The sequence below is a fragment of the Bos taurus genome, chromosome 5 (assembly GCF_002263795.3).
Source record: "Bos taurus isolate L1 Dominette 01449 registration number 42190680 breed Hereford chromosome 5, ARS-UCD2.0, whole genome shotgun sequence".
In the NCBI taxonomy this organism is placed as follows: domain Eukaryota; kingdom Metazoa; phylum Chordata; class Mammalia; order Artiodactyla; family Bovidae; genus Bos; species Bos taurus.
In genome coordinates, this window is record NC_037332.1 from 32,632,897 (window position 1) to 32,694,345 (window position 61,449).

The 61,449-nt window shown below is 42.0% G+C and overlaps 2 long non-coding RNA genes across 3 annotated transcripts; one reads left to right on the forward strand and one right to left on the reverse strand.

The window, feature by feature from the left end:
• Positions 1–201: 201 nt before the first annotated feature.
• LOC132345270 (uncharacterized) lies at positions 202–14,478 on the reverse strand. 2 transcript variants are annotated; one of them, XR_009494496.1, is made up of 3 exons: positions 14,393–14,478; positions 12,394–12,509; positions 202–1,794 (listed from the first exon to the last, which is right to left on the reverse strand). It is a non-coding gene; the product is annotated as an uncharacterized lncRNA (long non-coding RNA). The 2 variants fall into 2 exon arrangements; XR_009494497.1 differs by lacking the exon at positions 202–1,794 and adding an exon at positions 2,865–3,738.
• Positions 14,479–14,670: 192 nt separating this feature from the next.
• LOC112446682 (uncharacterized) lies at positions 14,671–42,253 on the forward strand. The gene is made up of 2 exons (XR_003034721.1): positions 14,671–15,697; positions 42,145–42,253. It is a non-coding gene; the product is annotated as an uncharacterized lncRNA (long non-coding RNA).
• The last annotated feature ends 19,196 nt before the right edge of the window (positions 42,254–61,449 follow it).

A 61,449-nucleotide genomic window follows, 5' to 3' on the forward strand; every position in this document is an offset into this window, starting at 1 on the left:
GAATGCAGTAATGATAGGGACTTCACTGAGTAAACTTTTACATCACAAACCTTTGAGCGTGGGCTCGGTGGGAACTAGAAAGTATCCGTACCAGTGGGGTATAAACATGCAATGTGTTTTCAAGAGATGGTTTGCATAGCACATTACTTGTCTCACAACAGGAAGTTAATATTTGTCAAATAAGTGAATGAATGAATTCAGACACTCTAGAACTGAGCTGAAGAATCCAGATGAAGAGCCTTTTAAGTTTGGCTCAAAGCATTTGTTGAACATTAAAGACCTTTTTATCATCAATGGGGATTATTTCAATTCCCTTTTATAGAATTGTGTTTAAAAATCTACCTGCAAACATTTTTTGAATACTTAACGAGTGTGGAAAGGGAATAGGAATTTTGTCTCATGTGGAACTCTCTTATTGGTCCTAACAGTTCAAACAGGCTTAGTGATAATATTAGGCTCCCGTTTGTATGCACTCTGTTGTGTGCTGTGTACTGTACCAGAGCTTTGCATATATCATCTCAATCCGAAAAGCGTGCCCAGAGAGATAGGCTGTCCTGTGAAGCTGGGAGTCCAGCAGAAGTTAGAGTGACTTAGACACTCATGCTCTTCCTTCTACGCTGCAGTCACAGCTGAACAATCTTCATGATAACACAAAAGCAGGGCCAGGGAGGGGACAGGCTGGCAGGTGGATTTCTTTGGTATTACTGTCACCCACTGGATGTTCAGAAAATAGCATGTATGTGGCAGAAAGCATTCGGATGGAATCAAAATGAAAGTTTATTTTTTATTGAGGTAACTTTGGTTTATATGTAACATTATATGTTTCATGTGTATAACATTTTATTTCTACTTCTAGATAGACTATAGCATGTGCTCACCACCAAAAGCTTAGTTTCCATCTGGCACCATTCAGTTGACCCCCTTTACCTGTTTTCACACACCACAGTGTCGTATACTGACCACATCGGAAAGCCTGCCTTCTTACACCAAGCAGAGTCCCCTTTTCCAGTTTCATAAAATCGGTAGGGTGTGTGGGAAGGTATCCTTCTTTCAATACTTTAGTGCATGGGACCTGTATCTAAAATAAATATCAGACTGGACTTTGAAGAGGAAGAGATGTCATGAAAACGCAGTCAGAAAGAAGTGTACAGAAATGTGTCTTTGCTTGGGACGGGGTTGGGGGTGGTGCATGTTCCTATGTGTGTTTATACTCACGTGTGATTGGTGGGAAATGGCTGTGTCTGTATGTGATACTCAAGTCTGCTTTAAGTCGCAGCATACAGGGATATGTTTATCTTTTTTTTTTCCTGCCTCCCTGTTTCCATCACCAATAAATCCTTTTGGTATTTACAGAGTCCATTAAAGTAATAAGATGTAGTGATTTTGCTGTTTAGTCTCACTGGGATCCTTGAATATATATGTTCTGTAACATCAGAGCAAAAACTGTAATAATGATGAATTCAAGGCAGATCCTGAATTACAGTAAAGGAGTACATTTGCAGTGGCAAAAGGCCAAACTGAGACCACAAGTTGTCATCATTTTGTGGTCGTTGGTCTTATACCCCAAAGATTGTATCATGTTTCATCTTTACTCTTTGAACTAAGCCTGTGAGTGCTAAACATCCTGGAATTCTTTGTGATTAGTTACTGCTCGTGGGGCCGGTGGTAGTTTATTAGGATGGCAGGAAAACCAAAGGAAAGTACTCAGATCCATTTATTAGCCAGCAATAAATAGAGACCACTGATGTGCCAATCTGTTTCTCCAGCTACTGGTCTGATTTTAGTGCCAGGAACCTACAATTCAAGACCAAATACTGTTATCTAGAGAGTCTGGCAGGAGTGGAAGCTCTGCTTAGTTATAAACTTGATCATGTCCTTGGCTCTGGCCCCTGTATTGGTGACAGAGGGCCCCTTTCTGGTTACATCTACCCACTGGCTCCCTGTAATGCCTGGATAGTCTATTCTAGACCTCTTGGAGACAGTTTTACTTGGCCCAGGCATGATAATAATTTGAATTTGAGCTAATTGGTCCATTAGCAGGGATAATTTTATGTGATAAAACCCATGACATCCTCATGCCTTGGAGAAGAGGATTCTGAAAAAAATCCAAAGGCAGGCCTTGGGAGACCAAAGCCAATGTGGAATTTAGTCATCTGGAAGTGAAAAAGGTGATCTAACTGGAGAAATGGAGAAGAGGAAGGTAAGGAGCCTGCCACCTCCCACAGGCTCAGAGCTTTGTCTGAGTGGGGCCTGGAGAAGCTGAGGTCCCGGGATCACAACTTGACAAGAGTATCCATGGGTCTCCAGGGTGAGCAGTCTCCTGAGGTGGTTCAGTGTGAGGCACTCCTGACATAGCTCTGGTTATTGTTACCTCAGTAACAGCTAGGCTGAGGTTAGTGGAGAGTGAGGATGCTATAAGGTAGTATCTGCTTTTAGCCCTTTTGCAGATCAAACAGCAGGGCCATATGAAGGCCCCCAAGATGCAGAATCCAGAGAGGGTACCACGCTCAAATTGACTTAGGTATTATCATCAGGGATCCAGCTCTAGGGGGTCATTCATGATACTGGAAGGCAGAGTTTAACGAAATGTTGCCACACTTGAGGATGCCATCGGGGCATTGGGACAGAAAAGGGAACAGGTATCCCTGCGTGTGAAGTCCACTGCTTCTTTGCACGGGGGCCCTTCTTCACTACCAGCTGCCTGAGTCAGGTGAAACAGATTTGTAAACCCCACAGTTTGTGAGCAAACCTCATAGTCTCTGCAGAGGTTCACAGTTTTCTGTGAAGACGGGCTTCCCATTTAAAGGCTCAGCACCTCAGCTGGCAGCCTCTGCACTTGCACATGTATCATTCCTACTTTCTGGACTTCCCCAAAGGAGTGGGTAAGCACTTACATCTGCTTGGCCAAAACCCCAGTTGTGTTTCCCAGAAAAATGGGAGAATCTTGCCGAAGGGAAGAGAAAATCCAGGAAACACACAATGCAGGAATGCTTGCGTGTCCCCAGATTTTGGCTTTCTTTTTACTTTGGTTTTGTCTGTTACACTGGGTACCTGGGATTGGACTTTGCGCTTTGACTCACCCTATCACTTTTCTCATCCAAGGAAGCCTGATTTGGGTAATCAGAGTCCATCAGTCAAAATGTGGATGTATAGTGTCTGGAAAAAACTCCAGCCTATAGTGTGAAATGCTATAGTCAGGTTGCACTGCAAGTTTGCCATCTCATTTTTCATTACATTTAATCTGCCATTGCCTCTGACAGAGAAAAGAAGAACAAAGTTTTCTCTTAACTGACCACATGACAACAGTGACCACTGAAGAATTTTGAATCGAGGACATTTTTGAAAAGAAAATCATATAAGGGAATGAGGCTCCTTAGATGAATTTGGAAGGCAGTTTTAACAGGTCACCTTAACTAGCTGTAAACCACCTGAATTCACACTTAAGATTTTCATTATTATAGGGATCAATATTGGTTTTAATTATCCTTAACATTTGTTACAAGGAAAGCAAAGAGTCTCATTTTCATGTATAGTTGCTTCCCATAGATCTGCTTTTTACTCCGAGCTGTATTCATTTTTTCAAGGGCTGCCTTATTAGCTTTGATCCAGGAGATGGCAGTGTGCTTTTCGTTTTGGGACTTGGATGTGACCTCTTACACCTTCTCCTGTTAGTTGGTATGTGTGATAGGGTGGTGCATTGTGAAGTTCCTGATGTAATATGTTCATTGATCCACCATACTGAAACATTAATAAAAAAATCTGAATTATAGAAACTGGGTTATATTATAAATTCATAAAACTAATCTACTTATTTTTATTAATCAAATAGTGAACACTTAGTACTGTACTGGATGTTCTATGGGTAAATAGAAATGTTAAAAGCCATTATTGCTTTAAAAAGCTTAAAACCTAGATATGGACCCACAAAGCTAGTAAAGATGAAACTGAAGACAGTTATATGTTAAATTAATTAGGAGTTAAAATAGATTACTGTGGTCAGCGAGAGGACTTCTCAGAGGGAGGTGGTAGTTAAAAGGATGAGTAGGAACTTTTGGATAAAGAGGATGGATTAAGTACCATAATTTTTCCCTCTCTCTTCAGATCCTACTAAAATGATAGTATAGGATTACAAATAGGTAAATCAGAACAGCAAAAAAAAAAAAAAAAAGGCAACATTAGGAAATAAGATATCAACAAATTTTTTAAAGATGAAGATGGAGAGAATTATAAAAAGGATTTCCATGAAGGAGCATGGAATAAGGTCTTTATCAAGTTAAAGAAAGTGCATTTTATTTCTATTTTTCTGTTTTGTTTTTTAATCAAGAATAATTAAATTTTTCAAGTACATTTTTTTGGGGCACTATTGATAAGATCATGTGATTTTTTTTTCTATTAATCTTTTAATATGGTGGATCATATTGGTTGACTTTCAAATGCTAAACTAGCCTTCCATCCCTGGGATAAATCCCACTGGATCATAGTATAGAATTCTCTTTATATAATGCTGAATTCTATTCACTAATATTTTGTTAAGAATTTTTTTTACGTCTATATTCATGAGGAATATTGACCTGTGGTTTCCTTTTCTCCCTCTCTCCTTTCTTTCCTTCCTTCCTTTTCTTTCTGTCGTTCTTTTTCATTCTCCATCTTTGGTTTTATACCAGGGTAATACTAACTTCAGAAAATGAATTGGAAAATGTTCTTTCTTCTTCTATTTTCTGGAAGAGATTGTATACAAGTGGTACTAATTCTTCTTCAAATTTTGGATCAAATTCTCCAGTAAAACAGTCTAGGCCTGGAGATATATTTTTGGGGAATTTAAATTTTCTTAGTATTATAGAGCTATTCAAGTGATCTATTTAATATTGAGTGATGTACTTAGTGATGATAATACTGAGTGATGATAATTAGTGTTTTTTGAGGTATTGATCAGTTTCTAAGTTGTCAAATTTGTGTGTATAGAGTTGTTTGTAGTATTCTTTTATTATCCTTATTATTTTAAATGTGTTGAGGCTTGTTTTATGACCCAGAAAATGGTAAGTGATTTGTGAGAACTTGAGAAAAAACTATGGATTCTGCTGTTGTTGGGTGGTGGTGGACTTTATAAATGTCAGTCTGTTGTTTGATGGCATTGAGTGTTTCTATGTTTTTGCTGCTTTTTTGCCTAGATGTTTTCTCAATTTTTGAGAGGGATGTTGAAGTCTCTAACTATAATTGTGGATGTGTGAATTTCTCATTTGAGTTATATCAGCTTTTGCTTCATATACTTTGTAGCTCTGCTGTTGGTATGTATACGTTTAGGACTGGTATGTCTTCTTGGTGGATTGATCCCTTTGTCGTTATGTAATGTCCCTTCTTGTTTCTAGTAATTTTCTTTGTGCTGAGATTTACTTTGCTTGATAATAATATAGCCACTCCTACATTTCTTTGATTCATGTTTGTATGATATGTATTTTTTCACCTTTTTACTTTCAACCTTCTTATATCATTATACTTGAAGTGAGTTTCTTGTAGACAGCATATAGCTAGGTCATGGTTTATAATCCAACCTGCTAACCTCTGTTTTTAATGTGTATATGTAGGCCATTTCTATTTAATGTAATTATCAATATGTTAGGATGTAAATCTAGCATTTTATTGTATTTTGTTTGTTTTCTTTTTGTTCTATTGTTTTTCATTTCTTTTTTCCCCTCACCTTCCTGTGTGCTTCTGGAATATATTTTAAAATTCTATTTTATCTTTTAAAAATATATCTTTAAATATAGCTTTTTATTGGTTGCTCTAAGTATTATATTATATGTACACCTAACTTATTGCAGTCTCCTGGTGTTGTCATTTTACCAGTTCAAGTGAGGTATAGAAAACTTAGTTCTCTTTTTGTCCCTATATCTTTCCCAATTCCTATTTCCTCTACATATAGTATTTCCTCTGTATACGTTGTCCTCAGACAATGTTATAAATTCTGCTTCAACCTTCAAACATTATTTAGAAAACTCAAGTGGAGGAAAGCCTGTTATATTTACTTCAGTTCAGTTTAGTTGCTCAGTCGTGTCCGACCCTTTGCAATCCATGAATCGCAGCACGCCAGGCCTCCCTGTCCATCCCCAACACCTGGAGTTCACTCAGACTCATGTCCATCGAGTCAGTGACACCATCCAGCCGTCTCATCCTCTGTCATCCCCTTCTCCTCCTGCCCCCAGTCCCTCCCAGCATCAGAGTCTTTTCCAATGAGTCAACTCCCTAATATTCCAAGATTCTTCCTTGTATTGTTTTCTTTATGTTTAGAGAAAATTTCTTGAGCTATTCTTTTTGTGTAGGTTCCCTGGTGAGACTTTAGCTTTCCTTCATCTCAGAAACTTTAGATATCTATGTCATGGATGAAGAATGTTTTAACTGGATACTTGATTCTTAGTTGATAGTTCTTTTCTTTTGTCACTGAAAAATGTAACGCCACTTCCTCTAGCCTCCATAATTTATGATAAGAAATCTGCTGTCGTCATTGTTTTCCTGTACGTGAGATGTCATTTTTTCCTGGCTGTTTTTAAGAGTCTCTGTTTTTCAGTTTTCGGAAGTTTAATGATGATGTGTCTTGGTATGGATTTCTTCAGGTTTACACTGTTTGGACTTTATTCTTAAACCTGTAGGTCTTTTTCTCCTGGAAAGTTTAGGAAGTTTTTATCCGTGATTTCTCTTGAGTACATTTTCAGCCCTGCCATTTTCGTACTTGCCTTGTGAGACTCAAAGTACATAAATGTTAGACATTAAAAAAAAAAAATCCTACAGAACTTTGATACTATTTTTTGTCTCTCTTTTCTGTTTTTCAAGTTGGGTAATTTCTAATGTTCTGTCTTTCATTTCACTCTTTTTGTCGTTAAGCACATCCACTGAGATTTTTATATCAGTTATTGTATTTTTCAGCTCCAAAATTTCCATTTGGTTTTTCTTTGTATCTTTTTTTTTTTTTTAATAATTTTATTTTTAAACTTTACATAATTGTATTAGTTTTGCCAAATATCAAAATGAATCCGCCACAGGTATACATGTGTTCCCCATCCTGAACCCTCCTCCCTCCTCCCTCCCCATATCATCCCTCTGGGTCGTCCCAGTGCACTAGCCCCAAGCATCCAGTATCGTGCATCGAACCTGGACTGGCAACTTGTTTCTTACATGATATTTTACATGTTTCAATGTCATTCTCCCAAATCTTCCCACCCTCTCCCTCTCCCACAGAGTCCATAAGACTGTTCTATACATCAGTGTCTCTTTTGCTGTCTCGTATACAGGGTTGTTGTTACCATCTTTCTAAATTCCATATATATGGGTTAGTATACTGTATTGGTGTTTTTCCTTCTGGCTTACTTCACTCTGTATAATAGGCTCCAGTTTCATCCACCTCATTAGAACTGATTCAAATGTATTCTTTTTAATGGCTGAGTGATACTCCATTGTGTATATGTACCACAGCTTTCTTATCCATTCATCTGCTGATGGACATCTAGGTTGCTTCCATGTCCTGGCTATTATAAACAGTGCTGCAATGAACATTGGGGTACACGTGTCTCTTTCCCTTCTGGTTTCCTCAGTGTGTATGCCCAGCAGTGGGATTGCTGGATCATAAGGCAGTTCTATTTCCAGTTTTTTAAGGAATCTCCACACTGTTCTCCATAGTGGCTGTACCAGTTTGCATTCCCACCAACAGTGTAAGAGGGTTCCCTTTTCTCCACACCCTCTCCAGCATTTATTATTTGTAGACTTTTGGATCGCAGCCATTCTGACTGGTGTGAAATGGTATCTCATAGTGGTTTTGATTTGCATTTCTCTGATAATGAGTGATGTTGAGCATCTTTTCATGTGTTTGTTAGCCATCTGTATATCTTCTTTGGAGAAATGTCTATTTAGTTCCTTGGCCCATTTTTTGATTGGGTCATTTATTTTTCTGGAATTGAGCTGTAGGAGTTGCTTGTATATTTTTGAGATTAGTTGTTTGTCAGTTGCTTCATTTGCTATTATTTTCTCCCATTCTGAAGGCTGTCTTTTCACCTTGCTAATAGTTTCCTTTGATGTGCAGAAGCTTTTAAGGTTAATTAGGTCCCATTTGTTTATTTTTGCTTTTATTTCCAGTATTCTGGGAGGTGGGTCATAGAGGATCCTGCTGTGATGTATGTCAGAGAGTGTTTTGCCTATGTTCTCCTCTAGGAGCTTTATAGTTTCTGGTCTTACGTTTAGATCTTTAATCCATTTTGAGTTTATTTTTGTGTATGGTGTTAGAAAGTGTTCTAGTTTCATTCTTTTACAAGTGGTTGACCAGATTTCCCAGCACCACTTGTTAAAGAGATTGTCTTTAATCCATTGTATATTCTTGCCTCCTTTGTCAAAGATAAGGTGTCCATATGTGCGTGGATTTATCTCTGGGCTTTCTATTTTGTTCCATTGATCTATATTTCTGTCTTTGTGCCAGTACCATACTGTCTTGATAATTGTGTCTTTGTAGTAGAGCCTGAAGTCAGGTAGGTTGATTCCTCCAGTTCCATTCTTCTTTCTTAAGATTGCTTTGGCTATTCGAGGTTTTTTGTGTTTCCATACAAATTGTGAAATTATTTGTTCTAGCTCTGTGAAGAATACTGTTGGTAGCTTGATAGGGATTGCATTGAATCTATAAATTGCTTTGGGTAGTATACTCATTTTCACTATATTGATTCTTCCAATCCATGAACATGGTAAATTTCTCCATCTATTAGTGTCCTCTTTGATTTCTTTCACCAGTGTTTTATAGTTTTCTATATATAGGTCTTTAGTTTCTTTAGGTAGATATATTCCCAAGTATTTTATTCTTTCTGTTGCAATGGTGAATGGAATTGTTTCCTTAATTTCTCTTTCTGTTTTCTCATTATTAGTGTATAGGAATGCAAGGGATTTCTGTGTGTTGATTTTATATCCTGCAACTTTACTATAGTCATTGATTATTTATAGTAATTTTCTGGTGGAGTCTTTAGGGTTTTCTATGTAGAGGATCATGTCATCTGCAAATAGTGAGAGTTTTACTTCTTCTTTTCCAATTTGGATTCCTTTTATTTCTTTTTCTGCTCTGATTGCTGTGGCCAAAACTTCCAAAACTATGTTGAATGGTAATGGTGAAAGTGGGCACCCTTGTCTTGTTCCTGACTTTAGAGGAAATGCTTTCAATTTTTCACCATTGAGGATAATGTTTGCTGTGGGTTTGTCATATATAGCTTTTATTATGTTGAGGTATGTTCCTTCTATTCCTGCTTTCTGGAGAGTTTTTTATCATAAATGGATGTTGAATTTTGTCAAAGGCTTTCTCTGCATCTATTGAGATAATCATATGGTTTTTATTTTTCAATTTGTTAATGTGGTGTATTAAAGGATATTCTCTAGACAGGGAACACTAAAGGATATTCTCTAGACAGGAAACACAAAAACGGTGTATAAATTCGAACCCAAAACAATAAAGTAAATGGCAACGGGATCATACTTATCAGTAATTACCTTAAACGTAAATGGGTTGAATGCCCCAACCAAAAGACAAAGACTGGCTGAATGGATACAAAAACAAGACCCCTACATATGTTGTCTACAAGAGACCCACCTCAAAACAGGGGACACATACAGACTGAAAGTGAAGGGCTGGAAAAAGATTTTCCATGCAAATAGGGACCAAAAGAAAGCAGGAGTAAGCAATACTCATATCAGATAAAATAGACTTTAAAACAAAGGCTGTGAAAAGAGACAAAGAAGGTCACTACATAATGATCAAAGGATCAATCCCAGAAGAAGATATAACAATTATAAATATATATGCACCCAACACGGGAGCACCGCAGTATGTAAGACAAATGCTAACAAGTATGAAAGGAGACATTAACAATAACACAATAATAGTGGGAGACTTTAATACCCCACTCACACCTATGGATAGATCAACTAAACAGAAAATTAACAAGGAAACACAAACTTTAAACGATACAATAGACCAGTTAGACCTAATTGATATCTATAGGACATTTCATCCCAAAACAATGAATTTCACCTTTTTCTCAAGTGCACATGGAACCTTCTCCAGGATAGATCACATCCTGGGCCATAAAGCTAGCCTTGGTAAATTCAAAAAAATAGAAATCATTCCAAGCATCTTTTCTGACCACAATGCAGTAAGATTAGATCTCAATTACAGGAGAGAAACTATTAAAAATTCCAACATATGGAGGCTGAACAACACGCTGCTGAATAACCAACAAATCACAGAAGAAATCAAAAAAGAAATCAAAATTTGCATAGAAACAAATGAAAATGAAAACACAACAACCCAAAACCTGTGGGACACGGTAAAAGCAGTCCTAAGGGGAAAGTTCATAGCAATACAGGCACACCTCAAGAAACAAAAAAGTCAAGTAAATAACCTAACTCTACACCTAAAGCAACTAGAAAAGGAAGAAATGAAGAACCCCAGGGTTAGTAGAAGGAAAGAAATCTTAAAAATTAGAGCAGAAATAAATGCAAAAGAAACAAAAGAGACCATAGCAAAAATCAACAAAACCAAAAGCTGGTTCTTTGAAAGGATAAATAAAATTGACAAACCATTAGCCAGACTCATCAAGAAACAAAGGGAGAAAAATCAAATCAATAAAATTAGAAATGAAAATGGAGAGATCACAGCAGACAACACAGAAATACAAAGGATCATAAGAGACTACTATCAACAATTATATGCCAATAAAATGGACAACGTGGAAGAAATGGACAAATTCTTAGAAAAGTACAACTTTCCAAAACTCGACCAGGAAGAAATAGAAAATCTTAACAGACCCATCACAAGCATGGAAATTGAAACTGTAATCAAAAATCTTCCAGCAAACAAAAGCCCGGGTCCAGACGGCTTCACAGCTGAATTCTACCAAAAATTTAGAGAAGAGCTAACACCTATCCTGCTCAAACTCTTCCAAAAAATTGCAGAGGAAGGTAAACTTCCAAACTCATTCTATGAGGCCACCATCACCCTAATACCAAAACCTGACAAAGATCCCACAAAAAAAGAAAACTACAGGCCAATATCACTGATGAACATAGATGCAAAAATCCTTAACAAAATTCTAGCAATCAGAATCCAACAACACATTAAAAAGATCATACACCATGACCAAGTGGGCTTTATCCCAGGGATGCAAGGATTCTTCAATATCCGCAAATCTTTGTATCTTTTATTTCCTATTTTTATTTGTTTGAAGTATATTTGTAGCTGCTTTAAAATCTTTGTCAGGTCATATTAATAATATCTCTGTCATTTTGGGTTTAGCATCTTTTTTTTTTCATTCAATTTGAGTGCTTCCATTTTTTTTGTATAATGAATTATTTTATTGAAACCTGGATATTTTCATGTGAAGTATGAGATTCTAGACCTTATTTAATCCTTATTTTAAAAACGGATTTAATCTGACACTTCTCTGGCAGTGGGAGTGGGTTGGGGTGGGGGTGGGGGAGTGGGGAGGGACATCACTACCCGGCTGCTGTCAGATGGAGGTAGAAATCTATGCTCTCCACTCAGTCTCCTAAGTGGTGGGGTGAGGGTGAGGGTTTCTCCTTACTGATGGGTGGAGATGACAGTGTTGTCTCCCCTTATGGTCTCCACTGACACTGTGGTGAGGGCAGAATTTTTATTGCTGAGTGTTGATGAAAGTTCTCATTTTCCATCAGGCCTCCTCCTCCTCCTCTGACACCATCCTAGTGGGGAGGGGGATGGCTACTTCTTATCATTAGGTAAATGTAGATTTCTGTTTGTTCCATGGGATCTCTATTAATACCATGAGGGTTGGGGTGTTTGTTACTGGCCAGTGGGGTTTTTTAAATTCCTGGCTTCTTCCTTGGACTTTTTTTATGCCAGCTCCTTGGGTATTGGAGCTAGCTCCTCATGAGAGCCTTAAGAGGGTGGGAGCCTAGACTTCCTACTTGGGTTTTGCTGGTGTGGACAAGAGTGGAGCCACAAATTTTTCTGCAGTGTTTGCCTGGAATAGAACAGTTATTATCTAAAAGTTTCTGTCTTGCTTGGATGTTCCTTTCCTAGTCATTTGGTTAGAGAGAGCAGACTTTTGGGGGGATTTTTTTCAGTCTGTGACCCCTGTATTGCTATCCTCAAGGCCAGGGGTATTCACCACTGTGTTTCTTTGGGTCCTAAAGTCCCAAGTTGATTTGCCTTCTCTCTACTTTTTAGAGTCTTCTTATGTGTTTGGTTTATAAGTAATGCCCACAATTTTTAATTGTACTTCACAGGAGGACTAGGGGAAAGTACATTTATTGCTAATTGTTTTAAAACATTTTCTGCATTTTCAAACTTAACCTCAGAAGCAAGTCAAAATCTCCACATCAGACTTGGTTCCTTACCTTCCCTAATTTTCCTCAGTCATCCTCAGCTGTACCTCTGAAACAGATTCAAATCCTTTCCTCTCCATCTTCACTTCCATCAGCCAAGGTCAAGCCAGCATCTCTTTCCTAGACTACTACAGTCAGGAGCAAGCATTTGTTAGAGTGAACTTTTCAAAACATCAGTCACTGCACATCACTACTCTGATTAAAGAAATGATACAAATGACCTTACTTACAAAACAGAAAGAGATGCATAGACTTAGAAAAGAAGTTATGGTTGCCGGAGGGGGACGGGACAGTTAGGGAGTTTGGGATGGTCATATACACACTGCTATATTCAGAATGGATGACCAACAAGGACCTATTGTATAGCACGTGAAACTCTACTCAATGTTATGTGCCGGCCTGGATGGGAAGGGGGTTTGCGGGGAGAATGGACATGTGTGTATGTATGGCTGAGTCCTTTCACCTGAAATAACCACATCATTAATCATCTAAACCCCAACACAAAATAAAAAGTTTAAAATTTGAAAAAAAGAAACTCTAAAACGTTTTTCATTGCACTTTGGCTAAAATATGAATTCCTTTTCCTAGTCTGTTAAGTCCTCAAATAATCTACCCTGTACCTGTCTCTCCAGCCTCACTCCTCAACCTCATGCCTCTGCTCCTCTCGTAGGGGAAATTCTCTCATCATGCTCAGCTTGTTTTCCTCCTTCTGTACTTCTATCTCATGTCTGTTTCAGGGTATGAACTTGCCATTGGAGAGCCCAGAGTGCTCATATTCCAGTTTGGTTTTTTTTTTGTCATGTGGATTCCAGCTTAAACATCACCTCCTCTAAGAAGCCTTTTCCACCACCTCCCTTGTCCAAGTCACTTTCTGTATTAACACTCTGTTTAATTTTCTTCAAAGTGTTTTATCACTGGTATTTTCTAGTATATTTATTTTTGTACTGGTCATCAGCTGTCTTCTCCTTCGGAGATATAAACTCCATGAGATCAGGGTCATTGCTTCTTGTGTTTACTGAGATTCACTGGGGACACATTATCTAAATAATTTTTATTGAATGGATGAATTTGGTCAACTCCTAGTGAGCTAATTATGTACAAGGGTTTGTGTTTGGTGTAAGAATATTTCATGTCAGACATATCACTGAATCTGAATACTGACATTTTGCTATAGACATCTTTGTCATTTCCTATAAAGGAGGAAATGGAACCTTGAGGAGATCTAGTCCTTCCCCAAAGTTAATGAATTTGATTCCACCAAAGTTTACTGAGGGCACATTTACATACCAGGCACAGTGCCTGATACCAGGAATACAAACATGAATAAGGCAGGGCTCTTGCCATCTAATTGCTCACAGCCTGGTGTGGAGACAGAGCACAAACCACTAACTCTACTACAGCATGATGTGCGAATAAACTGGGGCAAGCCTTATGCCAAAGGTAGGAACAAAACATTAGGAGATAAAGAATTGTGTGACTAATTTTGCTGGATGGTTGGATGAAGGTTTTTTTTTTTAAAAGCTTTACAGAGTAGATGGCATTTGAGTAAGGCCTGCAAAGATGAATAGGCTTTTGCCAGGTGCAGAAAGAGTGATAAGAGCTTTCCAGAGAGAGAGAAGAGGAGATGTGAAGGGAGAGGGACTTGAAAGAGGGCACATCCTGGCTGGTTAGCTGTGTGAGAGCAGGCTAGACTTTCACAGCACTTACGAAAGTCGACTGACATGCACCCAGCCGCAGAAGTGCACGAACAGACTTTCATTTTTTTTCTCAGTTAATACATTTTTGATCTGTCTCCAAGAGTCAGTAAAGTTTGCTTTGTCTAAAATTTGACTTCCAAAGATTTATGAGGTTTTCCTCCATCAGCCCCTTCTGTTTGATGAGCTATCGCAGCACCATGAAGAAGAGGGCATGGGGAGGGGGCATGGTAAACTCACAAACTACAGCCCTGGTTAGCTTGTCCTGCAGGCTTGGTATAGGGTGATGTGCTACAGTTAGGAGAAGGCTCTCTTACCTTCTGCAATATGATCACATAGCCTGAAACCTCTGACCTAGAAATTCTTTGCTTTGGATTCAGATTTGCTGGCTGGAACACAGATATCCCTGGGAAAAGAAACACGTAAGATTGTTATTGGGGACTTCCCTGGTGGTCCAGTGGCTAAGACTCTGCACTAGGGGGGCTAGGTTTGGTCCCTGGTCAGGGAACTGGATCCCACATGCCCCGCAACTAAAGATCAAAGGTCCTGAGTGCTGCAACCAAGACCCAGTGCAGCCAAACTAAATATTAAAAAAAGTTTAAAAAAATTTACTGGATATTAGCATCTTCATGAGAATGAACTTGTGAGCATCTTCCATCTGGGCTAGCCAGTGTCCTTAGGGAGCCAAGGGGATGGGTGTTTGGTTTTAGGGAAAGGTTTAGTACTGAATATGTGCCAGATACAGAGCTAGGGGTTCTGGACCTTTTTGCATTTTAATTTTTTTCAACACTGTTCTCTTAATGTTAGACTGGCCCACTGGGGCACACAGAGGTTAGGTACTTGCCTGAGGTCTCTCTGTTAGTGATAGTAAGGCTGGAGTTCGAAACCAGTGCTGCTTCTACAGCTACACTGCCTTTCCACACAACATGACATCACAAAGGGGTGGGGTGGTGGTGAGAAAGGTAGGAAAAAATGACAAAGATGTAGAGTGTGGACGTCAAAGTTCACTTAGGTCACAGTCACACTTTGGGTTGACCCTGAGAAGAGTACTGCCTGTCTTGGTCAGGCTTTGACCGTATTTTGTGTGATCCATCCAAAGCACTTGGAAGACTAGAAGCATTGTCTGGATAGGCTGATAAAATTCTCAGCAAAGTAAGAATGTGCCAGATGACTGTTTCAAGTGGCTCGCATGCTTGCTTCCCACTGTGAATCTGTGCCTTGGAGATAATCAGAAAACCTTTTTCATCAGATGGCATATCACAGATGAGAAAAGCAGTGTGAAGGAAGCGAGTCAGGCAAACAGTCAGGTGTGGACTGGCTGAAGCCCACGGTCCCCATCATTGGGAAGGCTGATGCCACGCTTTGCCAACTTCCCTTCCTGCACATACTTGGGGATCCTGGAAGCAGCAAGCATGGCTCTGCAGAATCGGCCACCCAGAAATGAGACCTGCCCTCCACAGGCAAGTGGCATCCTCTCATATGTTCCATGCTTTTTATCCTCCGGAGATCGAAGAGGATCGGGGATGTAGCTGACAAAGGAAGCTGTTGTGCTGGCTGTGGATAGGGGCATCGCACACACACCCCAGCAATGACACACCCATCTCCTACTCCTTGTACTACAGGTGCGCAACAAAATGCAAAAGACCTTTGATTTGTGGTTCTCCCTTCTGCTGTGTTTCTGGGATTTCCAGCCATGGGCAGGCAGCGGGGGTGGGAGGAAGGACACTGCACTGCATCCTGGGTGGATACAGGATCCACCATCTTATACCTCCTTCCTCAGAGCCCGAGGGTGGGTATTATTTTCTCCTTCAGTGACTGTTACGTGTACCTTGAACACATCACTAAGCGCTGTAGAACCAGTGGTAAAGGAGAAGTTGGCTCTTTATTACACTGGCAATAACACCTCACTTCCCACATCAGGTGTAGTCTCCTTGTTCATGTCACTTTAGCCACACGAGCCTCCTTTCTGTTGTTTGAACATACCTTAAGCCTTTGCCTGGTGCTGTCTTCACCCCTCATCTTGCAGGTCTCAGCCCAAATGTTAGCTCTTCAGAGAGGTCTTCCCCACTGAGACTGAAGTTACTTTCTCCTTCCTGGCCACACACCTGCTTTAGTCAATCTGTAGCCAGCATATAGGGCTTCCTCAGTGGCTTGAGGTAAATAATCTGCCTGTAATGCAGGAGATACAGGAGCCAGGGGTTCAATCTATGGGTTGGGAAGGTCCCCTGGAGGGGAAATGGCAACCCACTCTAGTATTCTTGCAGAGAAATCCATAGGGTCACAAAGAGTCAGACATGACTCAGCACAACTAGCATATTCACTTTGTTTATTGCAATCTTAGCTTTTATCACTTTTCAGTTTATCTTTCCCATTTGTTAGTTATTTGTTTCTTGTCTATTTTCTAACCTCTTGAATGTTAGCTTCTTGCAAATGGGACTTCGCCAGTTTTACTCCCAGCACGTAACTTAGAATACTCTGTGGTAGTTGTTCAATAAATATTTGTGAATGAATGAGTGAATGACGTGGTCGCCGCCTTCATGCTTACAGTCTGGAGAGGTGAGATAGCATCAGAACTTAGGCTTAAGAGTCAGGCAGGAGTTTGAATCCCAGCTCTGGCACTAATGACCTAAAGTCTCAGAACTTTAGGTTTTTTCGACTTTAAAAGGGAGATAATGTTAGCCCTTACTTTGTGGAGTTGAAGTGAGGATTAAATGAGATAATTCCTCGAAAGTGCTTGGCATTGGGTTTGCAACAAAGTGATAATGTTGTGTTCTCTTGTTGCTGTTGTTCAGTTGCTAAGTCGTGTCTGACTCTTTGTGACTCTGTGGACTGCAGCACAATAGGCTTCCCTGGCCTTCACCATCTTCTGGAATTCGCTCAAACTCATGTCCATTGATTTGGTGATGCTATCCAACCATCTCATTCTCTGTTGCCCTCTTCTCCTCCTGCCCTCAGTCTTTCTCAGTATCAGCATTTTTTCCAATGAGTTGGCTTTTCACCTCAGGTGGCCAATCAGGTTCTATTATTACAGGGAACAAATCTATAAATGTAAAGAATGCAATACAATTAATAAGTGAGATGAAAGAGGAGGTAGAAGGCAGGCTGCCTCATGACATCTAAGGTGAGACCTGTTCAGACAGATATCATTGATGAGCCTCGTCCATCTAGTTATGCCCATGACTGAAATCAACAAACCACTCTGAGGGAGAGACCTCAGAGACGAGGGTCCTCGTTGGCATCACAGTACCAGACGGATCATACCCGAGCTCCCGTCCACTTAGCTACAGCCCAAGAGTCAGGCTCTTCATTACAGTGAGGCAGCAGCCCCAAAGCAGTGAGTGCACTTTGGCTAGGAATGTGCTGAATGACTTTAATAATGTGATGTTGTTGGGATCACTTTCTCTCATTTGGAGTCTGGGTCACATACTGGAGGAAGCATACTAACACTTTATCTGCTGTCAGTTCAGATTTCATGCTTCCTTCTGCACTCTATCTAAATTAAATCTCACTCCACTGGGGAGCCCTCTGGCTTTTTTGCTCCTATTTTTGGAACAGTAGTGGAGACTTGGATCTCCCGCCTCCAGCTCCTGCTGCGGCCTGGACTTCCCCAGGCTCTGCCTGCTCTGCGTGCTCAGCCAGACCACAGTGGCTCTGAGAGTTTGTTTTTCTTTTTCCGCCACCAAGAAATTGTTCAGTGAGTGCCACCAGCGGTGTCTCAAAGTTAAGCCTTCATCCACCAGCAGTTCTAGGACCTCCCCCCAGCCAGGCTATGAAGCCAGGGATGCAAGGACAGCATTTTGCCTTTCGTGCTTGTCTGGATCTTTTTTAGATGGGTAAATAAACTCCCACAAAGAATGACAAGAAACAGCAGGCTAGAGATCTGCAGGGGCAGTAATGGATATGGAAGTTTGGATTAATATGCTGGATTGAAAATATTGCCAAAGGTCAGCTATGGACAGTCGTGGACCCTGTTGCTATTTTCAGTAACACGTGGGTAGAGCTGGGGTGGAGATAGGGGTAACTGATGGTGCTTTATGACTGACTATTGTTGTTGTTGTTCAGTTGCTAAGTCATGTCCGACTCTTTGTGTCCCCATGGATTGTAGCACTCCAGTCTCCTCTGTCCTCCACTATTTCCTGGAGTTTGCTTAAATTCATGTCCACTGAGTCAGTGATGTCATCCAACCATCTCATCCTCTGTTGCCCCCTTCTCCTCCCACCTTCAATCTTTCCCAGCCTCAGGGTCTTTTCCAATGAGTCAGTTCTTCACATCAGGTGGCCAAGTGTTGGAGCTTCAGCATCAGTCCTTCCAATGAATATTCAGGGTTGATTTCCTTTAGGATCAACTGGTTTGATCTCCTTACTGTCCAAGGGATTCTTAAGAGTCTTCTCTAACACCATAGTTCAAAAGCATCAATCCTTTGGCACTCGGCTTTCTTTATAGTCCAGCTCTCACATCCATACATGACTACTGGACCTTTGTTGGCAAAGTGAAAATTCTGCTGTTTAATATGCTGTCTAGGTTTTTCATAGCTTTCCTTCCAAGGAGCAAGCATCTTTTAATTTCATGGCTGCAGTCACTGTCCACAGTGATTTTGCAGCCCAAGAAAAGAAAATCTGTCACAGCTTCCATGTTTTCTCCTTCTATTTGCCATGAAGTGATGCCACAATCTTAGTTTTTTGAATGTTGAGTTTCAAGCCAGCTTTTGCAGTGTCCAACTTACACCCTCATCAAGAGGCTCTGACTATAGTTACTAGCTACTAGAAACTGTCAGTGTGTTTTACAATTTCTAGGTTCATTGGGTTGCCAACATTGTACCTCTAGTTTGACTTTTCTTTTTGTAGTTGCCTACCATAGCATTTTCCACCCTAATCTAATTTATTCTAGTGTCCTTGGTGGCAGGAACAGGTTTTTTTTCCCCAATAGATCCTCACACCAAGAACAGTGCCTGGAGATTTTGGGTTTCCATAAATGTTTGCTGAATGAATGAATGAATGAATGTGCTGCTGCTGCTGCGTCGCTTCAGTCATGTCCGACTCTGTGCGACTCCATAGACAGGCAGCCCACCAGGCTTCCCATCCCTGGGATTCTCCAGGCAAGAACACTGGAGTGGGTTGCCATTTCCTTCTCCAATGCATGAAAGTGAAAAGTGAAAGTGAAGTCGCTCAGTCGTGTCTGACTCTGTGCGACCCCATAGACTGCAGCGCACCAGGCAAAAGTACTGGAGTCGGGTGCCATTGCCTTCTCCGGAATGAATGAATAGGCAAGCTATTAGTAGTTAACCCAGGACCTGATAAAGATCTGTTTTTCTCGTCTGGATCATTGTGGTAACCCACTTCCACAATGGCCCCCAGTTGAATTTTCTTTTTGCTGAAGAACATCCTCTAGTAGTTTATACAGAGACAGAGAGTGGGTGGTAAAAACAAAAAGCAAAAAATGATTAGTTTTTGTATATTTAAAATCTGTTTATTTTGCCCTTATCTTTAATGATCATTTAGCAGAGTTCAGTCGGTAGAGCATGGGACTCTTAATTCCAGGGTTGTGGGTTCGAGCCCCATGTTGGGTGGTTGCTCTTCCGTGTTTACAGGCTTCCCTCGTAGCTCGGTCAGTAAAGATTCTGCCTGCAGTTCAGGAGACCTGGGTTTGATCCCTGGGTCGGGAAGATCCCTTGGAGAAGGAAATGGCAACCCACTCCAGTACACTTGCCTGGAAAATTCTAGGAAGAGAGGAGCCTGGTGGGCTGCAGTCCATGGGGTCACAAAGAGTTGGGTACGACTGAGTGACTAACACTTCACTTCACTTCATAGTTTTTATTACATTTTCTTTTAGTACTTTGGAGATACTACTCTATTGTCTTCTAGCTTCCATTGTTGCTGCTGAAAAGATTGAGCATGGATTATATTCTGGAGACAAAGGGGAGCCTTTAGAGGGATTTGAGTTCAGAAGTAATCTGATGAATCTGCCTTTAGGAAATTGGTCTGGCTGCAGTGTATAAGATGATTATATTAATTCTAGTTGCAGAGTTGTAGACTGCAGTGTATTGAATGAAAAATCATGTCATATAAACATTTTATTACAAAACCATAACTTTTACATTATGTTGTGATAGAAGAATATTTTAAGATAACAACAAAATGTTTCCCCTCCTGAATTTCCTTCTGTCTTTTTTTTTCATTTAAACAATTAGTTGGTCCTGTGCTTCTTGCACAAGGATGAGAATGCGATAGAGATATACAAGTGTGGAATCTTCTTGACTTGTGTTTTCTAAAGTCTAAACTCCAAGGAACAGGGAAGTGATTCTGAAGAACAGATGAAAGTTCCTGGTCAGACACTGAAGGGAGGTGTGATTTCTCAAAGATTAGAAAAAGTAAATTTCTGCCTTGTCCCCAGGGTGGGCAGAGAGGGTGAGAGGTGGTGAAAGCATAGAGAAGCTGCACCCTGCTTCCCAGTCAGAGCACACAGTCAGAGCCTGCAGAGGCACCAGGCTTCCAGGCTCAGCAGAAGGAGGATGTGGCCTCCGGCAGCTCCCCAGAGGCCTGGGACCTTGTGTCACTGCAGCACCAGCGCCTGGGACCTCAGCAACACCCAGTGAGAACAGATGACCGGCTCACCAGAGGGAGCTCTGCCCATGCAGCAACCTCATGCTGGGTCAGATTCTGGGAGGGGGCTGACTAGGGAGCTGATGCTTGCCATTGTGTCTACTCTCGCACTGTGACCTCCCTCACAAACTGCCGACACCAGAGGTGGGCGTGTTGTTCCCCACACCAAGCAATTTCCTGACACCAGCAGGGTGTCCTACAAGTTAACTGAATTCAGATCCTGCAGATTAAGGGTTTGGTCCCATGGACAGAGGAGCCTGGGGGGCTACAGTCCATGGAGTGGCAAAGTGTTAGACACGACTGAGCGACTAACACTTTTGCTTTTCCCATAAGATTGCCCTCCATCCACTTCAGATGCCAATCCAAGTGGGTGGTCCCCAGGTTACCCACAACTTCTGTCTGACTTGCTACAAATCAGGGGTTCCCATGACCTCTTCCTCCTTGGATATGGGTATTTGCTGGAATGGCTCATAGAACTCAGGTAAACACTTACTTACTTACTTACTTTGTTGTTGTTCAATTGATAAGTTGCGTCCAACTCTTTGAGACCCCATGGACTGCAGCACACCAAGCCCCTCTGTCCTCCACTCTCTCCAGGAGTTTGCTCAAATTCATGTTCATTAAGTCAGTGGCGCTAACTATCTCCTTCTCTGCTGCCTCCATCTCCTTTTGCCTTCAGTCTTTTCCAGCATCAAAGTGTGAAAGTGTTAGTTGCTCAGTTGTGTCTGACTCTTTGTGAGTCTATGGACTACAGCCTGCCAGGCTTCTCAGTCCATGGAATTCTCCAGACAAGAATACTGGAGTGGGTTGCCATTTCCTTTTCCAGGGGATCTTCCCGACCTGGGGATTGAACTCGGGTCTCCTGCATTGCAGGCAAATTCTTTACCATCTAAGCCACCAGGGAAGCCCCTCCTGGTATCAAGGTCTTTCCCAGTGAGTTGACTCTTCCCATCAGGTGGCAAGAGTATTGGAGCTTCAGTTTCAGCAACAGTCCTTCCCGTGAATATTTAGTGCTGATTTCATTTACTTACTTGCTGGGCTTGCCTGGTGGCCCAGGCACCAGGAAAGAATCTGTCTGCAATATAGAAGGCAATGGCACCCCACTCCAGTACTCTTGCCTGGAAAATCCCATGGATGGAGGAGCCTGGTAGGCTGCAGTCCATGGAGTTGCTAAGAGTCGGACACGACTGAGGGACTTCACTTTCACTTTTGACTTTCATGCATTGGAGAAGGAAATGGCAGCCCACTCCAGTATTCTTGCCTGGAGAATCCCAGGGACGGGGGAGCCTGGTGGGCTGCCGTCTATGGGGTCACACAGAGTCGGACACGACTGAAGCGACTTAGCAGCAGTAGCAGCAGCAATACAGGAGGCCCAGGTTCAATCCCTGGGTTGGGAAGATCCACTGGAGAAGGGAATGGTTACCTATTCCAGTATTCTTGCCTGGAGAATTCCCATGAACAGAGTAGCCTGGCAGGCTACAGTCCATGGGGTCGCAAAGAGTTGGGCACAACTGAGCGACTAACACAACTATCGCTCACTAACACTGAGCAATAAGATAAAGTGTATAGATGAACAGCCAGATGAAAGGATCTATAGAATGAAGTCTTGGGTGGTCCAAAGCACAGGATTTTCCTTCTCTGTGGAGTGAGGGGGTAATGTGAGACAGGAAGGGGACAGGGCACAAACTTTAAAAGAATGACATCCACTGAGGATATGAAATGAACTGGTAAGAACCAAGTAGGTCTAAGATGGCGGACTGACCGACTTCTGCTAGACCTTGAGCCTTATTATAAGCTCATTGTGACACATCGGCAAGCTAAATGACACACCCACAGGCACCATGACAGGTGTGAGGCGGACCACAAGAGACCATAAGAGGCCCAGCTGGAAATCTCCACCCCTTCCCTGAGGGAATTATCCTCCCACACGTTAGCCTATTAAATTACCCAGCCCATAAAAGCTAAACACCCCATTTTTGGGGGCCTCTCACCTTCTGAGATGGCCCACACTCTGTCTGTGGAGTGTGTATCTCCCTGAATAAACCTTCTTTCACTTTACTACGGCTTGCTCTTGAATTCTTTCCTGTGTGAAGCTAAGAACTCACACTTGGCGGCTGTCCCAGGGACTCGCCTGAGACCTGGGTGCAACCTTTCTTTCACGCCCCACTTTCTTTCCTACAACACTTCCAGTATGTGACGTGAGTGTGTTCACAGTCTGGAAGTGCTTCAAATTCCATGCTTTGGAAGACGGGCATGATCAATTCTTAACTCCATTTCCAGTCCCTCTCTCCTCTCTGGAGAATGAAGAGGTGGGACTGAAAATTCCAAACTTCTAATAATGGCTTGGTCTTTCTACTGACCAGTCCCTTTCCAGAAGCCCACCCAGAGTTGCCTCATTAGAACAGAAGATACGACTATCACTTTGGAAGTTCCGAGGGTCGTGCATACAGGTGGGTCCAGGGCTCAGTGGCTTAGGTCGTTTACCCACCCCTTTGGTGGTGTTGAGTGCAGAAGGGCCTGTGCAGTCCTCTGCTTTTGCTCCCAGCACCCTGTTTTTTCCTCCCAATTCTTTAGAAGTTGCAGTTGGGTTTGTTTTGGTCTTTTTGTATCTTGGTGTCCATACTTGGCTCCAACTGTGCATGCAGGCTGTTATTTTTAGTCCCTTAGAGTTTCTCTGAATTTTGTTGCTCAAGGAGATGTTTGTCCAGCTTCAAGCATTGCAGCAAAGGGTCCCAGGGCCCAGTCTGTCTTAGGTTTGAAAACTGGAAAATACAGATCGGCAAGATAAAATTATATAAATTTATTTAATATAAATTTCTCCTGGCACAGGAGGCTTTACAAGGAAATGAAGAATGCTACATAACGAAACAGTTAGACTGAATATTTTAGTGCTGGGTTTGATGAAGAATGGATAGCCATGGAGAAACAGGATAGGTTAAAGAGCATGAGGTGGGTATAGTAAACAGGGGAAACTTGGTAAGACCTACTTTTTAGGGTTCTTCCTAGGATTCCTTTGTCTTCAGAGATCAGGATGCTTCTTTCCTTTATATAAAGGGTTTTATGGCCTGTTTCAGGGGGAAAAGATGGGCAGAAGGCCAAAGTGGCCTTCTTGCTTCTTTGGTTTTTACATATTTCTTGAGCTTAAAACACTCAATATACAAGGGTGCCATCTTGGGGGTAGTGTGTCCTGAACCCTGTCATTACAAATGGTTGAGATGATTTAGAATCTGTAGACCTATGCACTGCTAAGTAGTTCTGTAATAGCTAAGTCTGTGTGGAGTAAGATGAACCCAAGTTTTAATTCTTCTACTTAATAAACATGTATTCTTAGATATCCATAAAATGGGATGTTTATGGTACCTATTGAAACTGTGTACATGCCCCTGTGTCCTTGTCTTTTGAAGTAAAATGTTGACTCAAGAGTTAATGATTAGGAAATGTGCACAGAAATATTCCAAAGAATAGCTGTTGGACTAAGGAACTGGTAACAATTTAGACTATAATTCTGTCATATAACAGAATCACCAAACCCCCCAGTTCCCTGAAAGATATAAAGGCTCAACACACATTCCTAAATTTTTACAGAAAGCAGATCCCCCTCCAGATAGAGCATAGACTCTAGACTGGTTGAAACCAGAAGGTTGATGATGCTTGAAACTTCACCTTGATGCCAACCAATCCCAGAATTGTCCATGAGTTGTTCATGGACACTATAAAACTACTCACTACCCGCTCCTGGGTGGGTCGCATGGTCTTCAGGGCATTAGCCCACTGCAGCCCCCTTAACCTGGCAAAGCAATAAAAGCTACTCTTTTCTACTTCAGCCAAAACTCTGTCTCTGTGTTTCTATTTGGCACCAGTGAAGACGAGCTGAGTTTTGGCAACATTACCTCATAGTGTACTTACAAGGCTTCATCGAGCTAATGGATGGAAGGTGCTTAGCTCTGAGCCTGCTACATGATAAGTGCACAGTAATGATACTTAGTTCCCACTGCAGTTGTGCAAATATGATGTAAGATCATCAAAGGGAATCAAGGTGACTTGGAAGTGGGTCATAGAACCAAGGATGACTTAGTGCTTTCTCTGCTCTCAGGGCTGAGGGGCAGTTTCTTTGCTTGTTGTCAGTTATTGGAAGGGGGACATAAATTGTCAAGTTTAGAAGGAGAAGAAATTTACAAAACTTTCTGAGTGTGTTAAGAGACAGAGATAATACCTCTGTGATCATTTTTGACGAGTAAAAAGTTTTCCTGAATCTCAGTCCATTTTATTAGCTCAGAAGAAATCAACAGCTGATGCCTACATTTTACCCCAGGTAAAAACATCCCTCCGACACAAACTGTGGATTCACTCTAGCCTTAGATGTATCGCTAGCCGGAGGTTAAAACTCGTCCTGCTTGAAAGAAACAGACCCAATTTGGGTCACAGCATCAGTGAACGGTGAGCTGGCCCTGCCCGATTTCTTCAGATTCCTGAGCACAGAGGGAGAAAAAAAAAGAATTAATCAAACAGAACTTGTCAGGGGAGTTTCAGGAGGGGCTCTGGTCCCTTTTAATATAGGCAAACATTAAGATGTAACCACACAGAAAGGTAGAAATAAAAGCTAGATATTAATGACAGCAGCATCCATTTTAAATAATTTTTTGAACTTGTTTAAGAAATAATGAATATTTGTTTCACTGCCTCTCTTGTACTATCTGTGTTGACTTTTCAGGGACCTCAGAGATTTAATGGAAGTCAACTGATAAGCACGTGATTAAACCATCAGACCCTGTAGCCATCAGATAAATGGAAAACCCAGCTTTTCCCTCAGCCAGTTCTCTGTGGCCCCCACGCCCACCTTGACTTGAGGTGCGGGTCTCTTTATGATGTTCTTTGTCTCTTTTCCTCTTTCAGTCTTTCTCTCTGGTGTTTTCTTTACCAGGTTTTTCTGTCCTAAAGCTTTCAAAACCCAATGTCTGTGTTGCTCCCTTGTAAAGTCATTTTCAGTATTTGGTAGGCTTAATTGCTAAAATAATTATGTTATTCCCTGAACTGATGTGCTGCGGTGTAGAGTGGAATGAAGAAGTGAAAATCTGTCTATGATACTTGAAGGGTGATAAACAGATTTACATCAATCAAGCTGCATAGTCTGAACGGACACATAAGATGCCCCTGGGGAGTGACTGGTTTTTTACTTTCTTTTTTTTTTTTCACTTGAAGTACTTGTCATTTCTTTTCATTTCATATTTCTTCAGAGGCAATCAAGGCATGTTAGTGAATATAAAATGCAAAAGTCAAACATGTCTTTAAAAAGCAACTGTTTTGACATAATATAGCCTGTAGAAGTGAGATGCATTTTTCTTACCCTATGAGAAACATTTGCTAATGTAGTAGCCTTATTATGTAAGCCCATCTGCATATGCAGTGGTAAACAGTTCCTTAATACCATCAGTCTGCTTATGAAATAGAATTACAGGTTGAAAAAGAAATTATGCTTTCTGTTAAAAATACATAATTTTCTCCTTTCTTGCTAATGGTTCCTGTAGTTCAAACTCCAGGGTTGTCTGCGAAGTCTCCTGCATACGTTTGTTTGATTTCTCCTGTGACACTCTGTAGATTAACTTGTTCTCATGCCTCTTCCAGTTTGTTCTTATCTCATTTTCTCTTTCTTCTCCCGGAAAAATCATTTAGAAAATTTGTCATTCGTCAACATGTGTTGACTTCTTTCCATTATAGGCTCTTTGTGGTTTGGGAATTGGAGAGATGTGAATTAAGCAGTGGGAGAGGCAGCCTGTGGAATGAACCAGGCTGACCTGGTCTAGCAGGCTGATGTAACCACATCAGTCACCTTTATCGCCCTCTCTCTCTGCTTCCTCTCTCTGTCCCCACCCCTCCTCCCACTACTCCCAGTACTTTAAACCAAGGCAGTAGAGCGAACATGGACCCTGGCATCAGGTAGTCCAGTCCTGTCTTTGATTTCTGCTGCTGCTTAAGCTGTGTGGCTGGTCAGGCACTTGGTTCTGTCGGTCAGGGTTTTGTTAGCTGGGACATGACCGTCTGCCCCACCTTGCCTGGCCAATTTTGGTTTATGCTTTGTGTCTCGTCATCCTTATTAATAATATCTCCTTTCACTGTCTCAAGTGCCCTGAGAGATTATATGGTGACCCTAAAAATGAGGATAACTGTTATCTCCCATTGTTGTATCGAGAATGACATTTCAAGTGTCTACTGTGGTGTCTGGCACATAGGTCCTTGAGATGGTACTTTTCATTGTTAGTAGTAATTGTTTGAAAGTGTGCTCCACCCGACCTCAGTGCTTTACTTGGTGTGGTGAGTCTGGACAGGAGCTTAGAACTGAAAAGTTCATTTCCATTTTATATTCTTGAATCTTTAGGTTTTATGTTTTATTTTAGAAATGGAATTAACTCCCATCTAGGGTTTTTAGGCTCTCAGTTAAAGGTAGGGCTCACCAAATAAATTTACCAGTGTCAGAAGCAGTAATGATGAGCTGGAAAAGTTGAAAAAGAGGAGAAATGAGGCACAATATATACAGAAAAAAGTGCTGTTTAAAACAAAACAAAACAAAAAAACCCAAAGCATTTCAGGGAAGGGTGGAATTAATCATAGGCATAGATTGATTTTTCAAAAGTAATGAGCTCTATGGGTAGAGGCTGAAGGATGAACAGCCTCTGGTAACAAAATTCAGAGGCCAGAGGTCCTTGGAAAGATGGGTGGGGGTCTTAGTAGGGAGAGGGTGTCCCAGAGATACCCAAGGTAAAACAGGGTTTGAGAAGTTTTCTACAGTGAAAATGACAGGGGAATTTATGGAAAAATTTGCTAGGGAGAGAACCAAGGGTTGGCCCTATCTGTGTCTTTCCTAGAGTCACGAACCAGCTGTCAAGCATGTTAACTACACACCATTAAGTGCAGACCCTGGATGAGGCCCCAGTAAGGTGGGGCTGTGACTCCTGACCCCTGCCTCAAGGAGCACAGACCATGGAGGAGAGATGCACGAACAATGGCAGCCCTCCGTCCTGTGGTGCGGGTGTGCTGGGTGGGCAGGATGGATGCCCTGCTGCAGCAAACAGCCTGAGACCCTCCAGTAGCTCACCACATACACACGTTTCCTTCTTCTTTTAGAGTAGTGGGGTGTTGGGAAAGCAGTCCTCATGGCTCCAGTGATCTCCATGACCTTCAAGTTCTCTTCTGGATCCTCTGTCTGCCTTCATCAGATGGAAGAAAGAGGACACTGAAATGTTGTGCAGGAAGGTTTTCTGAGCCAAGTTTGGAAGTGGTGCCCACAAGCTGTTTGTCATAGCTTAGTCACACTGGCTCATGTAATGCTGTGGCCAGGCAGCCACTTTCTGGCGATAATTCTACAGTATGGAAGAGGAACATTAGCCTTTGGTCAACAGCCAAGTGTTTCTGGGACTTATACAGTGAGGAGGAGTGTAGTGGGAACTTAGAAGCAAGAGAAATGCAAGTGTGTGTGCGGTGAGGGGTGGGAGGAGGGAAGGGAAATGATAGTAAAAGCCTCTCAGAGGATTAATATTTAAACCAAGTTTTGGAAGATCATTAGAATCTATATCATAAAGAATAGTGGGGAAGGACAGTTTAAGTAGAAGAAACAGCATGTACAAAATCACTGTGGCATTCATTTATCCATCTATGCAACAAATCTCTGTGACATTGCCTTAAGGTGCCAAGAATCATTCCAAATGCTGGAAAATGGCACTATACAAAAGACAGACAAGTTTCCACTCTCATGACCCTATATTTTAATGAAGAGCAACAAACCATAAATAAACAAGCCAGTAAGTACACAACTCAAATCATGACGTGTCGTGTCGGGGAGCCTCAGCTATTTAAGTAGGGTTGGGGCAAAGGGTGGAGGGTGAAGGTGGGTTGAGGCTATCATTGTAGAAGACCCTGCTTCACAAAGGTAGGATGTTGGAAAGGGAAGCAGGCTTTTCAGTGCTTTTGTGGCAATCTCAGGGTATTCCATTTTGACTTGAATCCAGAACATTTGGAGGTTTGCTACTGCTAAGTCACTTCAGTTGTGTCCAACTCTGTGCGACCCCATAGACAGAAGCCCACCAGGCTCCCCTGTCCCTGGGATTCTCCAGGCAAGAACACTGGAGTGGGTTGCCATTTCCTTCTCCAATGCGTGAAAGTGAAAAGTGAAAGGGAAGTCGCTCAGTCGTGTCCGACTCTTAGCGACCCCATGGACTGCAGCCTACCAGGCTCCCCCATCCATGGGATTGTCTCAAACATACTTTTAATGCCATTGTCATTTTCTATCTCAAGCAGTTGATCCTCTTCTAGTATGGACAAAGTCGATTTGCCTGGCTTATTCACAAATGGGTTGTGGATCCATTCCTTCCAAGTTCGGGGGTCTTCTGTGGTTGGGAAGTAATGCTTAAACTCTGAAAGCTAAAATAGGTGATCATGTGCCAGTTGCGAGAAAGCAAGCCCTGGCTCAGTCTCTTTCAAAATCTCTGCTAATATTTGAAACATGTCAGAATCCCAGTGTTCATGCATCACCTCCATAATTCCAGTTTGGCTTTGAATGCAGCCACTTAATCTGCCAATTTGAACATAGTTGTCCTTCTCCCCTAAAGTGACAGCTTGAATTCACTGAGTAGGTTGCATATGTCACACAAGTAGGCAAGTTTTGTGACCCATTCTGTGTCACTGAAATGTGCTGCCAAAGGTGACTGTTTTTCTATTTTCTAAAAGAAATCTCTAGAGCAGCTCTCTTAACTCAAAAACCCTGGCCAGTGATCTGCCTTCAGAAATCATCTCACTTCTGTGTATAAGAGAAGATGTGTGTGCTCTGCGTCCATCTCCTCACAGAGCTGCAGGAATAGATTGAGTTAAGGGTATGCACTTCAGTGTAGTTGGTAAATTTTAATTACATCTTGCAAATTGTTGTTAAGTTCAGGGGACATTTTTCGGCCAGCCAGCATGTCTCAATGGATGACACAGTGCATAGACTCACATTCAAAAGCAATGTCTTTGACCTGAGTAGTGAAACCAGAAATCTGTCCAGTCATGGCAGACACTTGGTCTGCTCTGACACAAAACAACCAATTCAGTTTTCCTGATATGTAAGGTTTGTATAGTTAAAGCTATGGTTTTTCCAGTAGTCATGTACAGATGTGAGAGTTGGACCATAAAGAAGGCAGAGTGCTGAAGAATTGATACTTTCAAACTGTGGTGCCAGAGAAGACTCTTGAGAGTCCTTTGGACTGCGAAGAGATCAAACCAGTCAATCCTAAAGGAAATAAACCCTGAATATTTGTTGGAAGGACAGATGCTGAAGCTGAAGCTCCAAACTTCAGCTCTAAGCTCCGAAGCTGAAGCTGAAGTTTTGGCCACTTGATTTAAAGAGTCGACTCACTGGAAAAGAGCCTGATGCTGGGAGAGATTGAGGGCAGGAGGTGAAGAGGGCAACAGAGGATAAAATGGTTGGATGGCATCACAGACTCAATAGACATGAGTTTGAGCAAACTTTGGGAGATGGTGAAGGACAGGAGAGCCTGACCTGTTGCAGTCCATGGGGTCACAGAGAGTCGGACATGACTGACTGTTGGAACAGCAACAACAGTCATTCAGAGGCGAGTAGTTCTGCAGCCGTGGTGTTGGGTGACATCAAAAGTTCACATAACATATACTCGTGCACATTCTCCTGAAAAATATATTGCATAAAAACAAGTATTATTGCCTTGTTGTCAACATTGGTAGACTTGTCAACCTGGGTTGCATACCATGATGACTCGTTAATCCTCTCTAACAATTGTGCCTCAGTAGCTTCTGCTAGCCCATCAATTCACCTAATTATGATGCCAGCCAAAAGAGGAGCACAGGCCTCCTTCTGAACTGCACCCTTTCCTAAAAGTCCACAACCAATGTTCTTAGCAGCAGGCAGGATCAACTCTTCACCAATAGTAAAGGATGTCTTTGTTTTGGCACTGTGGTCAGCCACTAAGAATGATGCTCTCAAGCACAGACACGTTTGATGAAGTAGTGGCCTTCAATAATTGCTTCTTTTCTTCATGTTGTTTTCTTTCAAAAAACTCTAAAGCCTTATTTTTTAATGCAGGGTGCTTGGTCTCCTTGTGGCAAAGTAGTTTTGAAGGTTTCATTGGATAGCCAGCCGCCACATATTATACAACGCATACTTGGAGAATGTGAATCACCTGTTGCAATGAATCTGTAATTTAAGTAGAACTCTGTTAGCAGTCTTAGAGTCTTCTGCTATCTATCTCCTCATTGGGTCATCCCCCTTTTCAAAGAAGCTCTCCAGTGACGTTTGTTTTTTATCATTTTGGCTAGGGTTAGCATGTGGGCTTACCCAAACTGTGACAGAGACAAGTGTGCACAGTAGGAAAGAGACATGGATGGAAGCGGTAGATAAAATAATGGGCGGGCCACTCACAGGGTAGAATAATTGTCAGAATCTGACTTAAAGCCTGCCACCAGATGCCTAAAGCCTGCCAGCAGATGCAGCTTAATTGTCACTTGCCACTCACTGATAGGGTTTTGATATGAGTCTGCAAGTAATTGATTTATTATGGTCTCTGTGCAGTCAAACCTCTCTGCTAATGATAATTTGTATTTGCAGCTGCGCCCCAGCGCTAGCGTTACCACCTCAGCTCCACCTCATATCATCAGACATTAGCTTCTCATAAGGAGTGCACTCAGTTGGTAAAGAATCTGCCTGTGATGCAGGAGACCCCAGTTCGATTCCTGCGTCAGGAAGATCCACTGGAGAAGGGAAAAGCTACCCACTCCAGTATTTTGGCCTTGAGAATTCCACGGACTAAATCCATGGGGTCACAAAGAGTCGGACACGACTAAGCGACTTTCTCTTTCACTTTCAAGGAGTCCGCAGCCTAGATCCCTCGAGTGTGCAGTTCACAGTAGGGTTTCTGCTCCTATGAGAATTTAATGCTACCACTGATCTGACAGGAGTCAGAGCTCAGGCAGTAATGCGAGTGATGGGGAGTGGCTATCAATTCAGATGAAGCTCCACTCACCCACTGCTCACCTCCTGCTGTGTGGCCGGGTTCCTAACAGGTCATGGACTGGTGCCGGTCTGTGGCCCAGGAGTTGGGGACCCCTGCAGTAGATCACAGAATTTTGTAGTCACATATTGTATTTGTGGGCTCTCAGAGGTTGGTAGAGGTCAGTGGTGCACTATGCAGGCTGGTCCATAGTGATACAGAGAGAGAAGAGAAATCACCGAGAAAAGGCTGGCTTGTATGAGCTCTTTATAATTGAAACCTCCCACTTCTTACAGCCTGACAGATACTTACTACACTCTAATATGTCACAGTGTTGGGTGACTGGAAAGGCAGTAGATTAAGGTTCAGCGGAGCAAAGTTTGAAATCAGACTTGGGTTTCAGCTTGGAAAGGCTCCCCAGAACTAACAGTTAAATACTCATGAATTTTGCAAGGTGCATGTTAAACCACTGCTAGCTTGAAATCAGCCTCAGTGTGGGAGTATTTACACCTTGGAACTCGACAAGTATTACAAATCAGGCTTCTATTTATTTGTTCATTTGTTTATTAAATTAAACATATTTTTTATTGTGGTTAAAGCCACATAACATTAAACATAGTATTTTAACCATATACAACTGTACAGTTCAGTGGCACTAAATGCATTCATATTGTTGCACAACTCTCACCATCGTCCATTTCCCGAATTTTTTACCCTTCCAAATTGAGATTTTGTCCCCATTAAACACCAGCTGCCCATTCCCCCTTCCTACCGTCCTACTCCCCAGCCCCTAGCATCCACCAGTGTGCTTTTTGACTATGAACTTGACTGTTTATTTTTGCCCAGTGAGCTGGTTTCCCAGCATGCCCCTGGAAGTCAGCTGCTACTTACTAAGCTGCATGACTTTGGGGGAAAAAATGTAACATTTCCCAGCTTCATTTTCTCAGCTGTAAAATGGTGATTCAGTTCAATGCTAATTACCTGTAGCATATCTAGACTGCTAAATGAAATGATGGGTGGAAAGCACTTTGTATAATGTCGATTCCATATTAAGAGCTCAAACCATGGTTACTCTTATGGTTGTTGTTACATGCTGTTAGATAACAGTACCCACATATTCTGAGCACATAGACTGATTTGCTTGCACAGTAGATGTTATTATCTCTGACTTAAGGTGGCAAAACTGAGGTCAAAGAGATCAAGTTACTTGCCTGAGACTGTAAACCTAGAAACTGATGGAACTAAAAGCTGCCAGATAGCAGAGTGCATGCCCTTTGCGGAAAGTGCAGATTGCCATCCTGCATCTGTGCTGGTTGCTAGTGGCTCTTAAAGTTGCCTGACCAGGATACTGGCCCAGGACAGCACAGGGAAATGCCTGACAGCCTTCTGTGGGCTCACCTGTCTGAGCCAGGCTGGAGCCAGAACCATACCACCCACCTCTTTCTTTCCAGGTCACCACATTTCATTTTCTTTCATCTCTCAAGATGACAAAACATTCAAGTTGTTGTTGTTCAGTCCCTAAGTCATGTCCAACTCTTTGCCACCCCATGGACTGCAGCATGCCAGGCTCCTCTGTCCTCTACTATCTCTCAGAGTTTGTTCAGATACATGTACGTTGAGTCAGTGATGCTATCTAACATCTCATCCTCTGCCATCCCTTCTCCTTTTGCCTTCAATATTTCTCAGCATCAGAATCTTTTCCAATGAGTCTGCCCTTGGCATCAGATGGCCAAAGTATTGGAGCTTCAGTTTCAGCATCAGTCTTTCCAATGGATATTCAGGGTTGATTTCCTTTGGGATTGACTGGTTTGATCTCTTTTCTGTACAAGGGACTCTCAAGAATCACCAGTTTGAAAATACCACTTAGAATTCTAGCTAGCATCTTTGATTTGGAACTAAACTAAAAAAAAAATAACAATGGATAGTTTAGAACTGATTCACTATTCCATTAGAAGTGAATAAATATATTGGGGGGAATAGGAAAGAAAAGAATATTGAGGTGACATATGAAATTATTACACAGAACAGCTTTCCTGAAGACCAGAGCTGCAATCTTCAAATGTTTTTAAGTTAACTGGCAAAGGATGTGAACAAACATATCTGCTTTGTGGCTGTGGCTCCTGGTGTTTTTAGCATACAATTTTATAGCAACTCTTTGCAGTAGAAACATGGCTGTCTTCTAAGACTTAAAATATTTCTCAGAATAAATATGATCATCAAGAGGGAAGGAGATGGTTAAAAGGAGAGTTTAGTTTCCTAAGGCGTATCATTAGTGGCAACTGTTTAATGCGTAGGAACTCCCTTAGGGAGAAAAATGGAATGACAGTAGTCAAGGCAGAACATCATGCTTATCACCTTCTGGATTCAAGTGATTGGGCTCTAACCTGAATGCAATAAAAATTTCAAAGAAGAAGTGAGTTGCCAGAAGTGCATCTCCTTAGATGTGGAAGGAGGAAGGAGGGGCATCAGAGAGAATCCATGACCACTCTACTCACTCCGGATATCCTGGAAATGAGACAGATGTGCTGCTGAGACAGGGGTGCAGAGGGTGGGGTCTGCTCCCTGAGCAGCCCCACATGTTTCTGTGGAAGGAGCTGAGCTCCTACCCTAGCCCTGGGGAAGCGAAATGATCAGGTACTCTGGAGACTTACTTGTTTACTTAATGAAGCTGAGCAAAAGGAGGCAGAGATCAGAAGCCAGAAACAAACATTCCTTTAAAGTTCAAAGTATCCAAGAAAGAAAGATCTTTTCCATTTATGCTGTGTGTGTTTATACAGAAGTGGCATGGTAGATATGAGTGTGAATTTAATGCATGTTATTAATCAATTGCTTGTCTTTTTTTATTTTTGTTTTTGTTTATTTATTTTTGTTTTATTCTTTTTTCCAGTTTCATTGAGGTAACTGACATACATGTGTGGGTTTGTGCTCCATTGCTTCAGTCGTGTCTGACTCTTTGTGACCCCAGGGACTGTAGCCCGCCAGGTTCCTCTGTCCACAGTGTCATGGACAGTGGGTTGCTATGCTCTTCTTCAGGGGATCTTCTCTACCCAGGTATTGAACCCATGTCTCCTGCATTGCAAGTAGATTCTTTACCACTGAGCCACCAGGGAAACCCCTAATTGACACACAACATTGTGTAAATTTAAGGTATACAGTGTAGTGGCGTGACTTACATGCATCTTGTAGTTATTATCACAATAACTTTAGTGAACATCCATCATTAAGCAAAATAAAAGGAAAAAAGGGTTTTTCCTTGCAGTGAGAACTCATGGTTTACTCTCTTAATAACTTTCATATGAAACATACAGCAGTGTTGATTATATTAATCATGTTGTACATTACACCCCTAGTGTTTATTTATCGTCTTCATTTTGTGTATTTATTTATTCACACTCATATTTCTTGAGTATCTATCCCTGTGCCATCAACTAGGCTTAATTCTAAGGATCTGAAGATGAATAAGGCATAAGGTTTTATCTTCCAAACTCAAAAGCCCAGTGGGAACAGTCATTTAAACAGATAAATTTAATCCAGTAAGATAAGTGCTAATAGATGTATTAATATGTACAAAACGCCAGAAGGAACTGTGCTAAGACCAGCTCAGTGAAGTTGGGCAAGCGATGCTTCATAGCAGAGATGATAATTGAATAAACTGATCTTCCCTTGTGTGTCTAAACTCCAATGAAAACCAATAAACATAAACAATATTTACCAGTTCAGTGCTTCTTACTAACTACACAGACCACAGAGGACAATGGAGCCGTTTCCAAACCTGGGACTCGTCAGATTTGCTTGTGGGGCTTAACAGAATTTCTGTGACCTTGACATATGAAAAGACTCTCAACCACACTCACATCCACAAAAAAATGAGAATTACTTGTCACATTGATGAAAATCCAAGACCCATTCTATTTGTGAGGCTGTCAGAGAAACAGGTCCTTTTGTATACTGGTGGTGGGAATGCATTGACACTATGCAGGGGAATGTAGCAATACATTATGGGATAATAAATTAAAGAAGCACTTCTTCTTTGACTCAGCAATTCTACTCCTAGAAATGTATTTTATGCATTGACATGCATAAGTGCAGAGTGACATGCACAGTTCGTTTTGATTTTCTTTTCTTTCTCCTTTCCTCCATCCCTTCTTTTGCAATTTTTGAGTATCTGTGGGAAGGGACTTTGAAATTATGTGAATATTCTGTTTCTCATTAAACTTTTGATTAAGTAATTAATATCAAATTCTCTATTTTATTCATGGATTATACTTTTCCTATCATTACTTACTTGGAAGCCCAAATTGTCCCAGATTGGACTAGTAGGAGACTCTTTCTTTATAACAATAAATTATGCTTTATTTTAATTATGGTTCCTTTCTCTATTCATATAAAACTTGTAGTTGACCAATTAATTTTATCATTTAGTTCTACCCTTATGTAAAGCTTTTATCCTTATTGAGCCTGTCTCTTCCACAAGATGGTCTTCAAAGGCAATGAACATATTGCAAAATAATATTAACTTTTATTTACTGCTTACTAATGCTAGGTACTACTATATAGTATCTAACATATTCCTAGATGCTTACTATTTATCACATATTAGGGAAAGATTATATATTAAATAGCATAGTATCTATGAAAATTTAGGAAGGAAATGTAATGGTTTAGGTGCGGGCTTCAGAGTCAGTAGGGTCCTCTTTAAGCTGGCTTCTTTGTCGTTTTGAGATGGTGTCATTGCTTTCTGGCACAAGATATTCTAATGTTGGACTTGCCCTGCCCCAGGCCTGGGATTGATCACTTCTCCAAGGATCTCTGGTTCCTTTTTGTGGTGAATGGTGTTTAGAAACCAAGATTTATGTGCTAGTTGTGCCCATTCCTGTTGCGGTGGCACTGCTCTCAGGCTCTCTCGGTGAAAGGATGGATATATATGTGTGTGTTTGTGTTTATACATTTACATTTGTATTTATTTCTATGTCTATGTCTAAATTTCAAAACTAAGTTCACCTTGATATCTCCAATTTGTGTCTAATATCCCAGGATTCATTCTAGTTTTCTATTTTTTATTCTAGTTTAATTATTTATAACTCCCTTCTCTGACACTGAGAAACTTAACTCTCATTTTCCTTAATACAGTCATGTATTTGATCATTCCACCTGGTGTAACCCATCTCTGCCCCCTTCTCTGTGAAGATGTTCCTCTCACTCCGCCTGTGCTCTGATACTTGTATCAGTTGGAACCACTGCGCAGAAGCCCTCACCTTGCTGGGGTTCCGGCACCCTGAACCAAGTAGCCCTCCAGGTGAACCCCTGCCTTGCCTGCTCAGGCTCTGATGGCCCGTGCCCAGGTCCTGCCATTCGCAGATGCCCTTCTTACCCCACCTGAGCTGTGGGCCCCTGTTATGGGCCATCACAGCTATGCCTACCTTCCTCCATAGCCATCTGCTTTACTCTGCTTAAGAGTTTTAGGACCGAATAGTTCAGAAAGGCAAGGTCGGGAGGAAGAAGTAGAGGAAGAAAGAAAGAGCAAGAATGTAAACAATTTTCTTTAAAAAATTACAAGAAGGAAGAGACAGAGATGGAATTGTCTCATGTACATTTTGATTTAATTCTGGTGTTTTGATCAAGTACATCTTTTAATATACAAAAAGAATTCTTAAAATAGAAAATAAATATAATTGTATATCAAATAGGTAACATACCAAGAAAATAAAATTATTTTAAATGCTTTAGAAGATAATATTTTAAAATTTAGTTTATTGAAGCATAGTTGATTTACAATGTTGTGTTAATCTCTACTACACAGCAAAATGATTCAGTTATGCATATATATGTATTCTTTTTCATGCCCTCTTCCATTATGGAAAAGTATTGAATATAGTTCCGTGTGCTATACATTAAAACATTGTTTATTCATTCTGTATGTACTAGTTAGCATCTGCTAATCCCAAACTCCCAATACATCCCTCTCCCATCTCCACTCCCCCTTGGCAACCATAAATCTGTTCTCTATGTCTGTGAGTCTGCTTCTGTTTCATAGATAAGCTCATTTGTGCCATATTTTAGATTCCACATGTAAGTGATATCATATGGTATTTGTCTTTCTCTTTCGGACCTGCTTCACTTTGTATAATAATCTCAAGGACCATCTATGTTGCTACAAATGACATTATTTCATTCTTTTCTATAACTGAGCAGTATTCCTTTGTATATATGTACCACATCTTCTTTACCCATTCATCTGTTGGTGAATGTAAATCAACATTTAGAACAACCTGAATGTTGTTTCATGTCTTGGCTATTGTAAATAGTGCTGCAGTGAATATTGGGGTGCATATATCTTTAAGAATTATAGTTTTCTCCAGATATATACCCAGGACTGCAACTGTAGGATCATATGGCAACTCTACTTTTAATTTTTTGAGGAACCTCCACACTAGTTTTCATAGTGGCTGTACCAACTTACATTCCTACCTACAGTGTAGGAGGATTCCCTTTCTCCATGCCCTCTCCAGCATTTGTTGTTGCAGACATTTTAGTCATGGCCATTCTGATTGGTGTGAGGTGGCACCTCCCTGTAGTTTTGATTTGCATTTCTTTAATAATTAATAATGTTGAACATCTTACTTGTGTCTGTTGGTCATTTGTCAGTCTTCTTTGAAGAAATGTCTATTTATGTCTGGAAGACAATATTTTAACATGTTTAGTAGAATATACTCTCAGAACAAAAAAATCTCAAATTTAATTCAGGATTTTAAAACAAATTATAATACTGCTATTTTAATTTTGAAACTAATTTATATTGTAAGATAAAGCAAAAAAGTGATATGTTAATGTTGTTAGCAACTAAATTTTTACTGTAAGAGAAAAGCAATGTTGAATATAAAAATAAAAAAGTTAAAGACTTTTGTTAAGTGTGAATTGGAAATTTCAGTATGAACATGCGATTAAAAAATACATATGCATGTATATTTCCACCCCCTCTATCCACTGGAAGGACCTAGAAGCAGCTCAGTAGCAGTATGTATCCCTAACCCCCAGATTTTGAACTCTAACCATTATTCCCACTGAAAGAAATCAGAGCTCTTTCAAGAAATGGCTGATTTGGGGTCAGAGTACAAGGTGAGCCTGAGATACATTGCTGTGTCAATTAGGGGCTCTCACTGACCAGAGATGGGACAATTTGAGCTTCAAAAAGAAAGACTGCAGTGAAATAAAATACTGAATAGATACAAATCTGCAAGTCCATAAAATGATACTCAGAAAAAAAGAAAACTAAAGACAAAACAAAACACCATTTGTCACCTACCCCTTACTCTGAAAACTGATAATTTAAATAAATGATTATTTACCTTGCCCTTCCAAAAGGAACAGGTGATGGGATAAATCTCCCTTTCTCTCTCTCTTTCTTTCTTTCTCCTATTGTCAGGTGATAAATGTAGAATGAATGATAGAAAACTCATCATATTGCAGCCTATAATGAAGTAACTGATTGAGGCAAGAATGATCAGTGAATGATAAAGCCATTATATATACACTAATGGAGAACTGGATGCTCCAATGCTGCTGAAATATTACTCCCCAGATTATTCAATGATTTAAAAAGAAAAATGGAACTTTATGATGGAGGCTTGAAGCTGTCTCTGGCTTACTGATAATGAGTCAATTAGATATGATGCATTTTGCAATGTGTTGCAATATTATACAGCATCAATAATGATATCTTGCCTAAAATGTTTAACCTGAATGTAATCTGGCCTCTAGCTCCAAACTGTAGTTTGCACAAAATGTGTGGGTAACTGGAATCAATTAAATGACACTGCAAATTTAAAACCTGGACAAATTTAGAGAGTAGACCATTCTGAGGAACAACTGGCCTGGCCAAAGAAATGGAAGAGGGGCGTTGTTCTGGGTTACAAGCGACTTATGAGATATAACAACCAAATATCAGTATAATGTGGGCTGGATCTTGGTAGGACTAAAGTGAGAGTAACATATATTTTTGGAGCATTTGACAAAATTTGAATATGGATCAGGCATTAGAGGATGACAAAGAATTTTAATTAATTTTGTTAGCTACATAATGATACTGACTTTAAGAAGAAAGATGTTCTTATTTTCATGGTGTCAGTATAACTTATCTAGAATACTTTGACAAAAAGATTGATGAGGTAAACATGGTAAAAATGTTAACAACTATTAGTCTAGGAAATGGGTATATAGATGGTATGTATACCATTCTCTTTTTTTCTTTACGCTTGAAAATATTTATAACAAAATAGCTAAAAACAATATTGATTCCTAGGTCACAAACCAGCCCTCAGTTCAGTTTAGTTCAGTCACTCAGTCATGTCCAACTCTTTGCGACCCCATGAATCACAGCACGCCAGGCCTCCCTGTCCATCACCAACTCCCGGAGTTCACCCAAACTCATGTCCATCGAGTTGGTGATGCCATCTAGCCATCTCATCCTCTGTTGTCTCCTTCTCCTCCTGCCCCCAATCCCTCCCAGCATCAGAGTCTTTTCCAATGAGTCCACTCTTCGCATGAGGTGGCCAAAGTACTGGAGTTTCAGCTTCAGCATCAGTCCTTCCAATGAACACCCAGGACTGATCTCCTTTAGAATGGACTGGTTGGATCTCCTTGCAGTCCAAGGGACTCTCAAGTCTTCCCCAACACCACAGTTCAAAAGTATCAATTCTTTGGCGCTCAGCCTTCTTCACAGTCCAACTCTCACATCCATACATGACTACAGGAAAAACCATAGCCTTGACTAGACAGACCTTTGTTGGCAAAGTAATGTCTCTGCTTTTGAATATGCTATTATATATATATAAAACATCCTCTTTACCTGTTCGTGCCCATACATGGACATTTAGGTTGTTTCCACATTTTGACAATTGCAAACGGTGCCTCTATGAACATAAGGGTACATATATATATATTTTTTTAATTTAAATTTATTTATTTTAATTGGAGGCTAATTACTTTACAATATTGTCTTGGTTTTGCCATACATCAACATGAATCCGCCACGGGTGCTCCCCATCCTGAACCCCCCTCCCAACTCCCTCCCCGTACCATCCCTCTGGGTCATCCCAGTGCACTGTAGCTTTGCCTGAGTATGTGCCCAGGAGTGGGATTGTTGGATCATATGGTAGTTCTATTTTTAGTTTTCTGAGGAACCTCCATAGTGCTCTCTGTAGTGACTTCACCAATTTACATTCCCACCAACAGTGTAGGAGGGTTCCCTTTTCTCCATACCCTCTCCAACATTTGTTGGAGAGGGTAAAATAAATTGTTTATTTATTTGACTGCTCTGGGTCTCAATTGTGGCATGTGGGATCTACTTCCCTGATCAGGGATTGAACCCTGGCCCCTTGCGTTGGGAGCCGAGAGTCCCAGCCACTGGACCAAGCAGAGTAATTTCTTATTTGTAGACTTTTTCAGTGATGGCCGTTCTGACCTGTGTGAGTGGTACCTCATTGTGGTTTTGATTTGTATTTTTCTAATAATTAGTGATGTTGAACATCTTTTCATGTGCAGAATAGGTCTCTTTAAAACAAACAAGCAAGCTTTTAAAAAATCATTAGTTAGTCACTCAGTCGTGTCCGACTCTTTTGTGACCATGTGAACTGTGGACCACCAGGCTCCTCTGTCTATGGGATTTCCCAGGCAAGAATGGAATGGGTTGCCATTTCCTTCTCCAGAGGATCTTCCCCAACCAGGGATTCAACCAGAGTCTCCTGGTTGAATCATTAACTATAGCATAAATGTGAAAAGCCGCATAAAACAGGTGCACAGTTTAAAGAATTGTTAGACAGCATGCCCCACCCCCACAGGAGTCAGGAGTCTTCTATTCCCCCGGCCCCCACCGCCCCATCACAAAGCGGCTCTCTGTATCCGCTCCCAGTATATTTAGGATGCTGTTAAGGATCAAAGACAAAGTTCAGAACCCTGCCCTTGATATTCTTCTATTACTCAATCCCGCCTGCTCCCCTCTGCCCCCCAGCCCCGGCAAAGTGAGATTTTACATTTTTCCTTTGGTTCTAAAGGTTTTTTGTCTCAAAGTTTTACAGAAGAGTACTCAGTTATGCATTATTAGATACGTGATTTTCACTTTATAATATCAAGGAAATAGAGCTGCTCTGGGGCAGACTCATTCCTTATTCACAGCTAATTCTGAGAACATAATGTCATAAAGGATCTTCAGATGCAAACACATAATTCTATCATGGTGGGATGAAGAAATTAAAACATTATTTAAAATAACCTCAGAGTCAACTTTGAATGAGTAAAGTTAAGGTCTCCAGGGACTGTCTGCAGAGTCATTATGTTGTAGTGATGTTAAAAGGTGGCCAGAGGCATTGCTTGTTACCTGGGATGGTTGAATCAAAATGAGAAATAAGTTTTCACCTTTTTTTCCCCCCTTAACACTCAGAGAACTTGAATCTTCTCTTTATGTGATTTCTTTTCTCTTTAATTTAGGTTTTCCAGACCCAGAGCTGAAATGGATGATGTGTTCCTTGCTTGTTCTCAGAAGGCTCAAATCTTGGTAACAATGCAGGGGTTGAAAAGTAAAGATACATGTGTCTCATTTGGAAGTCTCAAAGCTCTAATGCTAGGTGGTTTTTAATGCACGGTAATGTATCACCTTTACCAGGACATAATGTGCATTAAATAACATAATAAGCATGCACAGCAGCTTGGGGCACACCCCAGGAGTGCAGGAAGGGTTAGGGAGGAGCTGAGTTGGGTGGGAAGGATTCCAGACTGGGTGGAAATTGAGCTCTTCTTCCTGCAGCTCTGTTTCTTATCTGGATGGCCTTGGGCCTCTCTCCGTGTGGTGAAGCCTTAGTCTCTTCATGGGTAAATGGGGGGAGATACCGCTTTCTTCCAGGGATGCTGGGAGGATTAATGGTGTGCTTACCATTGGCCTAGTGCTCACTGTGGACCGCTGTGTCCTGACATCTGCTATCTCATGTGTTCCTCTCAACATACTGCCCTCCTCAAGTTACTCATGAGCAACTAGAAAACGTAGGAGACGTAATTTTTTTTTTTAACTGGGGGCGCTTTGCCATTTCCACACTAGCTCTATCCCACCACCCCCCACGGGAGGCACTCCTCCTTTGATAGTTTGAAACCTCTTTCGAGTTACTTGATCTCTCTACATCTTAATTTTCTCACATATGAACTGGGGATTAAAATAGTACCTTTCTAGTGGGTTGTAGTGAGGATTAAATGAGATGATGCATTTTAGTTTTTATTAGTGGTGACAAGTCTGTTGTGGGAGGTCTTGTCTGAGGCCCAGCTGCCCGTGGGGAGGCCACTGCGGTACCTGGTGTCTCCCCACCACAGCCCTCCTGGTGTGAGCAAAGGGAAGACGTTTTCTCAGTTTTCTCTTGAGGGGACCAGCTGGGGCTAGAGGAAGACAGATGTGGCCTTTGGCCTGTGACGGTGTCAGCTACAAATTGGCACTTGCTGAGAGTGTTTGCCAGTGATTGAACAGCAGCAACATGGGCATTTGCCATCTGCCTGCCCTGCTGCAGCTGCTGACCTCCCGCACTCCTGGAAGGGAGCTCAGGGTGGAGAGTGAGGCACCTGTGCCCCAGCGAAACTGGTGGAATAGGTCTTGAGATAGTTAGATATTTTTAGGAGCTGATTTCATGATCCCAACTCCTGCATCTCCTCATATCTACAAGAGCACTAACTCCCTTCATGGTGACATCAACTCCTTGTGACTAGCAGAAAGCCTTTTGGGAAAAGGCTTGTTTGCCCCGAACTCCTCCTTCACCAAAATCTTATCTTTGACCGTCCCCCACTGCTTCTTTGGAGCAGTCTCTCAGAGCTACCAGACCCCAGTCCTCATTTTGCCCCAAATAAAACTTAACTCACAGCTCTCACATTGTGCATTGTTTTAGTCCACAATGGAAACTTCTGAGACAGCCCAGGTGCCCCTCAGCCTGAAAAATAGGAAAATAGCAGAGAGATGAGGAAAGCACAATTTGTATGATTTTTCTATCTATCACCTCCTTTCTCTAGTCCATAAATGTCTCCCACCTATGGCCTCTCAGCAGCTTCCTCAGGGTTTAAAGCTTGACACTTCAACTTTTAATGAGAAATAATAGCCACATTTAGCTTTATTTCTTTTTCTTGTGTCAAACCTTATATTTGTTTGCTCTCTGGAAGAGAAATAAAAGTGTATTATCTTGTCCATTTTGGGCTGGACATTAAATAAAAACAGTCAAATTGAAAGTGAATGTCAGCAAAAGGGTTTTGCTTTGGCTGTGGGATTTCAGATGTGATCTTCCTAGTCCCTGAGGATCTGGGAAGTGCAACTTCTCACAGCAGGGGCATAGGCTGTTTCTTTATGGAAGTCTCCTCAAGGGCCTTGATAAAAGAAATGTTCACATACTGAGGTATGGGGAAGTCATTCCCGCTTATATGTGAGTTAAGTTGAATTTGATGCTAACTAGACCAGCCTGTTTGTGATATTGTACATCTGCTTTAATTATTAATGAAAAGGGCACATTGACCAGAAGTAAAGAATGTCCATGTTGAAAATAAAGACATCCATTTGAGCAACATGGATGGATCTAGAGATTATCATGCTAAATGAAACAAGCCAGAGAGAGAAGGACGGCTCTATTGGAAAGTGAAAGTGTTAGTTGCTTAGTCGTGTCCGACTCTTTGCAACTCCATGAACATTATAGCCTGCCAGGCACAAAGGTACCTGGAATTCTCCAGGCAAGAATACTGGAGTGGATTGCCATTCCCTTCTGCAAGGGATCTTCCCAACTCAGGGATCAAACCTGGGACTGCTGCATTGCAGGTAGATTCTTTACCTTCTGAGCTACCAGGGAAGCCCCCAAGGCAAATGTACGATATCACCTGTATGTGGAATATAAAAAGAAAGAATGATATAAATGAACTTAGGCGCAGGAGGGCCTAGAGGAGCTATCCCACGTTGAAGGTCAGGAAGGGCAGCAGTGAGGAGATACCCCTCGTCCAAGGTAAGAGAAACCCAAGTAAGATGGTAGGTGTTGCAAGAGGGCATCAGAGGGCAAACACACTGAAACCATACTTACAGAAAACTAGTCAATCTAATCACACTAGGACCACAGCCTTGTCTAACTCAGTGAAACTAAGCCATGCCTATGGGGCAACCCAAGACGGGCGGGTCATGGTGGAGAGATCTGACAGAATGTGGTCCACTAGAGAATGCAATGGCAAACCACTTCAGTATTCTTGCCTTGAGAACCCCATGAACAGTATGAAAAGGCAAAATGATAGGATACTGAAAGAGGAACTCCCCAGGTCGGTAGGTGCCCAATATGCTACTGAGGTTAGTGGGGAAATAACTCCAGAAAGAATGAAGGGATGGAGCCAAAGCAAAAACACCACCCAGTTGTGGATGGGACTGGTGATAGAAGCAAGGTCTGATGTTGTAAAGAGCAATATTGCATAGGAACCTAGAATGTTAGGTCCATGAATCAAGGCAAATTGGAAGTGGTGAAACAGGAGATGGCAAGAGTGAACGTCGACATTCTAGGAATCAGCGAACTAAAATGGACTGGAATGGGCGAATTTAACTCAGATGACCATTATATCTACTACTGTGGGCAGGAATCCCTCAGAAGAAATGGAGTAGCCATCATGGTCTACAAAAGAGTCCGAAATGCAGTACTTGGATGCAATCTCAAAAATGACAGGATGATCTCTGTTCGTTTCCAAGGCAAACCATTCAATATCACAGTAATCCAAGTCTATGCCCCAACCGGTAATGCTGAAGAAGCTGAAGTTGAACGGTTCTATGAAGACCTACAAGACCTTTTAGAACTAACACCCAAAAAAGATGTCCTTTTCATTATAGGGGACTGGAATGCAAAAGCAGGAAGTCAAGAAACACCTGGAGTAATAGGCAAATTTGGCCTTGAAATATGGAATGAAGCAGGGCAAAGACTAATAGAGTTTTGCCAAGAAAATGCACTGGTCATAGCAAACACCCTCTTCCAACAACACAAGAGAAGACTCTATACATGGACATCACCAGATGGTCAACACCGAAATCAGACTGGTTATATTCTTTGCAGCCAAACATGGAGAAGCTCTATACAGTCAGCAAAAACAAGACCAGGAGTTGACTGCAGCTCAGACCATGAACTCCTTATTGCCAAATTCAGACTTAAATTGAAGAAAGTAGGGAAAACCACTAGACCATTCAGGTATGACCTAAATCAAATGCCTTATGATTATACAGTGGAAGTGAGAAATAGATTTAAGGAACTAGATCTGATAGATAGAGTGCCTGATGAACTATGGAATGAGGTTCGTGACATTGTACATGAGACAGGGATCAAGACCATTCCCATGGAAAAGAAATGCAAAAAAGCAAAATGGCTGTCTGAGGAGGCCTTACAAATAGCTGTGAAAAGAAAAGAAGCGAAAAGCAAAGGAGAAAAGGAAAGATATAAACATCTGAATGCAGAGTTCCAAAGAATAGCAAGAAGAGATAAGAAAGCCTTCTTTAGCGATCAATGCAAAGAAACAGAGGAAAACAACAGAATGGGAAAGACTAGGGATCTCTTCAAGAAAATCAGAGATACCAAAGGAACATTTCATGCAAAGATGAGCTCTATAAAGGACAGAAATGGTATGGACCTAACAGAAGCAGAAGATGTTAAGAAGAGATGGCAAGAATACACAAAAGAACTGTACAAAAAAGATCTTCACAACCCAGATAATCATAATGGTGTGATCACTGACCTAGAGCCAGACATCCTGGAATGTGAAGTCAAGTGGGCCTTAGAAAGCATCACTACGAACAAAGCTAGTGGAGGTGATGGAATTCCAGTTGAGCTATTTCAAATCCTGAAAGATGATGCTGTGAAAGTGCTACACTCAATATGCCAGCAAATTTGGAAAACTCAGCAGTGGCCACAGGACTGGAAAAGGTCAGTTTTCATTCCAATCCCTAAGAAAGGCAATGCCAAAGAATGCTCACACTACTGCACAATTGCACTCATCTCACACACTAGTAAAGTAATGCTCAAAATTCTCCAAGCCAGGCTTCAGCAATATGTGAACTGTGAACTTCCAGATGTTCAAGCTGGTCTTAGAAAAGGCAGAGGAACCAGAGATCAAATTGCCAACATCCGCTGGATCATGGAAAAAGCAAGAGAGTTCCAGAAAAGCATCTATTTCTGCTTTATTGACTATGCCAAAGCCTTTGACTGTGTGGATCACAAGAAACTGTGGAAAATTCTGAAAGAGATGGGAGTACCAGACCACCTAATCTGCCTCTTGAGAAATTTGTATGCAGGTCAGGAAGCAACAGTTAGAACTGGACATGGAACAACAGACTGGTTCCAAATAGGAAAAGGAGTTCATCAAGGCTGTATATTGTCACCCTGTTTATTTAACTTATATGCAGAGTACATCATGAGAAATGCTGGACTGGAAGAAACACAAGCTGGAATCAAGATTGCCGGGAGAAATATCAATAACCTCAGCTATGCAGATGACACCACCCTTATGGCAGAAAGTGAAGAGGATCTAAAAAGCCTCTTGATGCAAGTGAAAGTGGAGAGTGAAAAAGTTGGCTTAAAGCTCAACATTCAGAAAACAAAGATCATGGCATCCGGTCCCATCACTTCATGGGAAATAGAAGATGGGGAAACAGTGGAAACAGTGTCAGACTTTATTTTGGGGGGCTCCAAAATCACTGCAGATGGTGACTGCAGCCATGAAATTAAAAGACGCTTACTCCTTGGAAGGAAAGTTATGACCAACCTAGATAGCATATTCAAAAGCAGAGACATTACTTTGCCAACAAAGGTTTGTCTAGTCAAGGCTATGGTTTTTCCTGTGGTCATGTATGGATGTGAGAGTTGGACTGTATAGAAGGCTGAGTGCCGAAGAATTGATGCTTTTGAACTGTGGTGTTGGAGAAGACTCTTGAGAGTCCCTTGGACTGCAAGGAGATCCAACCAGTCCATTCTGAAGGAGATCAGCCCTGGGATTTCTTTGGAAGGAATGATGCTAAAGCTGAAACTCCAGTACTTTGGCCACCTCATGTGAAGAGTTGACTCATTGGAAAAGACTCTGATGCTGGGAGGGATTGGGGGCAGGAGGAGAAGGGGATGACAGAGGATGAGATGGCTGGATGGCATCACTGACTTGATGGACATGAGTCTGAGTGAACTCCGGGAGTTGGTGATGGACAGGGAGGCCTGGCGTGCTGCGATTCAGGGGGTCGCAAAGAGTGGGACACGACTGAGCGACTGATCTGATCTGATTTGATAAAACGGAAATAGACCCATAGACATAGACAACATGCACATAGAAAAGAAACTTGTGGTTATCAAGAGAAAATTGGGGGTAAGGATAAATTAGGACATTGGGGTTAATATACACACACTACTCTGTATACAATAGATAACCAGCAAGGACCTACTGTACAGCATAGGGAACTGTACTCAATGTTTTGTAATAACCTAGCAGGGAAAAGACTCTGAAAAAGAGTGTGTATGTATACGTAAAACTGAATCACTTTTCTGTACACCTGAAACTAATACAACATTGTAAATCAACTAGATTTCAATTAAAAAAAGAAAAAATAAAAATAAAGGCTAAGTGCCCGTCTTCCAGGGATGCAATGTGGTCTTCCTTTGATGAAAGGACTCCTTCCCAGGTGCCATGGCCACATTGATCCACTGTTTATGTGCTGGTCTGATTTTTTGAAACCTTGAAGTAAAGTATCCCTGATTTGTTCGATATTCTTTGTTCTGACAAGGTATGAAACTATGCTGATAACTGTGCTTTTCTGGAGCAATTCCTCAGCGTTATCTGAGAGGCTGCCTTCCGGGCTGTAGTCCTCAGTTTGACCCAGATAAAACCCTTTTCTATTTCTACTATAGACTGTTTATTGATTATTTTCACCGACAGCCTGTTGTATAAAAAAAGCTATTTGGCTCTGTCCTCAGGTTGAATGCTGCCTTCATTAATTTCCTTCTAGGCCCTCATTTGAATGCAGGATGTGTGCCCAAAGACTAGAGGGGGCTCAGGCTGCTCTGAGGATGCTCCTCTAGCCCACATGTCTTCTTTGTCCACTGACTTAAAGTTCTGTCACCAGCCATGATCCCCAGAAGGGCACTGGTGTAATATTACATGGGCGGTATTGTGTTCCAGGGACTTAGTCCCTTCCTTGGAGAGAGTGGCCCTGGCTGCAGGCTCCTCAGACTCCTCCCTACCAGGCTCCCAGGCTCCGCCCCTGTGGCCTTAGGGCTCTCCTTTGACCACATATCGTTATTTCTCCTCCCTCCCCCTCACTCCCTGCTCAGGTATATTTTCTCCACAGATCTTTTACTGTTGAGTCTGCTGACCTTATAGTTCTCTGAGAAAAATACATATGTTTTTCTGTTTGTAAAATACATTTTATAGATTAATTTCTTCCTCTTGCCTTGTAAAATTCCGTGGCACATGAAATTTGTGGAAAAGTACAAGATTTTTGATCTCCTTCTGTCCCAGGGAATTAAGGTTCCACAAGAATTGCAGGCTTCTTTCCCAAGCTGTCTTTGCTTTGGCAAAAACACGCGAGCAAACAAAACATAAAAAGAACTCTTCTCAACTACTTGTGTGATACATTAGCAATTCTCCCTGAACATTAGACACAAAAATTTCTTCCCCTTTCTTGCAAATATGATAAGGTCCCTTTGAAACAATTGTTCTCTTCTCTTTCTTCAGGTAAAATTAGAATAAGTGTCTTAAAATATATTTGTACTTTTCCGATTATTGATATCTAAGGAGTTTGTGTATATACCCATAAGACCCAATATGTGTATATCTAATACATTTAATTTGTCCCTTTGTCCTTTCCCTGGGGATTCCTGTTATTCATTCATCCACTCAATCATTCTCTCATTCATTCATTCAATAAACATTTTGAATGCCTCCTTTATATTAGACATATGCAAAGCCTACTATGGGGATGGTATAGAATACATATGGCCATGGGCTAAAATACTACATTTTTTAGCCATCTGAGTAGCTGAGTATTACAGGCTGAGTTGTCTAGAAGTAGACTCTGTTGTTTGGTGTATATAGAGGTTTTAAGGTACAGATTCCCCTTCCTGGCTGAGGTCCAGGGTTTCCTGCACTTTTCTGAGCTTCAGGAGACTGAATTCTAATATTAGCTCTGCCCCTAACAAGCTGTGTGATCTTGAATAGGTTGCTTCACCTCTCTGGATTTAATTTTCTAATAGCAAAACCTAAGAGAGAGGTTATATGTTCTATAAGCTTCTTTCTCATCTTACAGTTTTAAGTGTGTGTGTGTGCTAAGTCGCTTCAGTCATGTCCAACTCTTTGGGATCCTATGGACTGGAGCCCTCCAGGCTCCTCTGTCCATGGGATTCTCCAGGCGAAAATACTGGAGTAGCTTTCCATGCCCTCCTCAGAGTTTTAAGTAGTACCTGCCATTTCACTGGAGGGTATAGTAATAATGATGTTACTATTTACACTTGTATGAATACTTCATTACTTGCAGAAATAGAAAAATCTGTCTTCATGACATCCTTATGCAGTAGGTTGGCAAGGAGATGTTATTCCAGTTTTAAAAATAATAAAATAGATTTAGAGAGCATCTTAAGAAACTCACAAAGATGGTCGATTTTGCCTCAGTAAAATCAGCAGACCAGGAATGTCAAATAGCTCCTGAGTTCATGCTGATATCCAGTGGTTTTAGAGATATAATTTTTACTTGGAAGGAAGGAGATAAATATTTATTGAGTGTTTTCTCTGAGCATCAGTGGTAGGTTGCTTTACCTGTATTCTTTCATTGTGTGTGACTATGTTTCTGTGTTGTTATGTATTATCCCACTTTACAGATAAGAGAATTGAGGTTTACTTATGTGGCTTGCCCTAGTAAGAAATGGAGATCGATTTAATCTTTGTCTTCTCTTACTCCAAAGCATAGAATTGCCAGAGAGCATGGAGTACAACCCTCAACTAGACTTTTCCAGTGGGGCCAACAAAACGGCTTCCCTGAAGCAAGGGTAGTCTTGACTGGAGTGGTTGTGCTGTTCCAGCCTGATTGTCCCAGTATCCAGCAACCTTCCTTCACGGACTGTCTTTATGCAGATTCAAGGAGACTCTGTGCTAATGTTACTGTTGAAGATTTAACATCTCTTCTCCAAGCTATATTTCTTAAAGTGGTAGTCAAGTCATTTAATTAAAGGTGTTTAAGGGGGTTTGTTTATTATTTATGCTCCATCTGACTGATAAACACAACCTGTTAGGCTGGCTTGATCTAAAATGTATTTATTACAGAAATAGTACTGAAATTTAACTAATTTTCTGGTTTCTTGGGTTTACATGAAGTCTCATGGTGTTGATGTATTATCCACTTAAATATTTAAATGTTTGCTGCTGCTGCTAAGTCACTTCAGTCGTGTCCGACTCTGTGCGACCCCATAGACGGCAGCCCACCAGGCTCCCCCATCCCTGGGATTCTCCAGGCAAGAACACTGGAGTGGGTTGCCATTTCCTTCTCCAATGCATGAAAGTGAAAAGTGAAAGTGAAGTCGCTCAGTCGTGTCCAACCCTCAGGGACCCCATGGACTGCAGGCTTCCAGGCTCCTCTGTCTATGGGATTTTCCAGGCAAGAGTACTGGAGTGGGTTGCCATTGCCTTCTCTGATTTAAATGTTTAATTAGGTTCAAAATAAATCATTTTGTTCCCCTTCCTAACTCTTACTTTGTCATTAAGTTTGTTTGGCTTACTGGCTGCTTAGGTTTCTCCAACAGCGAATCCTTTTGTAACTCCATGCTTTTCCCCAAAGTTATAGTTATGCACGGACCAGGAGGCTGTGGGGAAAAGCAATTTACAGTTTTTTGTAACTTTGGGCAAACCACAAACAGCATCAGAGAACTGAGAAAAGTGCAATCTCATGGGCAATAAGCATAGTTGTTTATTGAAAAATCAACATTGAATGTAACAGTCTAATAGATTTTTTTTCTTCAATACTCACTGAATTCTTTTTCTTCAAAATTTTGAAGAAAATATCACCAAAGAAATATCATATTTGGGAAGTTGCAGCTGAATCAGGTTTTCAAATGAACACTTAGAAGGACTCTATTTCCTCTTTAGAAATGTTGAGCTTAGGAAGAAGTTGCGAGGAAATTTGATTCCATCCTCTTGGTCCAAAAGATGAAGTAACTTGCCTGAGGGAACACAGGTGGCTGGGGCACAGGAGGAATAAGACGGGGGGTCTTGACTTTCTGACAGGGCTGTTCTTGCTCCAAATGCTGCAAGCTCCCCTGTGTGAGAAACAGGATATTCACATGTTGGTTAACAGAAAGTTATCGTGCACTGGTGGTAGCCTACACATGGGTGACCAGTTATTTTTATAGTGCCCCATGCTTATAAAAAATTCAAACCCCAATATGAAGTGTATAAAAGGACATAAAAGTGAAAGCCTACTTCCGGGCCTCCTTCAACATTCCCCAGAGCTTACCACAAATGGCTTGGTCTATAGCCATCTGGATTTTTCTAGGCATATTTAAAGCTCCTCTCTCCCCACAAACATACACAATTTACCTAAAAAAAAAAGAAAAAAATATAATTCTGTAATTTGCTTTTAGAGCAAAAAATAGGTCATGGGCTTCTTTCCATGTCAGTGTATATAAGGGTACCTCCTCCCTTGTGTGGTGCTCCAATGGGTAGAACAGAATACCTTTAACCTTTAACCAGTTTCCTACTGATATAAAACTTGGCCAGTTTTTAAGAACTACAAATCATGACCATGGACTATTACATTGGTGGGTCACAGCACCATCCAGTCTGCCCCTCTCCTCCCCTAGCAGTTGTAGGAGTCCCTTCTACCTATGTCTGATCATCATTCAATCTCTGATCCAATATCATAGTCAGTACCACCATATGCCAGGGACAATGCAGTGGGCAGCTCTAAAATCCCACTGAACATAATTTATGCTTCTGTAGTGATTCAGAACTTTGCAGAGCTGCAGGCTCATTGTTAAATGACCATTATTTTGTAGAAATCAGGTAGTGCTGGTAATTAGAAGTGTGGACCGAGAGCACATCAAAATCAATCATCGGCATCAGGACGCCTGAAAAACACTGCTGCTGTTTCACTCTTCCTTCCTTCCTTCCTTTCTTTCTCTTTTTCTCTCTTTCCCTCCCATTCTTTCCTTTATTTGTTCTTTCTTTTTTAAATTAGGGTAAAGGAACTTGGTATCAGGGATGAATAAACTTTAAAAAATCCTGCATATTATCCCTTGTGTCATTCATAACTCAACAGCCATTTCTTGGGTGCCTGCTTCACACGGGGTTCTGATCGGACCCCAGGCTTCCATGCACATCATAACTGGCTTCTACCCTAGGTGCCTACAGCGTGGCACAGACACCAACACTTGAAGACAGTGTGTTCTTTGGTAAGTATTGAATGCTTTGCTAACATTGGAAAAAGGAAGGGAAAAACAAAGATGGATTTGGAGAAAGAGGAGGAGAAGTGAAAGGAGGAGAAAGAAGAGGAAGAGGAGGGGGAGGAGGAGAGCTCCGTTCCGCACCTGTATTAAAAAGGACTCAAGAAGAAAATGTAGATGCAACAAGCTTTATTTAACAGGCTTTATGCAGCTGGTGGTCTCTATTCCCAAGGGTCTAGAGAACTAGTAAATGGGGTGGAAGTCAGCAAACTTTTATAGGATAAAGAATAAGGAAGAGAAAAAGAGAAAATGAGTAAGAAACAAGGAAATAATATAGAGTCCAGAGCTGGCTTGTTGTGTGGGGACTGGCTGACTAGACAGCCAGCGCTTCTGGCCAAGTGGAGCCTTTACAAGGACATGCCAGCTGAGTTCTGGTTTGCTGACATGGCACCGGGGCAGGAACTGTTCCATCCCATATACCCAGCGCAGTGGTTTCAGGCTGTAATGGCTATTAGAAAGGCGGGGGTCCTTATACGCAAGCTTCAGTACCTCTTGCCTGATATATTAGGAAGGAAGAAAGGAAGCAAGGAAGAAAATGTCTCGAACAATCAGTCATAGCAATCTCCTTCTGTCCCCTGTTCCCCACCCCTAGCCCCCTTGCCCTGTCACTCCCCATGTCTCTCAAGGGCTCCACAGCTGGGTCTGGAACACCCCCTTCCCCCTGCCCCAGTGACTCTCCAGTGAGGGGCCACATCTGCAGAAATGTAGTCTCCCTTCTTCTTCTAGTCCGTTTATGGACTTCACATGTAACATTTCATTTTATCAGGAGTCCCACTGCCCAAGAGCAGAGCAACGCAGACGGCGTCTGACAGTCACTGGCCTGGAAGCTGGAGTCCGGCCCCTAGCCTGGCTTCTGTGATGGGGGCCCTCTGTTATCAAACCCCCTGCCCCCATCCTGCTTTTTCTGTGATGAGTGCGTCTGGTCCCTGAGCCCTCCACTCAAGTCCTCACCCGCAGTCCACTTCCACCCACGGTGGGAGACCTGAGGAGGGCAGTGCTGGAGCCTGCCTTCTGAGGATGTGGTGGGTCCCTCCTGGGGGCATCGAAACAAAAACAAAACCAGGCCGTGTGGCCTGAGGACCCGGGGCCTGGACTCTGAATTCAAAGCACCTGGGCCCACCTCATGGTTTGTGACCTTGAGTAAAGTCAGGGGCTTTGTGAGCCTGTGTTTCCTCACCTGTAATTATCCCCATTTCAGAGGGTTACTGTGAGGATTAAATGGGACAGTGTTTGCCGAGGGTTTAGAACCGCGCTTCGTGCATTATAAGCAGTCACTGAATGTCAGTTGGCATGATGATTTTCATTATAAAGTTCTTAGGATACCATTTCCTCTCGTGTCTTTAAGGACGTCATTCTAGCAGTTCTACCCCCACAACCTTCCTCATCAATCTGACCCTGTATGATCTATATGGTCACTTCCTCTTGTAAACACGTGTTGCTACTCCCTTCTTAAAATACAAATCAAATAAATTAAAAGGTGCCACCTCCTTCTCCCATTCGCAGCAGTGCTCCTCAAGGTGTTCTCTGTACTTCCTGTTCAATTCTCCTCCTTTACTTCTTTCCTGAACTCGCTTGGATCTGGCTTTTGCTCTCCCTGCTTCACTGAACCTGCTTTTGCTGCCAAGACCACCATGTCCTCTGCACTGTCAATGCGGTAGCCACTGAGAAGTGTCGCCTGGCTGAGGCACACACAGCTCTCCCCTCCTCTGTGAACCACTTTCTAGCTTGGATTCTGGGCGCCGCACTCTCCCGATTTTGCTCTTTCCTCATTTCGGTCTCCTTTGCCGGCTTCTCTGGCCCCCAGGCAGTGGGATGACCTGAGACTCAGCCTTGGCCCTTCAGTTGCTGTTTCGATCTTCACTGACTTGTGATCTTATTTGTCTTGTGGCTTTGAGATCACTGACCTGCCAACACTCCTAAATTTACATCTACAGCCCACAGATTCATATATTATCTGCCCACCTGGCACCTCCCCTTGGATTCCTGTCCAGAACTGAACTCCTGATCCTGCCCCAGCTCCCAGCCTGCTCTCCCCAACATCTTCCCCATTAGGTAAGGACAACTCCATCCTTCCAGGTCAGGCTAAAAACTTTGGGGTCATGCTTGACTGTTCTTTCATCACGAACCTGATTATTTGTTCCTTAAAAAAAAAAAAAAAAAAAAACACGCAGAATCTGACCACATCTCACCTCTACCACTGATCTCATTCTGGTCCAAGTCACCATCATCTTTCCTACAGGAACCAGATTAGCCTTTTCCTAACGGGTGCTGAAGCTGAAGCACCAATAGTTTGACCGCTTGATGCAAAGAGCTGACTCACTGGAAAAGACTCTGAGGCTGGGAAAGATTGAAGGCAAAAGGAGAAGGGGGTGGAAGAGGATGACAATGGTTAGAAAGCATCACTGACTCAATGGATATGAATTTGAGCAAACTCCGAAGGATAGTGAAGGACAGAGGAGCCTGGTATGATGCAGTCTATGGGGTCGCAAACAGTCGGACATGACTGACTGAACAACAAATGGGGGCCATGGCTCTGGATCCTCCAAGTGCATGTGTGTGTGCTAAGTCACTTGAGTTGTGTCCGACTCCGGGATCACAGGAACTATAGCTCGCCAGTCTTCTCTCTCCATTGGATTCTCCAGGCAAGAATACTGCCGTGGGTTGCCATGCCCTCCTCTACAGGATCTTCCAGGCCCAGGGATCAAGCCAGTATCTCTTATGTCTCCTGCATTAGCAGGCAGGTTCTTTGCCACTAGCGCCACCTGGGAAGCCCGGATGCTCCACAGTTCAGTTCAGTTCAGTCACTCAGTTGTGTCGGACTCTATGCGACCCAATGAATCGCAGCACGCCAGGCCTCTCAGTCCATCACCAACTCCCGGAGTTTACCCAAACTCATGTCCATCGAGTTGGTGAAGCCATCCAGCCATCTCATCCTCTGTTGTCCCATTCTCCTCCTGCCCCAAATCCCTCCCAGCATCAGGGTCTTTCCCAATGAGTCAACTCTTTGTATGAGGTAGCCAAAGTATTGCAGTTTCAGCCTCAGCATCAGTCCTTCCAATGAACACCCAGGACTGATCTCCTTTAGAATGGACTTGTTGGATCTCCTTGCAGTCCAAGGGACTCTCAAGAGTCTTCTCCAACACCACAGTTCAAAAGCATCAATTCTTCAGTGCTCAGCTTTCTTCACAGTCCAACGCTCACATCCATACATGACTACTGGAAAAACCGTAGCCTTGACTAGACAGACCTTTGTTGGCAAAGTAATGTCTCTGCTTTTTAATTTGCTATCTAGGTTGGTCATAACTTTCCTTCCAAGGAGTAAGCATCTTTTAATTTCATGGCTGCAATTGCCATTTGCAGTGATTTTGGAGCCCCCAAAAATAAAGTCTGACACTGTTTCCACTGTTTCCCCATCTATTTCCCATGAAGTGATGGGACCAGATGCCATGATCTTCGTTTTCTGAATGTTGAGCTTTAAGCCAACTTTTTCACTCTCCACTTTCACCTTCATCAAGAGGCTTTTGAGTTCGACTTCACTTTCTGCCATAAGGGTGGTGTCATCTGCATATCTGAGGTTATTGATATTTCTCCTGACAATCTTGATTCCAGCTTGTGCTTCTTCCAGCCCAGCATTTCTCATGATGTGCTCTGCATATAAGTTAAATAAGCAGGGTGACAATATACAGCCTTGACAAACTCCTTTTCCTATTTGGAACCAGTCTGTTGTTCCATGTCCAGTTCTAACTGTTGCTTCCTGACCTGCTTATAGGTTTCTCAAGAGGCAGATCAGGTGGTCTGGTATTCCCATCTCTTGAAGAATTTTCCATGGTTTATTGTGATCCATACAGTCAAAGGCTTTGGCATGGTCAATAAAGCAGAAATAGATGTTTTTCTGGAACTCTCTTGCTTTTTCCATGATGCAGCGGATGTTGGCAATTTGATCTCTGGTTCCTCTGCCTTTTCTAAAACCAGCTTGAACATCTGGAAGTTCACAGTTCACGTATTGCTGAAGCCTGGCTTGGAGAATATTGAGCATTACTTTACTAGCGTGTGAGATGAGTGCAATTGTGCGGTAGTTTGAGCATTCTTTGGCATTGCCTTTCTTTGGGATTGGAATGAAAACTGACCTTTTCTAGTTCTGTGGCCATGTTGAGTTTTCCAAATTTGCTGGCATATTGAGGGCAACACTTTCACAGCATCATCTTTCAGGATTTGAAATAGCTCAACTGGAATTCCATCACCTCCACTAGCTTTGTTCATAGTGTTTCTTCCTAAGGCCCACTTGACTTCACATTCCAGGATGTCTGGCTCTAGGTGAGTGACCACACTATAGTGATTATCTGGGTCGTGAAGATCTTTTTTGTACAGCTCTGTGTATTCTTGCCATTTCTTCTTAATATCTTCTGTTTCTGTTAGGTCCATTCCATTTCTGTCCTTTACTGAGCCCAGCTTTGCATGAAATGTTCCCTTGGTATCTCTAATTTTCTTGAAAAGATCCCTAGTCTTTCCCATTCTGTTGTTTTCCTCTATTTCTTTGCATTGATCGTTGAGGAAGGCTTTCTTATCTCTCCTTGCTATTCTTTGGAACTCTGCTTTCAGATGCTTATATCTTTCCTTTTCTCCTTTGCTTTTCACCTCTCTTCTTTTCACAGCTATTTGTAAGGCCTCCTCAGACAAACCATTTTGCTTTTTTGCATTTCTTTTCCATGGGAATGGTGTTGATCCCTGTCTCCTGTACAATGTCACGAACCTCCATCCATAGTTCATCAGGCACTCTGTCTATCAGATCTAGTTCCTTAAATCTATTTCTCACTTCCACTGTATAATCATAAGGGATTTGATTTAGGTCATACTTGAATGGCCCAGTGGTTTTCCCAACTTTCTTCAATTTAAGTCTGAATTTGGCAATAAGGAGTTCATGATCTGAGCCCACAGTCAGCTCCCAGTCTTGTTTCTGCTGACTGTATAGAGCTTCTCCATCTTTGGCTGCAAAGAATATAATCAATCTGATTTCGGTGTTGACCATCTCGTGATGTCCATGTGTAGTGTCTTCTCTTGTGTTGTTGGAAGAGGGTGTTTGCTATGACCAGTGCATTTTCTTGGCAAAACTCTATTAGCCTTTGCCCTGCTTCATTCCGTATTCCAAGGCCAAATTTGCCTGTTACTCCAGGTGTTTCTTGACTTCTTACTTTTGCATTCCAGTCCCCTATAATGAAAAGGACATCTTTTTTGAGTGTTAGTTCTAAAAGGTCTTGTAGGTCTTCATAGAACCGTTCAACTTCAGCTTCTTCAGCATTACTGGTTCGAGCACAGGCTTGGATTACCATGATATTGAATGGTTTGCCTTGGAAACAAACAGAGATCATTCTGTTGCTTTTGAGATTGCATCCTAGTACTGCATTTTGGACTCTTTTGTTGACCATGATGGCTACTCCATTTCTTCTAAGGGCTTCCTGCCCACAGCAGTAGTGATAATGGTCATCTGAGTTAAATTCACCCATTCCAGTCCATTTCAGTTCGCTGATTCCTAGAATGTTGACATTCACTCTTGCCATCTCCTGTTTGACCATTTCCAATTTGCCTTGATTCATGGACCTAACATTCCAGGTTCCTATGCAATATTGCTCTTCACAGCATCAGACCTTGCTTCTATCACCAGTCACATCCACAGCTGGGTATTCTTTTTGCTTTGGCTCCATCCCTTCATTCTTTCTGGAATTATTTCTCCACTGTTTTCCAGTAGCATATTGGGCACCTACCGACCTAGTGAGTTCCTCTTTCAGTATCCTATCATTTTGCCATTTCATACTGTTCATGGGGTTCTCAAGGGAAGAATACTGAAGTGGTTTGCCATTCCCTTCTCCAGTGGACCACGTTCTGTCAGACCTCTCCACCATGACCTGTCCGTTTTGGGTGGCCCCACATAGCATGGCTTAGTCTCATTGAGTTAGATAAGGCTGTGGTCCATGTGATCAGACTGGCTAGTTTTCTGTGCTTATGGTTTCACTGTGTTTGCTCTTTGATGCCCCCTCGCAACACCTACAGTTTTACTTGGGTTTCTCTTACCTTGGACGTGGGGTATCTCTTCATGGCTGCTCCAGCAAAGCGCAGCCACTGCTCCTTATTTTGGACGAGTCTCCCCTCCTGACCTTGAACGTGGAGTAGCTACTCTGGCCCTCCTGTGCCTGGGCAGCCGCTGCTCCTTGGACGTGGGGTTGCTCCTCTAGGCCTCTGCCCCTGACCTCGGGCATGGGGTATACAATGTGGTCTCCTCTAAACAGACTCTTACATATGTACCACCTGGCCCTTTTTTAACTGTGGATGCTCCACAGTTACATGTAAAATGTTAATTCAAATTGCATCACTCCTTTGTTTTAATCCCTTTAGAGCTTCTCATCTCATCCTGAGTAAAAGCTGAAATAGATAAGAGAGGCCCTGCACAACCTGCCCCTCCTCCACCCCATTCCCTTGGGCGTTCCTGGCCTTATTCCTTGTGCTGCTGCTGCTAAGTCGCTTCAGTCGTGTCTGACTCTGTGCGACTCCATAGACGGCAGCCCACCAGGCTTCCTATCCCTGGGATTCTCCAGGCAAGAACACTGGAGTGGGTTGCCATTTCCTTCTCCAATGCATGAAAGTGAAAAGTGAAAGTGAAGTCGCTCAGTTGTGTCTGACTCTTAGCGACCCCATGGACTGCAGCCTACCAGGCTCCTCCGTCCATGGGATTTTCTAGGCAAAAGTACTGGAGTGGGGTGCCATTGCCTTAGCACTTCCTTAATCATGTCACGTATGCTCCCACTTCAGGGCTTTACGCTGGCCATGCCCTTCTCCTGGAATTCTCTCTGCTCGAATATCACCTTGCTCTTTCCCACCTTCTTCAAGAATTTGCTCACATGTGTGATCCTCAGTGAGGCCTTCCTTAGCCACTTTATGCAAAATGCTGCCCCTCCCCCAACTGACGCTCTCTTTCCCTGCTGTACATTCCCCTCCTCCATCGCGCTTACAGTACATATCACCTTCTAACTCTGTATATACCTATTGTAGTTTTTGTCAGTGTCTGAATTTTCATTGCTTTTGTTCTCTCTGGTGCCTAGAACACTGCCTGGCACACAGTGGCACTCAGTAGAATGACAAGTGAATGAACGAACAAGAGAGGAAATGGGGAAAGTGGGCAGATTATTTTGAGGGATGTGATCTTTTGATGATTTGAGCCTCAGTTTGCTGGTGAAGAAGCTTTGTACACAAGGAGAAAGATCAGATTTGGAGGAACGAGCCACAAGAACTAAACTAACAGGTAGCGAGTCTGTCCTAGTCATTTGTTTACAGTGAGCCATATCTACCTGGGATCCAGCTTCAGTCTGTGGAGGAAGGAGCCCCCTTACTGCCACTTACATCTGTTCAGGAGCCCAAAGACTCCTCAGGATACTTCTGAATGTATGAAGAACTAGAGCAAAGAGAGCTGGTTATTCTCAAAAGATACTTCTCACTGGTGATCCTCTGTACTTATGGTTGTTGCTGTTCAGTCGCTCAGTCATGTCCAACTCTTTGTGACCCCTTGGACTGCAGCATGCCAGTCTTCCCTGTCCTTCATCATCTCCTGGAGCTTGCTCAAACTCATGTCCATTGAGGCAGTGATGCCATCCAACCGTTTCATCCTCCATTGTCCCCCTCTCCTCCTACCTTCAATCTTTCCCAGCATCAGGTTCTTCTCTAATGAGTCGGCTCTTCTCATCAGGTGGCCAGAGTATTGGAGATCCAGTTTCAGCATCATTTAGACCAAAGTACTTATGGGTACTTTGGTCTGAAGAACAAGAAAATATAAGAAACCCTTTTCTTTGGGTGATTCTGAAAAACTACCACAATCTCTTACTTTCTGACTCTGCACGTTTTGTGTTTGTGGGGGGTGGGGAGTGGTGGGCATCGCCTCTGCTTGCATTTGCTGTGAGAGCTCCCTTCCTTTCAAGTTACATGCCTTAAAGGTTACAGACTACCTTTCACTGGTTCTATTTCAGTTGGTCTTCCCTAAGAGACTTATCTCTCAAAGTCCTGGGGAAAGTGTTTCAAATGTAATAGACAGTCAGGAATTTTCAGCTGAGATCTGGTAACATCACTCTTGTTCAAATTCAATAAATGGCAGATGAATACCTTTTGCCTTTGGAAACAGTCTCAGATTTTTCATACTGGTAAGCACTAATCCTTATCTACCTGAAAGCTTTAATGGCTAGATGTCTTACTCCTTTCAGGCTGCTATGACAAAATCCCATAGACTATGTGGCTTATACACATGTATTTTTTA